Source organism: Aethalodelphis obliquidens, unplaced genomic scaffold, assembly GCF_003676395.1.
Source record: "Aethalodelphis obliquidens isolate GAN/ISIS:26980383/991018 unplaced genomic scaffold, ASM367639v1 scaffold61, whole genome shotgun sequence".
In the NCBI taxonomy this organism is placed as follows: Eukaryota; Metazoa; Chordata; class Mammalia; order Artiodactyla; family Delphinidae; genus Aethalodelphis; species Aethalodelphis obliquidens.
The window spans coordinates 2,844,196-2,895,674 of NW_020838005.1; the positions used below are offsets into that span (position 1 = coordinate 2,844,196).

Below are 51,479 nucleotides of genomic sequence, written 5' to 3' on the forward strand. Positions count from 1 at the left end.
CTTTCTTTCTTTCTTTCTTTCTTTCTTTCTTTCTTTCTTTCTTTCTTTCTTTCTTTCTTTCTTTCTCTCTCTCTCTCTCTCTCTCTCTCTCTCTCTCTCTCTCTCTCTCTTTCTCTCTTTCATTTTTGGCTGCATTGGGTCTTCGTTGCTGCATGCGGGCTTTCTCTAGTTGCGGCAAGCCGGGGCTACTATTGGTTGCGGTGTGCGGGCTCTAGGCATGCAGGCTCAGTAGTTGTGGCTCACGGGTTCTAGAGCACAGGCTCCGTAGTTGTGGCTCGCAGGCTCTAGAGCGCAGGCTCAGTAGTTGTGTCACACAGGCTTAGTTGCTCCATGGCATGTGGGATCTTCCCGGACCAGGGCTCGAACCCATGTCCCCTGCATTGACAGGAGGATTCTTAACCACTGCGCGACTAGGGAAGCCCATGCCCTTTTAAATTCTTGATCAGCAGCAACAAATGGGCATTCAAGACCCACTCAACCAGGTTACTATGCTTTTCTAATGTGATTTTGATACTCCTCACCACAAAGACTACATCTTCTCCACATCTCCCTTCACCCTCAGCTAATAACTGTCTTAGTCAATTTGGACTGCTACAACGAAAATACCATAGACTGGGTGGCTTAAAGAGCAAATACCTATTTCTCACAGTTCTGAAGGCTGAGAAGTCCACGATCAAGGTGTTGGCAGATTCCATGTCTGGTGAGGACCCTCTTCCTGGTTTGTAGGTGGCTGGCTTCTGGCTGTGTCCTAGCACAGAGGAAAGAAAGAGGAAGCAAGCTCTGTGCTGTCCCATCTTATAAGGGCACTAATCCTATCATGAGGGCTCTATCCTCATGACTTAATCACCTTCTCAAAGCCCCATTCCCTAATACCATCACACTGGGACTTAAACTTCAACCTATGAATTTGGAGGGGACACAAACATTCAGTAAATAGCACTAACCTTGCCTTACTCCTAAGTTATAACATAGAATTCACCAGACAAAACTTACCTCACTTTCCCACTGCTAAATCCCCAGACCTACCTGCCACTGCATCCACTTCTTTTCACTTTTCTTGCAAATAAGAGTCCCTTGTCCTAGAACCCAATTCCTCCAGGTAAGTCTATTCCATCTCCTCTACCCACTGGACTCCAGACCATTGTTTATCATCTCTTTCCTTAATCTTCAATCTCTTCTCTTGACTTAATTATTCCTGTGAAGATCCTAGGATGCACTAGTAACTGCTATGCTTCGTTTTTTTAACTTTTTATTTTGAAAATAATGTGTGTGAGTGAACATGTATGCGTGTGTGTGTATGGAGGGAGAAACAGAGGAGTAGAGAGAGAGAGAAAGCACGTGTGCAAAATGTTAAAAGTTGTTACATCTGTCGAGCAAAATGATCAAGTCATTTATAGGGGAGAGAAATCAGGCTGGTCTCAGAGTTCTCCACAGCAATATTCAGTGCCAGAAGATTGTGGTACAATACTTAAAGATCTCCAAGGGAAAAAAAGTGTTACCCAAATATTTTATATCCAGCCAAATTATCTTTCAAATATAAAGATTACAGATAGTCTTGAACATGAAAGAATTCAGGGAATATCCATTATATGAACCTTTCCTTGAGGAAACTACCAGAGGATGAATGTCAGGCACCCAAGAGATAACTGGGAAAATTATGAAAAAAATAAATTGGCAGCAAGCTTTGAATACATCTACTGTAGACTAAAACTAATTCTACACGTTAGAGTGATTTAAAAGGATGTGGCAGTTATGTGTCCTGACAATATATAAATAAAGTAATTAACAACTACTGGGAAAGGAAGAGAGAAAGTAGAATATGAGAGGTAGAATATGTTTATTGATTGCTACATCTGTAATAACTGGAAGACAAAAAACATTCCTCCAAGCTGACAAACCAAGTAATAACTTAAGCATTTTTAAGATTTTTTTTTTAAATTTTGAATCCAGGTAAAGCGTATATTGGAGTTCTGTGCCATTCTTACAACTTTTCTCAAAGTCTGAGATTATTTCAAATGCCGCTTCCTCAGAGAGGGCTTCCAAACTACCAAATCTCGTGTAGTTACCTAATATTAATTTCTCTCCTAGTAACCTGTCCTTTATAGAATTTACTATATCTTGGAATTCTATATGTACAACAGCCATCTCAGCTGTGTTTAATCCATGACTCAGACATGATTAAATGTTTCTGAAGACTGATGGGAGTGGACCCAGGGCCAGGGCTAAGATGAGACAAGCGAGACACTCTCCTTGGGCACAGAATTTACAGGGGCACCAAAACCTCAGAAATCAAGATAAATAATGTTTTCATATCATATATTAAAAAGACAAAAAACATTGCAAAAAAAGTGATGAACAAAAATCACAGTTTTTTTTTTCCGCTGCACCACAAGGCATGTGGGATCTTAGTTCCCCCACCAGGGATCGAGCCTGTGCCCCCTGCAGTGGAAGCGTGGCGTCTTAACCACTGGACTGCCAGGGAGGTCCCACAATTTTAAATAAAGATCCAAACCTTTACTTTCATGACACTGCCTCACTCAACTTACCCTAATCCTGATGTTTCCAATAAAACTTTATTTATAAAACCAGGCAGCTGACTTATGGGCCATAATTTGCCGTTATTTTTTTTTTAATATGAATCTCAATTTCTGAAGATTTTTATGACTCCTTAAAATTTGCCTCACCCTGGTCCCGGCCCTGGGGGCACCCGTCTACCTCTATCGTGAAGGTCTGCTAGGGAGCCTCCAGGATATGAGTGAGGGTGCACATTTGTTTGCAGATAATGAGCTAGCCTTGGAGAGGAGGCTCAGTTCTGAGCTCAGCAGAGAGTCTGTCACTCAGATTGTTGCTTCACCTGGTTGATTGCACCCCTCCTTTGTGGTTCCTCAGCACCGAGGTACAATTTGCAAGCTGCATATGCATGCATGTATTACATTTCAGTGAAACTGTTTATAGGCTGTGCACTCCTTGAAGGCCAGACTGCCTCTTGATCCTTAAGTCTAGTGCCTGAGGTATTGTCGATGCCTGGGGTGCCTGGGGATTCAGAACCTCACATTTTTATCCATGTGATAGGTGGTCAACCAGTGGACTGAATGGTCTCAGTTCCACTGACTACCCCTCAGTCTGCAGAGCTGTTTGGTGGTTGTTCTGGTTTGGAAGGGGGTAAGAGGAGATGAAATGAATGAATCTGCAAAGCATTCAAAGGCCCTTCTGGAGCACTGCAGCAAGCAAATGGATTCAGACCCCAATTCTTTTCTTTTCTAATTTATTATTTATTTATTTATTTATTTATCTATCATTTTGGCTGCGCCGGGTCTTAGTTGCGGCACTTGGGATCTTTAGTTGCAGCATGCAGGCTTCTTAGTTGTGGCGCACAGGCTTCTTAGTTGCAGCATGCATGCGGGATCTAGTTCCCCAACCAGGGATCAAACCCAGGACCCCTGCATGGGGAGCGCAGAGTCTTACCCACTGGACCACCAGGGAAGTCCCCCAATTCTTTTTGAAGTTCAGCATTATTTTTTGTTTATAAATTTATTTATTTATTTATTTTTGGCTGCATTGAGTCTTCGTTGCTGCACATGAGCTTTCTCTAGTTGCGGCGAGTGGGGGCTACTCTTTGTTGTGGTGCGCGGGCTTCTCATTGCGCTGGCTTCTCTTGTTGTGGGGCATGGGCTCTAGGCATGCGGGCTTCAGTAGTTGTGGCTCGCAGGCTCTAGAGCGCAGGCTCAGTAGTTGTGGCACACGGGCTTAGTTGCCCCACGGCATGTGGGATCTTCCCAGACCAGGGCTCGAACCCGTGCCCCCTGCATTGGCAGGCGGATTCTTAACCACTGCGCCACCAGGGAAGTCCTGAAGTTCAACATTATTAGAAACTCTCTGATGAAGTGGATGCTGGCAGGAAAATCCCCAGAGGTACACTGCCATAGGGAGAAGAATCTCAGCTAGTGGACTGGACCTATGTTCCTGGGGAGAGCTGGTCCCTAGAAGGGTGGCGATGCTCTGAAATGCTTCCAGAACCAACCTGCTTGGCATCAGGGTTATGCCTGACCATGTAAGTGTGAGTTAAAAGAGTGTTAAACTTAGAGTCCAAAGTTGAAGCACCACTACCACTCATGAGGGGGTCTCAACAAGCAATACGTCATCAACATAATGGGCAAGCATCCAGAGTTGTGAATGGGACCAGTTTTTAGAGCAATAGCGAGAATGTGGAAGAAGCAACATCAGCTGTACGCTGATTCAACTACTGTTCTCTGCCTGGCAGAACAAGGACTAGCCTAGCATTTGGGGCTGAATGGGTGTCTGAGGCTCTTAGACAAATCAGAGATGCCTCAAAAGGGAGAAGCTGTATTTCCTGCTAAGTTGGGCATGTGCAATCTTGAATGATTAATCAGAAAAATAGAAAAGATGTGATCACATTTGCACACCCAAGTTGCTGACCCAGGTCTTGATAGCTTTAGTAGATATTCCATGGAAGTTTGACGAATGAATGCATGTTGTAGTCTCTTCTGCCCCATTGTCTGTGTCCACCTTTTACCCCAGAGGATACCAGTTATTCGAGGAGAAGGGGCTGGGTAATGAGGAGGAAGGAGAAGTTCTCTTGGAACCATGATGACTCAATCCACCAGCTACTAACATCCATTTGATGAAAAAATTTCCTCTTTTTCAGTAGGGCCTATGTATTTACATACCATATTTCCTCAAATCAGCAAATATTTATTGTGAACTTATGCAAAGTGCACCTTTGCTCCAAAAAAATTTGCCTATTAAAGAGTTTGGAATTCATTCTCAGTCAAGCTTATTACTATGCAGGATGAATCATAGATCTGCATCTCTCTGTGGTATCAAGTAAAGAGGTTACAGTAGAATACAACCCACACATTTAAATATCCAGATTTTCTTCTCTGTTTAGACACACAAAGGTTCTTTCACACCAATAATATTCCTGGGACCAAAAAGATGTAAGGATCTAAGAGGGGTAGATCCAGGTTTTATGGAGTCTCAAGCTTATACAATTTAGGGGATTCAGAACCTCACATTTTAGTACATGTGATAGAGAAAAACTATAGAAATAACATTAGATATGAAAATAAATATTTAATCCAAATAAGAAAATAAATCACAACAAATAGCAGTTTTTTAAAGCTGATACACCTAGGAAAGTGAACCAAAAAATCCAGAAAAGGTAATACAATAGTTTTATCAATTTGCTGCCTACTAGTCCTCTATAATACATTTTTCCTACATTTTTTACTGCATTATCTTTGATCACATCTTTACCTGACAATGATTTTGTAATATAATTTACAGAGAAAATAGAAAGATAAATTCCTCTTTTTTCTTAGCATGGTTCTTTGAATGTTTTTATTATTGATAATTCTAATTTCTAGAGCTGTTATTAAATTTTAAAAGTCCTTTATGAAAAAAATAAAAAATAAATAAAATAAAAGTCCTTTATGAAATTTATTTCATATAAGCAATAGAATTTGGAATAATTTTCCAGACTTAAATTTGACTCTGCCCTTCAAGGCTTGTTTCTCCTCCACCCTCCTCATGCTTTGGGCCTGGGTGTGGTGGGACACACTTATATCATAAGTCATGATAGTGACTTTCATAGACATGAAAGTGGTTGTGAGCCAGAGAAATATATCCCACTCAACCCAGATTTAATTCCATTAAATCTGAAAATCAATTTCCCTTTAACTGGATCCCAAAAATGCCCATGGCCATTCCAACATCACCAACGTGAGGGGACATTGACAGAGGGCAAGACCAAAGGAATGGACAGCAGTCCTAATCAACTGTGGTGAAGATGTCTCAATTTTGAAAATTTTACAAAAGCAGACGACCGCATGAATGCATTGGGAGGGCGCACCACCCTGTCTTGGAAGGGAGCAGTGCGAGTAAGAGGCCCTGAAGCTTAAGCTCCTTTAGTTTGACTGTCAATCCTCCTCTGTGGTTCTGTACCATCAGCCCCTACTCTATCCCCAGGTCTAGGTGCTCTTTTGAGTTTTCATGACCTTAGAGACTGTTTAGCTGCCAAGTGGACCCATAGTCAATTTCCCCACCAACCTCATCTTTCCTACGTCCCTGGTGCAGTTTCTGCAAAGCTCTTGCTTTATCTCTGCTGTCTGCCTTACTCTTTTTCTTTTTTTAAATTAATTAATTAATTTATTTTTTGGCTGCTTTGCGTATTCGTTGCTGTGTGTGGGCTTTCTCTAGTTGTGGCAAGCAGGGGCTGCTCTTCATTGCAGTGCTCAGGGCTTCTTATTGCAGTGGCTTCTCTTGTTGCGGAGCACAGGCTCTAGGCGTGTGGGCTTCAGTGGTTGTGGCATGCAGGCTCAGTAGTTGTGGCTCAAAGGCTCTAGAGTGCAGGTTCAGTAGTTGTGGCTCAAAGGCTTAGTCACTCCGAGGCATGTGGGATCTTCCTGGACCAAGGATGGAACCCGTGTCCCGTACATTGACAGGTGGATTCTTAGCCACTGCACCACCAGGGAAGTCCCATCTGCCTTACTCTTGACAGTTCTATCTTCCCTGTTCTCACCATTAACCCTAGCATGGGGGTAGATCCACCTTCTTACAAAAAGGTCTGTCTGTCCAGGATGATCACAGCCCAACCGCTGGACTCTGAAGACCAGTGCCCCACCCCCACTCTCCCCTCAGGTGTACTTAACGTGCTGGATTATGACCCAGTTGCCTCCTCTTAGAAAAGCTTTGAACTATTGTTTATAGACCCATTATCTCAAAGGTTGCCTAATCACAACATTCAACATGTTAATTAATGACACTCAACTCATATCTTCTCAAATTTTCTGCAATACATAAACTATTGACCATCCCTTCTTAAAACTCTTCTTTTGGTTTCCATACTGCCTGCATCCTCTCCTACCTCCCCATTTCCTTTCCCTGATAATTCCTTAAATGTAGGCCTTCTTGGTCCTCGTCTTCCAAACAACCTCCCTTAGCTGTAACCACAACTCCTAAATCTACATTTGTGGCTCGGATATTTCTCTCCATCTCCTGACTGTATTTTCCAGCTGGTTTATAGGCATCTCACATGTCTATAAATGTCTATAATGTCTCACCTGGTTTCGAAGTCCACATACCAAAGCTGATCTTCACCCATCAAATGCTCTTCCTTGTGTGTGGCCCCCTGTTTCCCTAAGGGCCTAACCACTCATCCTGGTCTAGACAGCTCTAATTTTCTCCCTCCATCCTTTAGCAAATCGGTTAGATCCAATCACGTCAAGTCCAACTCCACAACACCTCTCAAACCTGTCCCTGCCCATCCAGTTTCCAAGGCCATCACCTCAGTCCAGGCCATCAGTTCCTTGCATGCAGACTTTCACAGTGGTCCCCTAATTGATTTCCTTTCCTCCCAGGGCTCCTCAGTCTAATTTTTCCTGCATACTGTTGATGTTCATTATTCTACAATATAGATTAGTTCATGTCATTTTTCTGTGCAAAAAACCTTCTATACTTAACAAAGAAAGTTACTTAAAATCTCTATAATATGCCCCAACTTAACCTCCCTGCATTATGTCCCACGTAAACCCCCATGCACGTCAAGATCCAGCCACCTGGGCTTCCCTGGTAGCGCAGTGGTTAAGAATCCGCCTGCCAACGCAGGGGACACGGGTTGGAGCCCTGGTCCAGGAAGATCCCACGTGTCGTGGAACAGCTAAGCCCATGTGCCACAACTACTGAGCCTGCGCTCTAGAACCCGGGAGCCACAACTACTGAAGCCTGTGCACCTAGAGCCCGTGCTCCACAACAAGAGAAGCCACCGCAACGAGAAGCCCGTGCACTGCAACAAAGAGTAGACCCTGCTCACCGCAACTAGAGAAAGCCCGCGCACAGCAGTGAAGAACCCAACACAGCCAAAAATAAAAATAAATAAAATTTAAAAAGATCCAGCCACCTAACCACACTGGCTCTCCCCATGCCTTGCCCACCCTGTCCCATCAGCTCCAGGCTCCCCCTCTCCTCCCGAACTACCTTTTCATCCTTCAAACCAGCCAATCTTCTTTTTTTCCTTCCAGTTTTACTGAGATATAATCGACACGTAGCACTGTGTAAGTTTAAAGAGTACGGCATAATGATTTGACTTACATACATCATGAAATGATGACCGCAATAAGATTAATGAACATCTATCAACTCATACAGACATAAAAGAAAAGAAAAAATATATTTTTCTGTTGTGATGAGAACTCTGAGGGTCTACTCTCTTAACAACTTTTGTATGTAACACAGAGCAGTGTTAATTATATTCATCATGTTGTACGTTACATCCCTAGTACTTCTTCATCTTATAACTGGAAGTTTGCAACTTTTGACCACCTTTTTCCAATTACCCCTCCCTCTATTCGCCTCAAACCAACCAATCTTCTTAACTCCAGAAATCCTCCTCTCAAGGCTACAACACTTGTCTGGAATAATGTGAATTTGGGTGACTGTCCTATGCATCATGTACATTTAGATGCAGACCTCTCTTCCCCATGAAGCAGTGAGTTTTCCAAGACCAAGTCGTGGGTCCTCCTGCTACTTGTTTTTCTCCATCCCTGGCACTGTGCCTCTGCTCAGTAATCTCATGGTCATTGTGGAGGCTGTGGTTTAGAATCCCTGGGGACAGTGTGACCCACTGTGCCGTAGACAAACTGCTCAGGAGCAAGGGCCCTGAGTTTGCCATCAAAGAGACTCACATTCAGAACCAAACTACACCATTCTTTAATGGTACGACTTGGGGCAAATTCCTTAACGTTTTTTTTTTTTTTTTTCCTTCGGTACGCGGGCCTCTCACTGCTGCGGCCTCTCCCGTTGCGGAGCACAGGCTCCGGACGCGCAGGCTCATGGGCCCAGCCACTCCGCGGCATGCGGGATCCTCCCGGACCGGGGCACGAACCCATGTCCCCTGCATCGGCAGGCAGACTCCCAACCACTGCGCCGCCAGGGAAGCCCCCATTAACGTACTTCTGACCTCAGTTTCCTTATCAGCAAAATCGGAATAATCGTAACTTTGCAAAGCTTAAATGACATGACAGGCACAGGAGTGTTTGGACCTGGAAGCTTCTCAAATATTGATTGGACTTCATCATGCTGTCACTGCCAGGCCCACCTCGACTTTTGTGTTTTCAGCTTTTTAACCTGGGAAACGTATCACAGTCCAAAAAACTACTCTGGAATGAAAAAACACTTCAAAAATCTTAAAAAATCACAGTGAGGGATTGAAACTAGTAGCTAACACAGTAAGGTAATAATAAGTATTACAAAACCCTTATTATAGTGCTTGCCACGTTGCACTGTAACAATTTATTGTCTGTCTCTCCCATGAGGTTCTCAAGGGAAAGGACTGTGACCTTTTGTCCCTAGCACCCAGCACAGTGCTTGGCATGGAGAAAGCTTTCAGTATATGTTTACTGTCTATCTGAAGAACAATTTCACAATCTTTTACAAATTAAATTACACATATCTTTGATCTGAATATTTCACTTCTAGGAATTTGTCTTACAAATAGGCTTGCACAAGTACAAACAAAGAAGTCCAAGAGAATGTGGTCTGTGGTATTGTTCATAGTAGCAAACCAAAAAAACAAACAAAAGATACCTCAAACATCCAAAATTAGAGGTCCAGTTAAATAAATAAATACATGCACACCAAGGAGCACTATGTAACATTAAAAACTGTGAAGTAGACCTCTAGGTACTGGTGTGAAAAGGTGTCTAATATACATTGTTAAATGAAAACAGCGATATACACATACACATATACATACACACGTAGGCCTGTATATGCAAGAACTACTTCTTGAAGGATATACAGGAAACTGTTTATAGTGGTAACCTCTGCAGAGTGAGACCAAAGAATCAGGAGAAAGAGGAAGAATTTCCATGCTCACCGTTTACCCTCCAATACAATTTCAACTTTTACCATGAGCAGGAACTAAGTTTAGATTTTTTTTTTTTGGGGCCACACCGCACAGCTTGAGAGATCTTGGTTCCTGACCAGGGATTGAACCCGGGCCCCAGCAGTGAAAACGCTGAGTCCTAACCATTGGACTCTCAGGAAATTCCCGAAATTTTAAAAGAATAAAGTAAACAAATAAATATTTGTTGAATGATTCTGTGAGGTTGTCTGAGTAAAATCTGTCTGATTATTAATTTCCATCAGCCGGATAAAGAAAGTGATACGTGGAAGCTCCTTTCTTTTCCCTTGATGTGAGTTCAAAGACCATGGGAACAATTTCTGGAACATTCAGCTGCACAGCAGGCATCTCCAGTGGTTTATCAATGTCACTAAGAGCTCCAGATGCATTTATAATCCCACCCGTAAGAGTCAGTTGTGGCTTGTTCTCCATGATCAATTACCAGCCCCATCTTCCACCCTGTTAGCAAGAAAGCACATCCTCCCCAGGACAAAAGGGAAAATGGAGAAAAGGAGCTTTGCTGATTGTCTCTGCAGACTTCTTGCTCTTTCCCTGGAAGCCATGTGGCTGCCTTAACAGTTGTCTCAAAGCTGGCACTGCCTAAAGGAGAGGGATCTATAGCAGCAAGTGGTGGTGATTAATTTTAAGCTGTCATGGAAAATGTTTTTGCACTTCAATGTCAGAGAACTGTATTATTATTATAGGTCTGGTGCTCCCTTGCCAAGGTGGCGTGTTTGCTCTCAGGCTACAAAATGAACACAGAAAGCTTTCTGGTTGGCTCCCAGGAGCATCTTTTGGAGAAAGGACAAATGGGAATCTGCCAAGCCAGCCAGGTCTCCCCGAGCCCTCCCCCACCTGCCTGCCTCCCTGCCCCAGCTGGAGCAGCCCTAGCTGCTCCCCTCTGCCCTTACGGTTGTCCACAAGGGTCTCAGTTTGTCCTCTTGGGCCATTAGGAAATCCCAAATAGTGGTAGACATCCCAGATAAGAAAAGGATACAGGAGGTCAAGATTCACTCTAAAGAAACGAAGGTGCTGACAGTGTAGAAGCAGGTTGAGGAGAGCATCGGGGCCAAAATCAACCAGTACACAAACATCTAAAGGTCCCCCGCACCTGGGTCTGAATCAGAGACAAAAACTGTTTTTCGGGACTTCCTTGGTGGCGCAGGGGTTAAGAATCTGCCTGCCAATTCAGGGCACATGGGTTCTATCCCTGGTCCGGGAAGATCCCACATGCCACAGAGCAACTAAGCCCGGTGCGCCACAACTACTGAGCCTGCGCTCTAGAGCCCACGAGCCACAACCACTGAGCATGCGACCTAGAGCCCTCGAGCCACAACTACTGAGTCCATGCACCGCAACTACTGAAGCCCGCACACCTAGAGCCCGTGCTCTGCAACAAGAGAAGCCACGGCAACGAAAAGCCCGTGCACCGCGACAAAGAGTAGCCCCCGCTCGCTACAACTAGAGAAAGCCCGCGCGCAACAAAGACCCAACGCAGCTAGAAATTAATTAATTAATTTAAAAAAAAAACCTGTTTCTCTCCCTTACCTACCTCCATGCCCACTATCACTCCTCACTCCCCAAATGCCCAGGGGAAGGGCGGGGGGAGAAGGGGGGTGCAAAAACTGACTAGCTTTTGCATTTCAATAAAATATATATTTCTTGCATAATCTGCCAGCAAATTAGATCAAAGAGCTGTCAGCTTATAAAATCATGCCATGTATGAAGGGAACAAACTTAAAATATACTCTGTTTAAAATAACAGTCACCAAGAGGCAAGATTGATTTTGGTAGCTAGAACAGATCTAGGAACTAGAAGAGAGTACAAAAGACAGAGACTCAGAACATTTCCTTTACAGCACTGTATCAAACACCTTTTTCAACACTTAAGAAAATCATAGTAATAATAGTAAACTTCTATTTATTGAGATCTTACCCTGTGCCAAGCCAGACACTTTACAAAGTTTTTATTTATAATCCTACTGCATGGGAAATATAGTTATTCTCATTTTTCAGACGAGAAATCTGAGAATCAGGGAACTTGCTAAGAATACACTACAAGGAAGCAGTGAGGACCACCCGGTTCCCCAGACCGGACTACTTCCTGGGATGTTCTACCAAGAGAGATACACGTCATTGCTAAACAGCCTACATTCTAAGCGAGTCTTGGATTCAAATGTTTCTTTTAATTGCACATTTATTCAAGGCATGGCAGAACCTAATTTGAGCTTTAAAAAAATATGGTCCTCTACTGTATAGCACAGGGAACTCTGTTCAATATTATGTAACAACCTAATGGGAAAAGAATTTGAAAAAGAATAGATACATGTATAAGTATAACTGGATCACTTTGCTGTACACCTGAAACTAACACAACATTGTTAATCAACTATACTCCAATATAAAATAAAAAGTTTAAAAAAATAAAAATAAATTAAAAAAAAAAATGTTCCTTGAAGCTATTCGAATACTGGCTACAATAAACCAACAGGAGAAGCTGAACTTGTGCCCTGAGTCAAAAGCATTGCTATGTTTCATGTTAGGGTTTGATGGAAAGGGACTGAGAGCCAACCTTGCATATAATACCTGCTACAGTATCCATAGCTCTTTTCTTGTCCAGGGGCTTAAGCTCCCTCATAAGGTGGTAAGAGAATAAGAAGATGCTTTGTGCACCACCTCTGGACTAGCTCTCTCCTCTGGGCTCCAGATCATAACCAGTGCCATTTGGATGCCCCAACTCATCGTGTCCAGAACTGAACTCATCACTTCCCCCCAAACTACCTCCTGGTTTCCTATCTGCATGAATAGCCTTTCCAGCCTCCCAAGGGCCCGAGGCAGTAACTGGGGTGAGATCCCTAACTTCCCATCCCCCACTTCTGACACTCCCCAAGTCATGTCAGTTTTGTTCCTTAAAGTCTCAGACCTGTCCATTCCATTCTGTCTACCCTATGTCTCTCCCACTACTGCAACCACCCACTAACCAGACTCACACTTTTCACCTTGCCCTGTCCTAACCATCCACTGCATCTATTCAGAGCAAAAGTTCTAGAGTAAATCTACGGAGTTCCCTGGCGGTCCAGTGGTTAGGACTCAGTGCTTTCACTGCCGGGGCCCGGGTTCCACCCCTGATCAGGGACCTAAGATCCTCAAAGCTGCACGGTGTGCCCCCCCCCAAAAAAGTAAATCTAATCGTGACATTTTTCTTCTTAAAACCAAATGACCTCCCTATTGCCCCTCTCCCAGATATTTTTTAACAGCTTCATTGAGATATAATTCCCATATCATACCCATGTAAAGCACACAGTTCCATGGTTGTACTACACTAGCAGAGTTGTACAACCACCACCAGGATTCACTTTAGAACATTTTCATCACGCAAAAAGGACCTCCATACCCATTAGCGGTCAGTTCCCATTTTTCCTCAACCCCTGGCAATTAATAATCCACTTTCTGCCTCATTGAATTTGTCTCTTATTCTGACATTTTACATAAATGAAATCATACAAGATGTGGTCTTTTATGACTGCCTTCTTTCACTTATCATAATGTTTTCAAGGTTCATCCATGTTGTAGCAGGTATCAGAACTTCTTTCCTCTTTTACGGCTGAATAATATTCCATCCTATGGATAGACCACGTTTTGTTTACCTGTTCATCAGCTGATAGGCATTTGGGTAGTTTCACTTTGGGCTATTATGAATAATGCTGCTATGAACATTCACATGCAGGTCTTTGTATGGCTGTATGCTTTTGTTTCTCTTGGCTAGACATGAGTGGAACTGCTGGGTCATATGGTAAGTTTATGTTTAACTTCTTAAGAAACTGCCAAGCCGTTTCCCTGTTTTCTAAAGTAGCTGCACCACCCCCAGATACTGTAAAGCCAAGTTGTTTAACGCGGTTTATAAAGCCCTTCCTAACCTGGCTGCAGCCTACCTTTTCGCCTTCACCTCCATTGACACCCCAACTCAAACTGTGTACTGTATACAGTTCAAACTGTATGCTCGACTTAGCCGTCCCTAAAAAATATATATCCTCTCTCTCCTTTGGGCTTCTGTAAACACTTTCCCATGCTTGGACTACTACTCTCCAGGCCAATGCGCACTGGTCCTCGGGCCTCAGTTTCTGTGACCCTTCCTTCTAGGACCCCCAACAAGACTATTGTCGCTTCCTTGTGTGTGTGACTTGAATTGACTGCTCTGGCAACACTTGTCACACTGCGTTATCGTTGCCTTTGCCATGAGCATTGCCACTGCTGGTCTCGATCCTTTGTTTTTTTAGATTCCATATATATGTGTTAGCATATGGTATTTGTTTTTCTCTTTCTGATTTACTTCACTCTGTATGACAGACTCTAGGTCCATCCACCTCACTACAAATAACTCAATTTCATTTCTTTTTATGGCTGAGTAATATTCCATTGTATATATGTGCCACATCTTAAAAATATGGAATGCTTCACGAATTTGCATGTCATCTTTCTACAGGGGCCATGCTAATCTTCTCTGTGTCGTTCCAATTTTAGTATATGTACTGCTGAAGCGAGCACGCGATCCTCTTTTTTGGTTTTCTGTTTTTCTGGCCACGTGACATGTGGGATCTTGGTTGCCCCACAAGGGATCGAGCCGGTGCCCCCTGCAGTGGCAGCACCGAATCCTAATCATGGGACCGTCAGGGAAGTCCCCCTGGTCTAGATCATTTACTAACCAGTAAGCTCACTGAGGGTAAGGATTACACCTTTCTTCCCCAGCCTGGAATTGGTGTCTTGGAGGTCAATAAATGTTTGATAAACGTATAAAGTTCCTGGTCATCACTCTTCTTCCCTGGGAGATTAAAGCTGTGGTGCCAGGATCCAGAGCTCCCTCCTCCCAAAGGAAATCATTCGCAAACCATCTTGTAAATGCACAGTCTGATTTTCAAAATAAAACATTTGTAGTTCCTTCCTAATTCTGTTTTGCTCAGGCTAATAATAAAATGAGTTGGCATTTCTTGGGTATATATCAACTGACAGTAGAGGGAGCCCAGCCAAGAATGTGTTAAGTGACGGGTAGGCGTCTGTATGCGATTAAAAATAGACCATGTGTAATAATGAAGAACTGAAAATTACTCAAATGACCAACGATTAGGAAATAGTTAAATAAATTCCGAGATTAGATAGACAGATAGATAATTAAATGAATAATACTGATATTAAAATTGTAAATAGGGAAAGGTCTGTTCGAAACAATCCTAAAAATAAAACCAGAACCCCAGCTAGAATGAACACATTGATTACCACTATGCAGTACTGTGTATGTGCACTGACAAGAAATGTCACGTCATAGAACCAAGTGAATAGTGGGTGTTTTGTAATGAAACTTAGAATTTTGTTTTTTCGATGTTTTTTAGCTTTTGCTGCAAAAATCTAGAATAAATAATTGTGATGTATTGTATCCTAAGTGTGTATCATAAATTGAAACCATTGAGCTTCTCTAAGGTACCTAAGGCACGGTTTATAATTTGTTGGAGATATATGATGCATTGCATCCCCTAAGTAAAAAATATATGTGTGCGTATGTATGTACGTGTATATACACATACCTATATGTGGTTTTCATATGCTCTCAGAGAAGGTAAAATGTTTTCACTTTATCATTGCCCCTAGCCTCCGTACTTCTGGGAGTCAGATAAACAAGCACTACGGTATTATCTCCTCTTTATCAGGTTAACATTAAACACAATATGAAACTGAGATTTATGAGGCCATTTGCTCAAAGTGACAAGCTAGGGCTTCCCTGGTGGCGCAGTGGTTGAGAGTCCGCCTGCTGATGCAGGGGACGCGGGTTCGTGCCCCGGTCCGCGAAGATCCCACATGCCGCGGAGCGGCTGGGCCCGTGAGCCATAGCCGCTGAGCCTGCGCGTCCGGAGCCTGTGCTCCGCAACGGGAGAGGCCGCAGCAGTGAGAGGCCTGCGTACCGCAAAAAAAAAAAAAAAAAAAGTGACAAGCTAGCAAGGATCAGAACCAAGACCAGAACCCAGGTGTCTTGGCACAAACACAAATTCTCAACTCTGCACAAAAACGTGAGGCAGGATGACCGGGATAAGAGCAGCACGGGCTCTCTTCACTTACTCAAGATCTTCAGTGTTCTTCCCTGAAGGACCTTGCACAGCATCCTACACAAGGAGATGCTCAGATAGCATTTGTTCAAGGGATTGATGCATCAGTGGATCCATCAATGGGCAGGAATTTAACAGGCGGACACTGATCGATGAGCAAAAATTCTTCGGTACCCTTGGTGGTATCAGTCTTCACCAGCCCTTCACTACTATTTAATATTTTTCCTCTACAAATATTCTATCCATTCATTTATTCGTTCAGCAATTGATTATTAGGCAACTACTATATGTAGGAAACTGTGTCACTAGCTTACAGAATTATAACAATAAGGTATTAGTCTTACCTTCAATATACTTATCATCTACTAAGAGAATGAGATTTGCATTTTAAAAATCACTATAATTCTTGGCAGAATATGAGATGAAGGGAGGATAGACAGTGTTCAGAGAGTCCAGAGGAGAGAGAAAAGGTATTTAGCTGAAAGAGTAAAGGCAAGCTTCACGGAAATGTGGCATTTTGGCAGGGCCTTGAGTGACAGGAACAATTTCACAAGAAGAGATGGGGGAGGACATTTCAGGAGAAGCAAAACACTTTTAAAAAGGCACGAGGTGAAAATTTTCACAAAGGTGAGGATCTAAGAAACACTCAGTTTCCTTAGAGAAACACATTTTGGCTAAAACATGTTCCTTTTTGTTCCCACAGTCGCTTTTTCCAGTCTCTTTGCCTAAAGGGAGCTGGAGGGTGCTTTAGCCAAAAATCTCATCTGACTTGGGCAGGTGCTAGAACTCGGGACCCAGTTCTGTAGAAATGTACTGTGAGGGCTGGTTTGTGAATGTCCTCTCTTTTACGAACAAGGTAGAAGGTATTATTAGCCCTGTTTTAGAGCGAGTGTGAAACAAAGGTGCAGAGAGACTGGGAACTTTCTCAAGGTCACAGGATGAGTCAGCTGGAAAGAAACCCTAGAACAAGGGCTGCCCCCCTCCAAAGGAGCCCGCAGAGGCACGTCTGTGCCAGGGGACAACGTGTTCCCACCCAGAACCCCCGGCATCTTCAGTGCCTTTTCCTAGGAGTTCAGCACACACAGCAGACATGATTTCGTTCTCTCAGCACCCACTGAAGTCGGGTGAAGGGATCTTTACGTTCTTTTCTCAAGTAGACAAACTAAAAGTCCCCAGGGTATCCTAAGCAGTTCATCTGCGAGCAAGTAATATGTCAAAGTCACATTGATGATTGACTCAAGAGCTGTGCGCTTTTTGACTCTTGTCTTGGGACCAAAGGCCAGCTAGAGAGGTGGTGGTTTGAAGGTTGAAATGTGGCATTTTAAGACCTGAGTTCTGATCCCAGCTCTGTGCCTCACCTGCTGTTTGATTCTGGGCAATCACTCAACCCCACTGAACCTCAGTTTCCTCATCCATAAAATGGAAACAACATATCTTTGCAGGGGCTTCCCTGGCGGTCCAAAAAAAAAAAAAAAAATCCACCTACCAATGCAGGGGACACGGGTTCGAGCCCTGGTACGGGAGGATCCCACATGCCGTGGAGCAACTAAGCCTGTGCGCCACAACTACTGAGCCCGCATGCCACAACTACTGAAGCCCGTGCCCCTAGAGCCCGTGCTTGGCAACAAGAGAAGCCACCGCAATGAGAAGCCCGCGCACCGCAATGAAGAGTAACCCCTGTTCACCACAACTAGAGAAAGCCTGTGTGCAGCAACGAAGACCCAATGCAGTCAAAAATAAATAAATAAATTTATTTAAAAAAATAATAATATATATATATCTTTGTATCTGTTCTCAGCATGTATTTTTTTCTTTCATCTGATGGGGTTTGCATTCTAATGCCTCCACATGTATTTTTAAATGCTAAGAAAAACAGCTGAGAGAAAACCCACAAATCCATTAAAAACGGTTACTTTGCAGGGAGGAGAATGGAACTGATCAGCTTCTATTTGTAGCCAATGTACTTCTATTTCACTTGGAATTGCTTGAAATGACCCAGGCAAACAAATAAAGGATAAAAATAACAGCAACCTTATAAATTACTGTTTAAAAATTACCTAGCACAGTGATTGCCAAAGACCTCCTTCTCCACAAAAGTTAGTTTTACATTTAAAAATTAATCATTACGTCATGTGGCAAAAAGGAGGCGGAATCAAGGAACAAGAAGAGAATAACAGAAAGCTTCTAATAAGAGCTAAATTCCTTGGAAGACAATGAATGGAGAAGAAAGAGCACAGGCCCTGGCTTTGAAAAAGAGACCCGGTTTTGAATCCAATCACGGCCACACACGCATTCTGAGCCGTGGGAGAAGTCCCAGCCTCTCTGGGCCTCAGTTTTCTTATCTGTAAATGGAAATAAAAATTCTCAGCTCATAGATTTACGGTGAGGATTCCATGAGACAAATACGTGAGGTGCTTTAGAAGGCACTGAAAGTTACATGTAGTGCGGGCCACAGAAATGAAAACACTGTACACACCCACAAACCTCCTGTTTTACCTGCTTCCGACAGGCGGAGTGTTCCTGTGGGTTATTATAGGACCGTATCATGAGGGAACGTCTAAACTGTTTAAGCCGCAAATTATCCTTTTAAAAATGGTTTGTGCTGTATCCTTAAAAGTTGCTATAAGGGTAAAGATTGAATGTTCCCATCATAACAGCAACAGAATGGCAATCGTGTGAGGTAAAGGATGTGTGAACTAGCCTGACTGCGGTAACCATTTCGCAATATATATGTGTATCAATATATGTGTGTATTATACACCTTAAACTTACGCAATAGTATGTGTCAATTATATCTCAATAAAGCTGGGGAAAAAAGTTTTAACAGAACTGAATTAAAGCCAAGAAAGCACCTTGAAAACCAGCCAAAGTGGTTTCCATCTTTCTGATATAGATGGGCTTTTCAAGACCACATACTTGGCGGTCAAATGCTGACCTCGGGGATCCCCTGGTGCTTCCTGGACATACTGTGTTTAAACTCCTGCAGCCTTTGGTAGCAGATGTGTTTAAAGAGCCATAAACTCAGCAACGATAGACAGAAACATACTTGCTTTCCTCCGGGCTTCTGGCTCGGAGTCAAATAATTTTTCCTGTGTAGGAATCTGACCTTCGTGCTCTGTTCTGTGTATCTGAGGGCTGTTTCTAGAGGAGACTCAAAATCGGGATGATTTTTTGTTCCCTTCGAATCAAAGCAGTTGGCTTTCTGTTTCTTCGCCTGTGAAATGAAGCAGCCTCCTTGTCACAATGGCATAAAATCGTGGCTTGTTGTGAGAGGTCAATGAGACACTCTACATGACAGTGCTTTGTAAACTGGAAACAGTAAACCATTCAGAAGAAAACACGAGACAAGCTGAGGTCCCAAACACTACAAGCGCGGGATCAATTTTCTGGTCGAAGGAGAGACTTAATGAAAACTTTCCTAAAACTCCAAGGAAAAGAAGTACTTTTGCTTTTGAACTTTATGAATTTGTTTTGCCCCAAATCTCCCACTCCTTTTGTCCTTAATCTCAATTTTTGGCTTTCAATTTTGGTTCAGTGCTTCTGCCTGTGTTTCTGTGGTTTAATCATCTCTCCCACCTTCCTCTTCTTCTCTTTACTACCATGGGCATTTCCAGGCAGCACATGAGGTGGGAGAGCTGAATTTCTCAGAGAAAGCAGTGGTTGGTCCATCCAGCTCTCTTGTTAATTGCATCTCTGAATGATGCCACAAAGGACAACAACAATTTCCTAAGAACTCTTGTCTTCTCTGCTTCTTCTTCTTCTTTTTTTTAATATTTATTTACTTACTTATTTGTTCACGCCGGGTCTTGGTTGCGGTGAGCGGGCTCCTTATTTGTGGCATGCGAACTCTTAGTTGAGGCATGACTGTGGGATCTAGTTCCCTGACCAGGGATTGAACCCGGGCCGCCTGCATTGGGAGCGCGGAGTCTTATCCACTGTGGCACCAGGGAAGCGCCTTGTCTTCTCTTCTTTATTGAGTGCTTCCGTGTGCCAGACATTGTGCCCAGTGCTTTAACCTCACCCGTCTCCCTTACAATCCTCACAACAGTCCACTAGAGAAGACTTTACTTATTTCACAGATAAGGAAAGTAAGGGTCTAAGTAAGAAATTACGTGACTTGTTCAAAGTCACACAACTAATGAATGACAGAGGTGGGATTCAACTTCAGCTACATCTGACATCAAAGCCTTTCACCACTGGACCACACCGCCTCCTAGCCTGCTAAAACTTTTGTAGGACCTGGAGCAAATCCGACCCCACCACTGCCCACCCTACCTCCCACAGTCAGCAGGACTGGCGTCCATCAAGCCTGGGACATCCACGTCTCTCTCTCAAAAACCCTGGCTGACTCTTGCCTGCCCTTCAAGACTTACAGGAGATGCCTGTGCTGAGACAACCTCGCCAGCATCCATCCCCAGGATGATTTCGAGACCCCCCTCTAGGTTCCCATAGCCCTAACACTATGAATTTTTTTCTTTCTTTCTTTCTGGTCCCACTGCAGGGCACGTAGGACCTTAGTTCTCCGACCAGGGATGGAATCCATGCTCCCTGTGGTGTAAGTGTGGAGTCCTAACCTCTGGACCGCCAGGGAAGTCCCAGTGAATTTTTATATTTCAATTGTGGGTTTATTTGTGCTTCGCCCTCACAACTTGACCAGCAACCAAAGGGCAGTGTCTGAAACTTTTTGTGCTTAACCAGTGCTTAACCAGAGCCTGGCACTGGAATGTAGTTGGCCCTCTGTACTTGTCTGTTGAATGAATAAATGGATTAATATATAATGACATGAACAGCAACAAAAGCTACAACAAAGAACAAGCCAAAGCTGCTCCTTACTTCTTGTACCCTCATCCATATCGATGCGACCAACCAAGCAGCATGAAATCAATTCAACAGAGATTTACTGAGCCGTAGGGCGGTGTAGCTGAGTGCTGGCACTGTGCATCAGAATATCTTAGAAGCGAGGACGCTGGGCACAGATTTCTTGTCTGTAAAAGAAGTATAATAATCATACTTTTATCACCAGATTGCCACGGGGCCAAATCGCAGAATGGATACAAAAGCACTTTGGAAACTGAGGCGTGATATGCAAATGTGGGTGGTCGTCATTTAATTGTTATTATTATGTACGAAGCACTGTGTCAGGTCCCGAAGGAGGACTTACAGAAGAGGAAACTACTGCCCACAGGACACCCACACATAATGAAGCACTCAAGGGACTGTGAAACTAGGCAGAAAATAATGAAAGAAGTTCAAAGACTTCGAGGGGCTCAAAGGAGGGAGAAATCAGGGGTCAGGGGTCAGGGGTTCAGATGGGCCATCATCTAAGGCTGTGGGATCTAAGGGAGGCTTAATGACAAGGTCCCCACTCTCAAGCCATTTATGGTCATACGCATTGTCTGGTGGGACTGAAATGCGTGGTGTTTGAACACAGACAGCTTTTCCAGTGTGTGGTCAGTGGAGGACATCAGAGACCTGGATCTTGCAGAGCAGGTGGGATTCAAGTTAGACGAGAGATGGGTAATGAGTTCCGTACAGGGAGGAGGTTGGAAACAAAGCAGGACTGAGCTTGGAGGGTTTAGGAGAGCAGAGGAGAGACCTCTGTGCTCCATCGCGTCCTCATTCCCTGACCCCGGGCACAGCATCAAAGTCGTCTGAAGCGCCGCACTGGGTTAGATCAGTAGTCCATTCAGCACTCTATATTTGGACTGTAGCTCGGGGGGATATTTTGGGAGAGCCTCTGGTTGTCCTATTTGGGTAATCACTAATCTTTAGTGATTAGGAAGATAAATTATATGATAACCCATTATGGAATAATCATTCATGAATTTTTATTCACCCTGTCTGCATCTATAGGCAAAAATCCCTCCAGAAAGACCATCTCAAAGGAATGTTCTATAATATAAAGCTGTTTCCACAGGCTCTCAGATGGCTGATAGAAAAAAAAAAAAATTTTTTTTTTTTTTATATAAGATGCAACCCTAAAAAAAAAATCCCCAAAACTTTAGAGACAGAAAGCAGATAAGTGGTTGCCTAGAGCTGCAGGTGGGAATGGGGAGTGTCTGCAAATTGGCACAAGGCGACCTTTTGGAGGATGGAAGTGCTTGAAATTTACATTACAATTTGTGGATTTCATGATATATATATATATTACGTCTCATAAAATTTTTTTAAAACCTATATAAATGCTTCCTCCAGTCATTCCCATAAAATATTATTCCTTATAAAGGAAGATATGGCAAGGACAAACATGAGAATAGGAGGAAACTTAAAATTGTGTCACAAGAAAAGCATTTCAAGGACCTGGGATGTTCAGCCTGGGAAGGTGAGGGTAAAAGAGAAAATCTAGGGGCACCTGGTGGTACGTGAGAGAGAATGAGAGGTGCTTCCTAGAATCCCAAGGAGACTGAACCAGCTAAAACGGATGAAGGTTGCAGCTTGCTCTGAGAAGTAGGGAGCCACCCAACACTGGAAGGATTCAAGCCTAGGCCGAATGCCCTGTTGTTGGATGTTGCAGGTTTTTAAACAACGGATGAGGTCATGGAGTATCAGGGCTTTAAGGCCCTTTCTCACCCTCAGAGTCTCTGATTCTATAAACTGGATGAAATGTGGGGTTTCCCCATTCATTAGGAGAACAGAATGAACATACCAGGCTTTTGCTCCTTCCCTTCCCAAAGAGCCTGACTACAAAATTGTGCAAAAAGATCCAGTAACTAAACCGGGGATCTAGACATCGGCAGCTAATATTACCTTCCTCTCCCGCAGTTTTTTATTTCTTTACAGTACCTAGAGATTGAGGGTCAGTTCTGTTGTATCTTTGGGTCTTAAACCCAGAAGCTTCAATGTTCCCCACAGCAAACCACCTGTTCCAGGCAAACCCACCAACACACAGCCCCCCAAACACTTTCACATGTTCCATTCTGCATCTTTCTTCAGATCATCCCCCCTGCATACAAGCCCTCCTCTGATCCCCACACTTGCCTAAGTCCTAAGCTGCCCACAAGGCCTGGGTCCGGTTGCTTCCTGCCCCTGCCCCACAGGTGAGATGGTCTTGGAGGTATGTCCTGGGAGGGCCTCACTGCCAGCCGTCCACCAGCAAAGGCCGAAGCTGGTTATGGGAGGCTGAGGCTACAAGAGGCCTGGGATAAACTCGGAAGTGGAGACCAGAAATCCAAAATAGGTCAAAGCCAAGGGGATGATGTCTTTGGCACAGGATTAGGGGATCCAAACAGAACACTGATTCCGTTTTTTTATTTCCTTTCCAAGTTTTAATTTATATATACTTTATATGTAATATTAAGAAGTCAATCTTGAAACGGAATAAATTATATTATCACCATTTAAATAGTTTACTTACATAATTGTCATTTTTATTTAAGTTCTAAGGGGAATTCTGCTTTCACTCTTAATGAAAATGATGCCCTTGGGACTTCCCTGGCGGTCCAGTGGTTAAGACTGCATGCTTCCACTGCAGGGGGCACGGGTTCAGTCCTTGGTCGGGGAACTAAGATCCCACATACCGTGTGGTGGCAGGGCTAAAAAAAACAAAACAACAAAATTAACTAATTAATAAAATAAAATGATGCCCTTGTTGAAAATGTAACGGTCACTGAAATGTCATTTCGTGATTTTAGGCAAACCAGAGAGGGGTATCTCAGTCCAAGGATTTTAGAAACTGACTTACTGAGCATTTTCCAAAATGTATTCTCTTGGCCTTCGAGGGTTTCTATGTTCAAACTTAACAAGAAAAATTGAAAATGAAGAACCTATTTGCTGGAGGTTTTCAAAATTAGAAAATATTATAAAAATTCAGTTTATATTTTTCATAATCATTAATCTATGGTCTATATAAAATTTTTATCTTCTTATCTTAAGATACCACTAAATAAAGGCATACCAGGCACAAAACCCACATGCAGTAAATATATAATAAGTGAAGTAAATTGATAAATGCCATTAGTTACACCATTCCTACCCAAACCACCATTGCTTCCCAGCCTTTGGTGACACAGTTGTATAGCTTGTCAGATTCAAGTTCATTACATCCCTCGAAGAAATAAATGTGTCTTTTGGAGTAGAAGACTGCATCAATTTTAGGTTCAATTCCTGGAAATTTCTCAGTCATCAATATGGGATAAACAAGATCCATAATTACCTTCTCTCATTTCTCCTCCAACATCGTTTATCCACAAAGAGGCTGGTCTTGTAGATGAGTGGATTAAAACCAGCAACTTCAATCTTGTCACAGAGTCAGGGAAACCCAGATAATGTGTACTCTTGGTATAGCTGGGTTGTGGTTTTTAAATCACTGCTTAACCAGTACTTGCAATCTTTAAAAAGAACAACTTGACTCCTGGTTCCAATTTCATATGTGGCTTAACAGCTCAGGAAGCTTCCACCAAAAGAACTCATCTTTAAAGAAAAAACTTTGTCTTCCAATTGTAATGATAGTATCAACAGTCACATTGGAGCCACAGGTGGCTGGTTCCATGGTCTAAGGCTGTGACACTGCCTTTATGAGTCCTCATTGAGAGACCAAATGTCACAAATGACCTCAGCAGAGAGGCAAAGTCTGTTGAGGTCAACATAATGTAGAGGAGGAACATGGTAGCCTTTGGATGTTTGGAATGGCCAAACTCATGACCAGCAACAAGAAACAAATTTATGCTTTTGGTGTGTTTAAATCCAGATTTCAGCCCTATCAAAGTGCAAGCCTCCCCCAATACCAGCTCCAGGCCCATAAGCACAGGTGATGTTTCCATCTCTGCCATCAGAAGAATTAGAGTCTCTATGAGCTCCTTGTGGGAAATATATGATAATATCAGCCTCTTCAGGGTTCTTCTGTTTGAATTGCAGGGGGTCACATCACTCCGTACTTGAGAAGCCTGGGGATGGCATAGTCAACATCCTTCCACACCATGGAGGGTAATTCTTGATTCCGTAGGTGGCATTATGTTTTGTCCATACTGGTTTCCCCATCATTGTGCCAAACTGGTGAACACTGGGCCTCCCACACCTTGGTGTGGACCTCATTGTCAGAGGAGAGGCATCCAACTGCCGGGTCACATTAGGCCCCAAGAAGAAATGCCACATTTTCTGGATTTTGCCCACCACGAAGTTGCTAATGATTCTCATTTGAGCATGGGAGTTGTTTCCACCAGGAGACCATAAAAGGTGCCCAGGTACCTTTGTGCAAACAGCACATCATTTTCTTCTAGACTTGTACTATTAGACAGAGGAACAACTCCAGAAGCAGCAGCTTGAAGAACGAGAATTAAGAGGAGAAACTTCATTCCAAACTTCTCTTGAACAGTTTAACCCGATGAACTTTGTTCCGTTTTAGACTTCAGCTGGCTTTTGTTCCTGCCTTATACATATGCAGGTATTTCCACCCCCAGCATTCCTGAATGTCTCTGACACCAGATCTCAGCGAGCACTCCCTCCTCTAAATTCCTTATTATCTGTACCTCCTATTTAATGATACCTTATATTATTACTCAACTTTTTATAAAAATGGTCTGATTTACCAACTGTATTGTCAGACCCTTGAGGGAACACAAGCCAACCTGAGTGTCCAGATTTATTATTATTGTTGTTGTTGTTTATTTGTTATTTTTTTCCTTTTATAGGCTGACATCTCCCTTCCACCCCTCACTCTCTCCTTTGACCCTGAATCTTCAACTTTAGACCAAAAGTTTTCACAGGTGCACTCAGATGAAAATGAGGTGAGGAACAGAGAGCTACTGGGTTTTTTTTTTTTGGTTTTTTTTTGCAGTACACGGGCCTCGCACTGTTGTGACCTCTCCCGTTGCGGAGCACAGGCTCCGGACTCGCAGGCTCAGCGGCCATGGCTCACGGGCCCAGCCGCTCCATGGCATGTGGGATCTTCCCGGACTGGGGCACGAACCCGCGTCCCCTGCATCAGCAGGCAGACCCCCAACCACTGCGCCACCAGAGAAGCCCAGAGAGCTACTGTTTTACCAGAAGGAAGGAAGCCCCAGAACTCAGGATCTGTGTCCACAAGTATGGCATCACAAGTATCACAGATCAAACCTAAGTCTAAAACTAGGACTCTATTTACAAAAGCATATTTAGAACTTCTAGACTTTTCTGAGCTTTTTGTTGTTAAAGCAAAGAAATGCTATGATGAGGTGTCCAGCCTACGTGTAAAAGGTTCCTTCAGAGTAAAAAGACTTAATTGAAAACATCTTACTGGAAGTAATTCCACACTCTGAGTAGTATAGCTGTTATTGGTCTTACCCGTTAAATGGGCAGCAGCCAAACTTTTCTCCTGCCCCTTTTATTAATAGGAGGACCACAGACCTGTTTAGAAACAGCCCCAGTACAAGTGGAGGTGACTAGGACCACCACCTAACACACACCGCCTGCCATGAAGTCCTAGAGAGGAGATTGCTTTATCTTTTATTCCAATTATTTGCTCTTGCTTTGGGCATAGAATTGTGTTTAAAAGCTTTGGGCTTTTTCCGGTTAGTGGCCTGAGGTGACCTCTAAAAATGGTTCACTATTCACTTGACCCAGAAAATCCCACAAAATCATACAAGTATCTGAAGGATGTCACTTTAAAGAAGCCGTGTGTGCCATTCCGTTGCTACAATGGTGGAGTTGGCAGGTGTGCCCAGGCCAAACAGTGGGGCTGGACGCAGGGTCGGTGGCCCAAAAAGAGTGCTGAATTTTTACTGCACATGCTCAAAAATGCAGAGAGTAATGCTGAACTTAAGGGCTTAGATGTAGATTCTCTGGTCATTGAGCACATCCAGGTGAACAAAGCCCCCAAGATGTGGCACAGGACTTATAGAGCTCATGGTCGGATCAACTGATACATGAGCTCTCCGTGCCACATTGAGAAGATCCTTACTGAAAAAGAACAGATTGTTCCTAAACCAGAAGAGGAGGTTGCCCAGAAGAAAAAGATATCCCAGAAGAAATTGAACAAACAAAAACTTATGGCCCGGGAATAAATGCTGCAAAAAATAAATGCAAATAAAAGTAAAAAAAAAAAGCTTATTGAGCTTGGGCTTCCCTGGTGGCGCAGTGGTTAACAATCCGCCTGCCAATGCAGGGGACACGGGTTCGAGCCCTGGTCCGGGAAGATCCCACGTGCCGCGGAGCAACTAAGCCCGTGCGCCACAACTACTGAGCCCGTGTGCCACAACTACTGAGCCCACGTAAGCCTAGAAGCCGTGCTGCAACAAGAGAAGCCCGCGCACCGCAAGGAAGAGTAGCCCCTGCTCGCCGCAACTAGAGAAAACCCGTGCACAGCAACGAAGACCCAACGCAGCCAAAAATAAACAAATTAAATAAATAAATAAATAAAAAAGATTATTGGGCTCAAACTCCCAATGAATTCTGGGATTCTCGTTTACATCTGGCCTCTGTCTGACCACTCCCAGTGTTGGCAGATGACTACCGGGTGAGGCCCTTCTGTCCAGTAATGCACAGCAAGGGTGGTCAGGAAACATCCCAAGGGCGAGATGAATCTTCCCAATATTTGTCTGATATTTCTGTCCCCCACACCAGTCTGCTTTCTTCATTGAGTGTAATGTCTTGAACTGCCAAGGCAGGTCCAGCTCTACAAGGCACAGGAGCCATGTGTGTGTTATATGACTGGGTAACAAAACCCAGCAGAGACAGTGTTGGAATTTACGCTGTAGCGTATCCTCTTTTTATTTCCTTCTTCCATTATTTCAGATAAGTTAAACTTACAGAGTTATACAATTGGTAAACTTACAAGGGACTTCCATCTACATCATGAATTCTCAACACGGGCCAAAAAATCTTACTCATTTTATATGTAAAGCACAAATGTACATACAGTTCATAAACAGATATACAGTATATCTGGTGGTATGAAAAGCTTATGGGAAAGGGCAGTTAGCAAAAATATATCTTTAAAAGGGTTCCTTAGGGGTGAGATAGTGAAAGAAACATTGAGAGACGCTGACAGACCAGTGTTTTCAGATCAAGTAAATCGGAATCAAGGCACGGGATCCAAGCAACACTATTTTTTTTTTTCTTTTCGCCACACTGCGTGGCTTGTGGGATCTTACTTCCCCAACCAGGGATTGAACCTGGGCCTCCAGCAGTGAAAGTGCCAAGTACTAACCACTGGACCGCCAGAGAATCCCCAACACTATTTTTTTAACTATTTTAAAAATTTTAATGAATGAATGAATGAATGAATTTATTGAAATATAGTTGATTTACAATGTTGTGTTAGTTTCAGGTATACAGCAAGTTGATTTAGTTATACATATACATATCTATTCTTTTCCAGATTTTTTCCCTTATAGGTTATTACAAAATATTGAATGTAGTTCCCTGTGCCATCCAGTAGAACCTCGTTGGCTATCTGTTTTATATATAGTAGTGTGTATATGTTAATCCCAAACTCCTAATTTATCCCTCCCTCCTAAACTATTTTTCTAATGCGGTAGAAAAATCCACAGCCGGGATTGCGAACCACTGACCCAGATCAACCCCCTCTTATTCCCTGGGGCAACTGAGAACCAAAAAAGAGAAATAACCAAACCAGACAGCCGTAAGTCCCTCTTGACAGCTATGCCAACGTTGTTTTCAACATGCTATGGTGTCTTTTTCAACTTTGATTCTACAGTTTGATTATGCTTTATTACATAATAGCCTGTTGACAGTTTGGTCCATGTTTTACAACAAACTTTATCCTGGCAGTCTGAGTAGTGATTTATGGTTTTTTGTAAAAATTGAAAATATACTCCATGCATATGGTTTCGAAAAATTGAAATACAAAACGTACCTTATGAAAACTGAGTGTCTCTCTCTCAACCCCTACTTCAGTCTCCCAGTCACCGACCCCCTTCCCCAGATGCACGCTCTGTGCCATGTCTCTTGAGTGTCTGTCCGACAGATTTCTGTGCCTCCTTCTATCCCCTTTAAGTAATGCAAGCGCTTGATAATTATACAGGAAAAAATAACGCTCAAATCAGAGCGCCCAAGCGTCTTTACTTCTAGCTCCATTGTATCTTTCTCAGCGTTTGGTAATGACAAGTACACATTCCTCTCCAGGAGTGAAAATAACATCATTTTGAACAGCGCTATGATTATACTTTCATTTTATACCGAATCTGCCTACACCAGAAATGTCCCAGCTATAAAATAGGACCACAACAGGCTGTCTCATGGTCCTGCTATAAGGCAGCAGTCGTGGTAAGTTACCCAGCATTTCACAGAACAATCGACGTATCAAGAGAAAACAAACAAAAAACTTTGCTTATCACAGATTTTCTTTCCTTTCTTTTCTTTTTTGATTTTTGTTCTAAAAGCAAATTGCTTTAAGCACAGACTAATCAAGTCCTGTATAATAAATGTATACAGTAAACTGTAAAGGGCATGGTGGGCTTTCAAATGCATACAAGCACATAGTATCCTTGCTGGATAATTTAGATTGTTTGCCTATCGATTCCTCACTTTCATAAGGAGATTTATTTTTTTTTAATAGAACATCTTTGTGGTTTCCTTACCAGGACATTCCTGTTATCCCAAAAGTGACCCGAGGCAGCGACAGGAAATCATCTATAGACTCTTATTCTAGGCTGATGACTAATCTCCAAAATCCTGCTTCTTTTCTCCACCCAGCCTCCAACTCTGAAGTGTTACCCTAAGGAGAAAAGCCATTTTATTTCTCCGGGAAGATAAATTTTAAAAAACTGTTCTCTTGAAATGTATCCCTACCCAGAACATGCTGACATAGAAGTGATAACAGTTAAATTTAGATAGCTCTTTCTCAAATCAAAGAATACTCAAGTTGAGAGGAAAAACAGAGCTCATGCTAGCCCGTTATTTCATTTTACAGAGAAGGTAGTTGAAGATGAAGGAGGTTAGCTGGTTTGTCCAAGGTTATGTGGGAAAACTCACTTCTTTTTCTTAGTAAATAGTTACTAGGTGCCTACCATGTGTCCAGCATGGCCCAAGCTCTGGGGCACAGCAACCGGTGGGTTCCATCAGGGGCATGTGAATGGCAGTGCCAAGGCTAGAGTTCAGGTTCTGTCCTCCTCCCCCCTCCATCACAGTCCCCTTGTGGGGGCCCTCTGGCCTGGCCTCCTCAGAGGATCAGCATTCAGAGTGATCAACATAAGACAATTTCCAGGAAGATGGAGCTCATTTTTCTCAGTCCCTTCTGGCAGGAATCGAAGGACATTTGGGAGGAAGCCAGGGACATGAATGTGTCCTTGTTTGTGGTGATAATGCCGTGTCCCAGAGGCCATAGGACACAGGCCTTGGGTGATTTTAGAGAGAACCCTCCCATGGTCACGCACGCCCTTTGTGAATCAAGATGGGGGCAGGGCTAGAAGTGGCTATGTTGCCCACGGAACACACACTAAGCTGACCTACTCAGGGATTACAACCAAGACGCTGTCTCCCCTAGAACAGCACTGGAGATAATTCAGTCACAAACAGAACAGCCCTGCAATCTGACTTTCAACCAACGACTCACTTGTTTCTGAAATGTCTATTTATTTTAGCTTCATGACTTAACAGGAATAGTGTGAGGTAAGATGACATGAATCACTTAGAGCCTTACAGATGGTGAAGTACCAGCCTTGACAAGAAAAATAAAACAAATCATACAGACAGGCACAAGGCATGCATGTGAGCGCATGCATACTCACACGTACACGCACATAGGCACACATGCACACAGACGCACACATGCTCAGCTAAAACTCATCCTTACAAAAATAAAATCTGACAAGAGGAAACTTCACGGGACATTGACTCTGGAATACCTCTATGAATGAGTATTCATTTTGTTAAAAACATTTCAAATAAAGGAATAAACCTTAAGGACATTATACTAAGAGAAATAAGCCAGTTACAAAAAGACAACTACTGTATGATTCATGTATATGAAGCAACTAGATTATTCAAATTCATAGAGACAGAAAGTAGAATGGTGGTTGCCAGGGGCTGGGGGGACAGGGAAATGCGGAGCTGTTTGTTTTTTGGGTTTTTAAAATTATTTTGGCTGCGTTGGGTCTTCGTTGCTGCACGCGAGCTTTCTCTAGTTGCGGCGAGCGGGGGCTACTCTTCATTGTGGTGCACTGGCTTCTCATTGCGTTGCAGAGCACGGGCTCTAAGCGTGCGGGGGAACTGTTTTTTGTTTTTTGTTTTTTTTGCGGTACGCGGGCCTCTCACTGCTGTGGCCTCTCCCGTTGCGGAGCACAGGCTCCGGATGCGCAGGCTCAGCGGCCATGGCTCACGGGCCCAGCCGCTCCGCGGCATGTGGGATCCTCCCGGACCGGGGTACGACCGCGTGTCCCCTGCATCGGCAGGCGGACTCTCAACCACTGCGCCACCAGGGAAGCCCGGAACTGTTTTTTTTAATAGGTATAGAGTATCAGTTTTGCAAGGTGAAAAAGTCCTGGGGGTGAATCATACAACAATGTGAATACAGTAAGTCCCCTACATGAAGACCTTCAAGTTGCAAACTTGGGAAGATGCAAATGTGCACTGGTATGTCCAATAACATAAGTTAGTTCACGTGTCTGGTGTACATTGACACGTGCGTGCATCCTCTACAAGTGGTTGTGCTTTTGTGTACTTTACTGTACTGTATAGAGTACAGTAGTATAATAACTTTATTTCAAGCCCAGGATGTCCAGAAGCAAGCGTAAAAGCAGCGGTGGTGTAACTGGTACTACTGTACTTTTCAAGGTCTTGTACTGTAAGATTAAAAATGTTTTCTTTATTTTTTGTGTTGTTTGTTTGTTTGTTTTTGTTTTTGTGTGTGTGGTATGTGGGCCTCTCACCGCTGCGGCCTCTCCCGTTGCGGAGCACAGGCTCTGGACGCGCAGGCCCAGCGACCATGGCCCAGGGACCAGCCACTCCGCGGCACGTGGGATCCTCCCGACCCAGGGCACAAACCCGTGTCCCCTGCATCGGCAGGCGGACCCTCAACCACTGCACCACTAGGGAAGCCCCTGTGTTTGTTTTTTTTATGTATTATTTGTGTGGGAAGTATTATAAACCTATTACAGGACAGTACTATACAGCCAACTGTGTTAATTGGGTACCTAGGCTAACTTTGTTGGACCTATGAACGCATTCTCAGAACAGAACTCGTTCGTATATCAGGGACTTACTTTACACTTAATAATACTGAACTGTACTCAAAAAATGGTTACAGTGGTAATTTTTATGTTATGAGTATTACACCACAATTAAAAAATTTTTTTTCAAATGGAAAAGAAGTAATACTTGCTCTCTATCAAGAGTTTTCTACCAAATATGAGGTACTCTTAACAGGTGTCAGGGAGGTAAGTTAAGTTCTTGAGGGCCTGTGAATTAAATTGACAAAAGCCAGAATTTCAAGAGAAAAGACGATGTTTATTCACATAGGTACTCAGGAGCGCATATAGAAAGTAGCTCAGCTCAATACCTTAAGTTAGGGGTTTATTTAAATAATAGGGAAAAGGGAGGAGGGAGAAAAGGGCTCTTTTGGAAAGAACAAATGGGTTTCTTTAGGAAAAACAAATAAGCTTTTAGGAGAACAAAATGGGAGATAAGATAGTTTGTAATAATGTTTGTTTATGCACATATGAGTGGTCCTCTTCATCTTATCTGGGGGCATGAAACTCCCTCGGAGAAGGAATTTCTGGGAGTTTCATTCTAGGTCTCTTTCCTGGAGAAGAGAGGAATTATGTCAGTCTCACTCCCAGAATTTTCTTTTAGTCGGATAAGGTGATGGGGAAGGGGGAGGTTGGGGAGTGGTCAGACAAAGCCTCTTGCTACATCTGTTGATCCTCCAATGTCTTCAGCTCAAAATAATTTTTATGCCACTGTGGATTACTTCACAGATGTTCTTCCAAATGTTAAAGGCAGTGCTGTTTGTAATAGTTCCCCAAACTTTAATCAATATATATGCCAAATGAACCTCTGCCCTCCTGACAAGAAGTCCCCAATTTTATATTAATTTATACCATATATATGTATATAATATATAAATTTGTCAGAACCTTATCTGTTTGTTAAACTTAGCCCACAAAAAGCTGAAGCTAAAAGCTCGAAAGATCTTTTGAGATCAGTTGTCGTTTGAGAGGAGCAGTGAAGTGAAAAAATTAGGAGCTGTATGTTGGTAGAAAATGTGATTTTGTACCTGAGGGGCACCTGTTGGGTGGCACAGAGGATTTCATTTTTGCTATAGAGTCTAGAGCCCAGAAGAAATGAAGTTATAAGAACCTGCCCTCCTTGAGTGGGTGCTCACTGGTTCTCAGGTCCAGAGCATGTCTGAGGTGATTTTGGATGGGATGTTTATCGATTTCAGGGCATTTTTCAGGTGTTTTTTTTTTTTTTTTTTCGGTACGCGGGCCTCTCACTGTTGTGGCCTCTCCCGTTGCGGAGCACAGGCTCTGGACGCGCAGGCTCAGCGGCCATGGCTCACGGGCCCAGCCACTCCGCGGCATGTGGGATCCTCCCGGACCGGGGCACGAACCCGTGTCCCCTGCATCGGCAGGCGGACTCCCAACCACTGCGCCACCAGGGAAGCCCCTTCAGTATTGTTTTGATTCTTAGAATTCTATGTGCTTCACTACTTTACTGCAAGTATTTGGAATAAGCCTCCTTTTTCTAAGGAGTTCTCCAGGCAGGGTAAGAAATGTTCAAAGCCTTGCCATTCAAAGAGTGGTCCTGGACCAGCATCATGTGGGAGCTGGTTAGAAATGCAGACTCTCAGACCCCTTCCCTGACCTACTGCGTCAGAATCTGCATTGCAACAAGGTATTCCTATGCCCCTGAAAGGCTGGTGAGAAATGTGCAGTTCTGGGTCCCACCTCAATGAATCTCTCCTAAAGTCTGAGACCCCCCTGGCCTAGAAGTTTCAAGTTACTTTAAAAATTTCATGTGAAAATAAATAGGAAATTTCATATCCATGGAATGCCTATTATAACGGTGATTGCTTTCGGAGGAAAGTACTGGGAGAAACTTCCACATTATATCTTTGTTCGGCTTGAATTTTTTTTAGTATGTGCTCAGATTACCTTTACCATGTAAACATGTGTCTTTTCTAACTAATACATTCCTTAGACCACTGTAATTTACCAAGTACTTTCCTATACATGATGTCACAAATACTCTGAATATCCTTACCAAGAAGGCATACATTGAGATATTCCTATATTAGATGAAGATGTTGAACTATAGAAATAAAAGTCATGAAGAAGCACTGAAAATTAGAGCCAAAAGATAGGATCCAAGTGTTTAAAATATTTTTATTATGAAAAATTTCAAACAATACAAAATAAACAGAATATTATAATAGAAGCTCATGTACCCATCACTCCCCACCCCCTACTCCATTAGTATGTACATAATTTTTTAAGGTAAAATGTACATACATTGAAATGCACAAATCTTATCAGGATCCTTTTTTTTCCCCTTAATTCCAGTCTCGTTTGCCAAAAAATCTGGCTCTATTGCCTCCCAGATGTAAATGCTATTGACGGATTTCCTGCTGTTTCCTACACTGTGTTGAATCATCCTTCCCTCGATTTAGGTTCGCTTGGAGAAGAGGAATGCCTTTGTTTTCAGTCGGAAAGCATATGGGGTACCAAGTCTGGCTGCTGCATTGTTACCCATTCACAAATGAAACCCAGGCATGCCTTCTTTTAATTGTCCTGTTGGCCAAGAGTCAAAAGCTTCCCTCCAAAATGGAAGCTCAAAGCCCCTTAGTGATGTTCCGTCCCCAGCCAGCCTTGCACCCCTCCCCTGAGCACTCACCACTCTCAGTGGGCTCTTGGGGCCACCATGAATACATTCAACAACGCTCATTTATTCAGCCCTACTACGTGCCAGGCGCTGCCTATACTGGACCTCATCTCCAAGAGCCCCAAACTTGTAAGACTCCCATTGCCCTTTAACAGCTGGAAAAGAAAATATAAACGTGTCTTCCATCTCGTTGCAGGAGATGAGTCAGCAGAACAGGAAATTCTCCTTGCACAAGCCCTTCTGATCCCGTGGGCTGGGTGTGTGTGGTATCCAGCAAGGGCTGGGAAGGGAACCGGCTTCTCTCCTGGAAGCACTTTGAAAGGTGAACAATGCAAGCTGGCCGGTGAGTTTACATGTGTTGACACACACCTCGCCGATTAGAATGGTCCCAACATGTTTGGGGGAAATCTCAGCGGCTTCCAAATAAGGAACAGGGCAAATAAGGAAGCTGGTTGTTGCCAAAGTCTAGGTGGCTTCAGAATGAAAGGTTGAAGGAGTTACCTCCCGTGAAACTCAAAAGGCACCTGAGTGGCAAGCCCAGCTTTCAGGATGTTTGAGGAGACAGCCATTTAAGGGGTTCAAGGAAGGCTCTCAAATGCCACAAAAGCTCTAGTGGTGCAATCATGCATATGTAGAGAATTACGGAAGGAAGAAGAGCTGTGGGCATTGGAAATGCCCGCCTGTCCAAGCCCCCTCTGGCCTGATCTCTAACAACAGAGCAAAGTCCACCGTGGGGACCCAGGCTGCAGCCTGGGTTCCACTCTTCACCAGCTGTGAGCCTGGGAATAAGTCATTTAATCTCTGCGGGCCCCAGTTTTCTCCTCTGCAGAAAGAAAGTTAAACACGATAAGCTCTTCCATTTCAAAATTACTGGAGCTCCTCTGCAAACGCAAATTGGTTTAGCATTAACCCTACTTTTTCCTTTCCTTTCACTACTTTTCCAATGAGATCACAAGGGAGAAATAGCTGAGTGGAGCTGTTAGCAAAACCAGGACTCTTTAAAATAGCTGTTCTGTGGGAACCAGGCACTGGGTGCCATGTCTCTGTGTGTGTGTGTGTGTGTGTGTACACATTTCTATTGGGTGGGGCTGTGGAGAAGGGGGGATGCATACAGCCAGCTCTAAACGTTTCGGCTTTGCAGAAAAATAAATGCAGCCGAGATTGAGGAGTGAGATTTGCATATGAGGAGGAGGTCGAGGAGGAGTAAATGTGCTGAGATTCCAGCACTGAATTGAAAAAAGGATGAGGACGCAGTTAGAAGGGTAGGCCTCCCAGGAGCGAAGCAGTAAGAATATGCCGGGGCTTTGAAATAGGGTGTAGCCAGAGCCGGTTAAACCCTACTCTTCCACTCGACTGGCCTTCCCCCTCACCCCGCCCGGCCCCATTCTAGATTCTTTCAAGGCTTGGCTCCTTCCCCCTCCTCCCCCACAGAGAAATGATATAGGAGCCAGGAGGAAGTGACACATTTTCCTGCTTGAATGGAGCAGGCCCCTGCAGCAGCCTCTCGGCAATCGTCAGCAGGCTTATCTCACACCGGCCATCGCCGGCGCCTGGTTCCTCAAACAATGCTTTCCTCTGGCTGAACCCTGGGTGATGTCTCCAATGCCTAGGAAAGCTGCATGCTTAGAGGTTCAGGGCACCCCGTGCATGGTTCACGTTCCTTTCCAATGCAACTTCCAAGTCAATAATCCAGCACAGAGGGTTGTGCCTAGGGCTTTGTTAGACCAGTGACGGGAACCTCGGGAAATACAGGACCCTTGGGAGGTGGAATGGGAGAATCCCAAGGCTGGGAGTCCTGGAAAACCTGAATTTGCATGCCAGCTCTCTCGCTTAACAGCTGTGTGACTTTGGGAAAGTTTCTCAGCCTCTCTGAACCTCTGTATCTTCCTCTGTCAGAGGAGGGACGATTGGTAATAATAACTGCCTTGAAGGTTCCAATGAGGCTTTCATAAGGTAGCAAGTGTGATGTGCCCTGGGAGTATAATAGATATATAAATAAGTCCATTCCCCCTCCCTTCCCATCTTGGATTCCCTCCACCTACCAGTCCCACTCACACTATTTGTCTACCCCTCAATGGCACTTTTTATTAGTACCTTACCAGCTTAGCAATTAATTTCATGCGGTTGTATTGTAGTTTAATCATACAGGCTTTAGTGACACCGAAAACTTAAATCAGCATTCCAGTCTTACATCTCATTAGTAGCTCCCAAATGACTGAATGCCATACTAACAGAATAATAAAACTGCATAAAAACAGAGGGTAACGTTAAAAATCATCATGGGGGGCTTCCCTGGTGGCGCAGTGGTTGAGAGTCCGCCTGCCGATGCAGGGGACACGCGTTCATGCCCCGGTCCGGGAAGATCCCACATGCCGAGGAGCGGCTGGGTCCATGAGCCATGGCCGCTGAGCCTGCACGTCCGGAGCCTGTGCTCCGCAACGGGAGAGACCACAACAGTGAAAGGCCCGCGTATCGCAGAAAAAAAAAAAAAATCATCATGGGCATGAATGGCCTCTAGTCCTCCCTGTTTCCACTTGTTTTTGTCCTGCCTCATGTGTATCTCTACTATATAGAATTTATCTTATTGTGTTGTAATGATCTGTTTCCATACTTGTCTCTCACTAGACTAAAAGGTCCTTGAAGGCAGGGACAATGCCTCCTTTATCTTCGTATTTCCAGAACTTAGCTTAAAAAAATACATGATGGGTAGGTGATAATTTAATGAATTACTTTGAACAAACAATTGAACTAGATTTGGTCCTATCCTGTCTGGATGTAGCCTCTGCACATGGAACAGTGCCTGGCACAAAGCAAACACTCCATAGGCACATGCTGAATAACGGCCTGGGACCTTCCTGAGCCCCACATTCGTCATCTGTCTAAGGTTGGTTCATCAGCATCCGTAGACTGAATTGGTGGGTCTCAAATCCTGGCTCTCCAATGGGTCATAGAAGAAATGCGACGGGATTTTAAAAGATAGAGATTCCTAGACTCCATTTCTGAATGATTCAGGAGGTCTCAGCTAGGACCTATAAATCTGTAGTTTAAACATAAAAACAGAAAGAAAAGCTTTCCACGTGATTCTGGTACAGAACGTAGGCCTCACTATACCAGGTATTTCTAACATTTCTCAGGTAGTATGATTTGATATATCATTTTGACTGTTTTCAAAAGACTAGAGATCATCAGAGTGGTTTACCAGGCTGATATAATGTGAATATATAGAACCTGATGTAAACTAGTCGGCCTCAGGCAGACTAGTGATTATGCACCCTTTAAACCAATGTATTTTTTTTATATCATCTATTTAGCGGGGTTAAAGAGGAACTCATTTTTTTAAAAGAAATGATACATAGCGCACACCTCTTTATGTTCAAAATACTAGATTTATGAGATTTTTTTTCCCCGAATTTCTGAACCAGACAGCTCCTTAGAAGGCAGAGAGCACAGTTTCCAATTTAAATAAAAATAAGTTGTTCCAGGTAAACAGCACAGTGTCATCCATTATTCAGACCACTGTCAGCTGGCTGCCTTCAAGGCTGGGGGAGGACCTGAATAACGTTGTACCTGGACCTTACATGCGTGTGCCACAAAATGCTAAAGATACAAGGGGGAAGGGCTTTGTTTTTCTTCCAGGGCACACTCTTCTTTGGTGGTAGCAGGGCTGATTTAAATTTCGCCACTTCGGTGAAATAACTGGGTGCTCTAACTGGGTGGGATCGTTCAACTCTACTCTCATGATGGTTGAATACACCTTTTTTTTTTTTTTGGCCGCACCGTGAGGCATGCAGGATCTTAGTTCCCCGACCAGGGATCAAACCCATGCCCTCAGCAATGGAAGCACAGATTTTTAACCACTGGACCGCCAGGGAAGTCCCCTGAATATACCTTTTAGATTGATGTCCTAGGTAGCCCGCTGGCTGGCGGGTCCATTAGTCCTCATCACATGTGAGACAGGCTCATCATATCACAAAAAGGTCCCTTCTACATCCCCACAAATATTTTTTCTCTCTCTCCCAGGTCAGTATTTTGGACTTCATCCATTATGTAATTGCAGGTGGGGAATGAGGAGTTCAGGGGCAGAGGAAGGAAGCAGGCTTATTTTGAACTGGATCAAATTCCCTCCCACTCAGTAGTCAGGGCATCCTCTCAGAAGCCAAGTAACTGGGGGGAAGAATCCAAGGAGACCTTCTGGAGATTCCGCATCTCTCAGCAGGTGGTCAAGAGAGAGTCAGAAACACGTGCACGTAGAAATGCAAAGCCTGGGGAATTCCCTGGCGGGCCAGTGGTTAGGACTCAGTGCTTTCACTGCTGGGGCTGGGTTTGATTTCTGATGGGGGAACTAAGATCCCACAAGCCACATGGTGCTGCCAAAAAAAAAAAAAAAAAAGCAAAGCCTGTAAGCAGATACATAAACAAACATGGCGGTGACATCCAAGTGGGGATGGGACAACACAGGTACTGTGATCATCTGTTGACTTATACCAGTGTGTTTATAGCTACTCTTCATTTTTCTTTTCCATTTTGATGAAAAATCTTGCAGTTTTTACATTGTCACCGAACAACAAAAAACCTGTGACATTTCATAACACATAAGCTACTCAGTCAACTTTTGACAATTCTATTATGTTTCTGACACTTGGAGAAACACGTTCAACTCCTTTGGGAGGGTGCGGATGTCACATGTCTGCCTTTCCATTTCCCTGTGCTTTGTTTGTGTCACTATGTGACTTCTGGTGGCAAAACAGGCAGACAAGATCAGTAACATGGCTGCACGGTTTCCCCAGGATGTTCTGTTTGGTGTCAGAGGAGAGCAAGTCCTCAGGGATACTGGCCTCCAAGAGGTCATTGGTAAAGCAAGTGCATGCCATTGAGTTGCAGAAGAAGGTTCAGGATTTCCCAGTGAAATTCCGAATTGCAGAGCTTTGGCTGACCAAAAAAAGAATGCGACATGGATGAATATCATAGCATTTTCTATCAACGTTTAGGAGCTAGAGTGACATGATGGAGGTCACGGATAGTTTGCATTTGGCCCCAGAGTCGATTTCTCTAGAAGGACCTGAAGCTCACCCTGAAGGACATCCAAGTTCTTTCTCCTTCCAGGTCCAAAACTGTGAAGCACATCTCCAAGCACAACCTGGAGGCGGTAGCTCCTTGGGTAATCAGGAGGACCTGTATTTAGCGTGGAATCATTTATGGAGCGCCAGCAGATGGTGGTGGTATAAAATCACACGGTGATCATGACTATGCTCTCAGACTTTCTGCAGAGGAATTCAGTCTAGTGACAAAGAAGAGTGGGGATGACTGCCACATCAAACCAAAGCAGCCTGCTTGTCATCTTCAAGGTTTGCAGTAATCGGTCTGCCTTTCTTCAAAGGCATGTCTCTTAGGAGGCACTTAGGAGGAAGGTCATGTTCTCAGCAGCAACTGTAGAGTAGAAATTCTTGGTAAACAAACAGAAAAAGAGTGTATTTCACTGCCTTCAGTTCTCTCAACTATGGTGTTGTCATGCTAGTTGTATTATTGTCACCCTAAATCTCTAGCCTGGTAATAATGGTGATGAGGATAAAGTGAATGACTTGCTTTGCAGTAGTGAAAGCTTTTCAACACATTTGTTAGTAGTCCAATCAGTCATTTCATTTCTGTGACACTTAGTTAAAGGTGGACCCTGGAGTCAGACAGCCTACATTTGAGTCTCAATTCTGCCACTTATTTGCTGAGAGATCTTGTTAAGCTACTTAGACTCTCTGCTTCCATTTTCTTACCTGTAAAAGGAGGATGGTGGTCCTTACCTCCTAGGGCTGTTGTGCAGCACAAATGAGTTAATGTATGTCAAGGGCTTAGATGGGTGTCTGGCACTGCTAGTAAGTGCAAGGTAAATATTTGCTGCTTCTGTTGCCTGTGTTATTCCCTCCTGAAAGCAATTCATTCACTTAGCACCAACAGCAAAACTGGCCATGCTGCTGCGTCACATGACACACCTGTGGGACAGAACAGTGGCATTAACCCCATTTCATCAGAGTAGAGGACCTAATAAAAATACACCACAGGACATTGAATATGGTTCCCTGTGCTCTACATTAGGACGTTTTTGTTTATGCATTCTATATATAATAGTTTGCATCTACCAACCCCAAACTCCCAGTTCATCCCTCTCCCTCCCTACCTCCCTCATTCAATATCCTGTGATAAACCATATGGAAAAGAATATAAAGAAATAATGTCGATATGTGTATAACTGAGTCACTTTGCTGTACAGCAGAAATTAATACAACATTGTAAATTAATACAACATTGTAAATCAACTATACTTCAATAAAATAAAAAAAAATTTTTAAATACATTACTTTATTGTGACACTTTTTTATTTTTTTTTGAGGTACGCGGGCCTCTCACTGTTGTGGCCTCTCCCGTTGCGGAGCACAGGTTCCAGACGCGCAGGCTCAGTGGCCATGGCTCACGGGCCCAGCCGCTCCACGGCATGTGGGATCTTCCTGGACCGGGGCACGAACCCGTGTCCCCTGCATCGGCAGGTGGACTCTCAACCACTGCGCCACCAGGGAAGCCCTGAGTGACACTTTTTTTAACCAGGAGCACTGACTCCCAGGGACAATCCTTAAAGGACCAGTATTCAACCAATATAAGGATATTTGCTATATCCCAAAGTAATCATCTTATATAATCTTTTCTTTCCAATAAATAGTGGTTTTTAATATTTCAGGTCATGGTCTTCTTTAAAAATCTGATGAAAACTATGGGTCTTGTGCTCAGAACAATGCACATTCACATATGCAGAGAATATTTTGCATGCAGTATCATGGGGTTCACTGACCTCAAGTTAGGATTCTCCCATAGACATGGGAGAATTAGATAAAGAAAGCTCTGGAATGGATCTTCTTTCCAAAATTCTTTGAGGCCCGTCCCAATGGTGACTGTTTCAAATGCCGAATTCCAAGGCCACACCTTTATAAGATGAATCTCTGGATCCAATTGTTTCCAGCATAATTTTCAACTTCTCTTCTTGCAATGATTCTCAGTCTTGACTATATGTTAGAATCCCAAGGGGAGTTTTAAAAATCCCAAGGAGTGTCCAAATCCACGCCACAGATCAATTAAATCAGAATTTCTGGAGGGTGGTAGCAAGGCATCAACAGTATTTAAAGTTCCCGGGTGATTTGGATGTTAAACCGTGGTTGAGAAATACTATTCTACTGCCTCCCCATAATTAAGAGCATAATTCAGTTAATCTGGGCATTCCAGCCCCTTACAAACCCCTGTGTCTTCTGTGTCTTCCTGTGTGACTTTGTGTCTTTTCTGTGTGGGGTATAACAACTTCCTCTTTAAGCTAATAATTGCCTTTCACCTCATGATATTTAGTATGTCACTAAGAAATGTATTGTTCAACCACCACTTAAGAAAGACTTCATCTGACTCAGAGCTTATAATGGGGAGAAAAAGAAGCAAAAGAAAACCAAAGCTGCCCTGGATTGTTAAACTCCATCTGATCTCATGAGCATGCTTTACCGAAAGCGCAGAAGACAAAGAGGTGGTGGGGACCAAAAAAAATTTTTTTAAAGCTGATTTTGAAGAGGTAGATTACTCAGTTAAATCTGCGTGAGTGAAGACGTCCAGAGACGAGGCAGAAACATATAAGGAGTGATGTTCCTTTCATCGTAGGAGGTGAAGAGTAAGGTGAAGACTGAGTAGGTGGGGTTGAGTAGGCAAAAAACAAAAGGTTTTTTCCTATAGTCATAAATTTAGAACTCAAAGAGACCACTGAGAGACTCAACTGCCGTTTCTTTCATTTTATAGATGAAAAAGCAATCCAAGTGGGTGATGTCCCTGCCTGAAGTCTCAGCTGTTAGTGGCAGGGTCAGGCACAGGACCCAGGTCTTCTGAATTCAGTGTTTTCTCATCTTCCGTGATGCCAGGCTGACTGGGGCTCCTACGGCTGAGAGAGACCAGGTGAGTAGAGAAAGCTAATGTAACTCATTAATGAGGTGACCATACACCTTATCAGCCAAACCTAGACACTTTGAAAGAAAAAACAGCAACAAAAATAACAACAACAGGCAAATCTGGACTTATTTCCCTCTAAAACCCATTTACCATTATCTGTTATTTAACATTATCTGTCACCCTACTGATAATTCCACCATCAATGATCTTGTGTAGAGAGTGGCTATTAGTAGTTTTTCAATGCCCTTCAACTCATCTGCCAGCTCTTCCCATTGAGAACACCAAATTGTCAATCAAAAGAAAAGCTGGCTGGTTCTAACTCTGGTTACTGCTCTTTTTCCATCTTTCATCTAGATCCTAGCATTCCAGTGGGGTAACACGTGGACTCTTGAGAGAACGGTTTCATGAACACACTTTCAGTGGTAGTAAGGTCTCAGATGTGTGTCCTGTATCTTGTACACCACTTCCTTCCTCATGGGGTTTCCGATTATGAAACTTGCACTCTGTAGGAAGCCTCTCTGGGTTGACTTCTCTCCTTCCCAGAGATGCAGTGTTGCTTCCCAGTTGAGCACACTGGTTCCCTTACCCACCATAGGTTTCCTTTTTGAGAAGACGATGCTTTGATTTCTGCCGTTTTCTTTGCTTGTTAAAAGACAGACCCGGGACTTCCGTGGTGGCACAGTGGTTAAGAATCCGCCTGCCGATGCAGGGAACACGGGTTCGATCCCTGGTCCGGGAAGATCCCACATGCCGCAGAGCAACTAAGCCCGTGCGCCACAACTACTGAGCCTGCATGCCACAACTACTGAAGCCCACGTGCCTAGAGCCCATTCTCTGCAACAAGAGAAGCCACCGCAATGAGAAGCCCGCGCACCGCAACTAGAGAAAGCCCACGTGCAGCAACGAAGACCCAACGCAGCCAAAAATAAATAAATTAAATAAATAAATTCATTAAAAAAAAAAAAGACAGACCCGCCCTCTTTCCAAATTAGGCTCTGTGCGCTTAGGGCTGGATTTTTTTTTCTGAATTTTTGAATTTTATTTTATTTATTTTTTTATACAGCAGGTTCTTATTAGTTACCCATTTAATACATATTAGTGTATATATGTCAACCCCAATCTCCCAGTTCATCCCACCACCACCCTCCTCCCCCACCACCACCAAGGACTGGATTTTAATATCTACCAAATCTTGGTCGGTGATATCAGTGGGACCTCCAGTCAGTTTTCCATAGGTGCAGCTCTTATGAGTTACCCTGTTACACTTTTACGCTTTGGGGACCTTCCAGGAACAGAGCGCCATCTCCTTATCTGAGAGGGATGCTGTTTCCAAATGGGCTCATTATATATCTCTCCTGCACCACCTGGGTGTTTCCCCAAGGGGTCGAATGTAGTTACCAGACTCTGAGATGTTTGGTAAGCCCTTTATGATCTCTCTGCATTGACATGGAGTGAACTCCTAGTATAAAACTCTTGAGATTGCTTTTTGGGTCTCCATTTCTCATCAAGATTGGGACCAGTTGGGAACAGGACTCAGTCAAGGCTACACAATCTCTTTAAAATATTTAGATCTCGGTTATCAATACTTCAACATCCACCCAACTGTTGCTGTCTCATCTTCAGATTTCCTAACATCGCATCTGGTTAATTCAATGATCTTAAATGAGTAGCTTACCAAGCACTGGGGCTCTTCAGTTAGTTTGCTGTTACTGTAGATTTTGCTAAATGGAAATAGCTTAAGCCCATTTATTCTTTTTTTTTTTTAATTTATTTTATTTATTTATTTTTGGCTGCATTGGATCTTCGTTGCTGCCCGTGGGCTTTTCTCTAGTTGCGGTGAGCGGGGGCTGCTCTTCGCTGTGGTGCGCCGCCTTCCCACTGCAGTGGCCTCTCCTGTTGTGGAGCACGGGCCCCAATCGCCCGAGCTTCAGTAGTTGTGGCACATGGGCTCAGCAGTTGTGGCTCGCGGTCTCCAGAGCGCAGGCTCAGCAGTTGTGGCGCACGGGACTAGCCGCTCCGTGGCATGTGGGATCCTCCCAGACCAGGGCTCGAACCTGTGTCCTCTGCGTTGGCAGACAGATTCTTAACCACTGCGCCACCAGGGAAGTCCCAAGCCCATTTATTCTTTAGCTGTGGCACTGTCTTCCAACTTTGTTGGAGCTATTACTACCTTATCATGTTGTCTTGATTTTGATTAGCCTCCCTCTCCCGACACAAAGCAGTATTTCCCCCTAGATGAGTTGCTTGGGGCCATGAAACCTATAGTGATAAAAGAGGCTAAATTGTGGAGGCGGGTACTTGTGTTGGAGGTAAATCTTCATAGGTTGGAAAGGACTCTGGCAGGAGACATAGGTGGGGCACTCGATAGCATCCTCATGTGACCTTCCCAAGAACCATGTATTTTTCCTTCTGCAACATGGTGAGGATTGCGAAATTGCTGTGGTGGAGGAGGTTAGGTTCTGGAGGTGGGTACTTCAAATAGCATTTGCAGAGTGGTACCTCACCTAATTTCCCTTGCTGAAAGCAATTTTGAAGTTCATCTTTTGTCATAGCTTTATTGCCTTCCAAATTAAGAAGTTATTAAATTAACATTTTTATTGCAAAAAGCTACCAACACACCACGTCAGAGAGATTTTTGCAGGTCTATTAAGTGTAAGCTGGATTTGATTCATTAAGCTTTCAATTTTCTCTAAAGCCATCTTCAAGTGTTGGTGGAAGCATTCATAAGCATTTTGGAGGTGAGAGGAGAGTCTGTTCTAAAGATGAGGGGTACACTCATACCAGACTATTATTTTGGAGCTTCATAGGTGAGTTTACATGTTTTCCCCCCCAGGGAATTTTTACTCAGCCAGTTCTAGTTTGATCGTTTTTAAAATGTGTGTGTTTGAGGATGTATCTTCTGTTAAGTGCTCTGGGCCAAAGTACGATACCAAGGAAAACACTAGAGAAACAAGCAGCTGGGTGGGATAACAGAATAAACATTAAATTGAGTGGATTGAGCCAAAAACTGGCTCTCAGCTCCCAGCCTCTCCACTAACCAGCTGGGTGACCTCAAGCAAGCTACCAGCATTTAATAACAAATGCCTTAATCTCTTAGAACCCCGATGTGAACTCATCTATCTTATGAACATCTTTGAGATAATATGCATGACAAAGCAAATATACTATCCAAATGCAGGATATTATTGTTGATTTTGTTGTCATGAATAATAATATGAGATCTGAAACCTGAATTGTGGTAAAAACTGAAAAGAGCAGGGCTTTGGCTCACTCAAAAATGCACAAGGCGAACACAGGAAGACCTGCAAAGGCATCTCTTTCCCTGTACCTTTCGGGGGCTTTCAGCGCTTGAAGCAGACTCAGTGTTGGACCAGTGTTTGAATTCAGGAGTGCTATTGTTAAGGTAGGACATTGGGAAGTACATGTCAATATCAAAGGCTATTTTCTGGATGGTTACCTGACAAACTGTTGCTGAAGGGCCTAGAAGCAACTTGGACTGAACTTGGATATGGTTGAATAGGATCTAGTAATCAATATTAGAGGACCCCCCGGTTCTTGAAGGTATCAGACCCAATAGCTTATCTAAATAGTTAGTGTGAAACTGATGAATAGGAGGTCGATTCATCCTACATCAAAGATCTAGGATTGGGGGTTGAATGTTCCATGACTAAGAATGTGCGTAAGTAAGGAAATGTGTTTAAGTAAGAAATCAGAGAAGTGCTGTTTCATCAGTGTTGTCAATGAGTCCAGTGGAATAATGAAGGACAGTGCCAAATGTCCCACCAGGGGCTTGGAAGAACTATTAGCGCTAAAGAATTTCTTGTGACTTAACTACAGAATGCACTGAGCTAGATATGAGTAGGGAGGGGATAATGGCAAGATACAATAAACCTAGTATAATGGATGTCCAAACTGAGGTTGAAGCACAGAAACAATAACTTAAATAAGTCCTAAAGTACATTATCAAACATTGGAGCAGAGCTGTGGACTGACTTCTGGGGGGAAATTATGGAAGCAGTATTAACTGGCAGTAGGGTTAGAAATGAATAAGTAACAGGTTCTAGCATATCCAAATCGATCTTTACTGCAACTCAAAAGCAACGTTTATTTGTAAGCATTGATTTCTTTTGCTGTTGTTCGGTCAATCTTCATTCGTGACCACACATGTTCCAACATCACTATTTTGCCATCTTAGTAGAAAAAAGGTTCACATCCAATGTACAGGCATGTTTTAGTAAACATCCTAAAATTGAATTTTTTTTCAGCTGCACCAAGTGGCTTGTGGGATCTTAGTTCCCCGACCAGGGATCGAACCTGGGGCCCAGCAGTGAGAGCACAGAGTCCTAACCACTGGACTGCCAGGGAACTCCTTTAAAATTGAAATTTTAAAATAAAATGTTCAGACTTATCATGGAGATGAGGGTCATCATAACTGGAACATGTCAATGGGAGGAAACACTTTAGGGTAAAAATATGCTGATTAGGAAGGAAAGCAGAGTACAGCTGTAGGACAGAGATTTACTTATAGGGGAAAGTCACTGCCCAATGCATAGGCAATGATGTGCTGGTAAATGTTTAACAACTTTTTCCGGCTTTCTGATGTGGGATGGGAGGGGCCCTGATTTCTAGCATTTGCTTATTTCTGAGGTACAAATATTCCCATCATGACCAGTTCCCGCCACACAGTTACAATAGGTGTAAATAACCCCAAGAACCTAGTAAATAGTAAAATGTAGTAAAATAATTAAGAAGTGATGAGATTCGAGTATTTATTACCTTTGTTTATAACATACATGATCTAATTGTATGTTTACATAATTTAATTTCTAATAATGCCTGTTTTTTGACAACCAGCTCACAAAATTCCTAAAAAATTTAACAATCAGCTCTTAAGAGCCAGTACAATCTCGTTCCAGCAACCACAGTCTATGAGTGAAAGAACATTTTTAAAAAAAAAAAAAAAAAAGCATCTTTAGGGAAAGATTAAAAAAAATTTAAAAAATAAAAAGGAAAGAAAAAATAAATGGAATTGCATATTTTCTTTATTTATAAGAAAATATGGAGAAATGTGGGTTTAGATTCTTCTTCATTTAAATTAATACTTCAGGGCTTCCCTGGTGGCGCAGTGGTTGGGAGTCCGCCTGCCGATGCAGGGGACGCGGCTTTGTGCCCCGGTCTGGGAAGATCCCATGTGCCGCGGAGTGGCTGGGCCCGTGAGCCATGGCCGCTGGGCCTGCGTGTCCGGAGCCTGTGCTCCGCAACGGGAGAGGCCACGGCAGTGAGAGGCTCGCGTACCGCAAAATAAATAAAATAAAATAAAATAAATTAATACTTCACTATCGAATGATTATACTCAAATCACGCTGGCTAATGGATCAGTCTCTTGTCCCCTACGTTTGGGGAAGTGCTTCACGTTAGATCTCATCTGCTGCACATTCACAATGTACAGGTGACCCCTGAAAAACACAGGTTTGAACTGCGCAGCTCCACTTATAAGCAGGTTTTTTTCAATAGTAAATACTACAGTACAACACAATCTGTGATTTGTCGAATCTGTGGCTGGGAATCTCGGATTGGAGGAGTTGCAAATGCGGAGGGCCAACTACAAGTTACAAGCAGATTTTCAACTGTTCAGAGAGTGGGTGCCCCTAACCCCAGTGTTGTGCTAGGGTCAACTGTATATTTAAAAAATCACACAGTAAAGAACCCATTTACACCTCGTGTTCCCCAACATTTTTGACCATAGAATCCTTTTTTTTCCCCCCACAGAATACTTAATATCTTGTGGAAAATAGATTGAAGAACACTGCTTTGTGGGTGTGCTGTAAGTAGACTGCCCCTTAAAATTTCCTGTTAATAATTTCCATCAGACACCTTATAGCATGTTGATCAAATGTGTAGATATACTACGTCAGAGATTCTCAAATTTGACTGCACATCAGATTCATCTAGAAGATTGATTTATAAAAACTATGTATATATTTAAGGTGTACAGCATGGCATTTTATACACATAGAGTGAAATGATTACTACAACCAAGCTAATTAAGGTATCCATCTCCTCACAGTTACTGGTATGTGTGTGTGTATGTGTGTGTGTGTGATGACAGCATCTGAAATCTACTGTCTTAGCAAATTTTTTTTTTGACTGCACGATGCAGCATGTGGGATCTTAGTTTCCTGACCAGGAGTTGCACCCCTGCCCTCTGCAGTGGAAGCTCAGAGTCCTAACCACTGGACCTCCAGGGAAACCTCAGCAAATTTTCAGTATATGGTAAATATGGTATTATTAATTATAGTCATCATGCTGTACATTAGATCTCCAGAACTCATTCATCCTACATAACTGCAACGTTGTACCCTTTTGATTAACATCTCCCCATTCCTCCCTCCCTCCCAGCCCCTGGCAACCACCACTCTACTCTCTGCTTCTATGAGTTTGACCCTTCTAGATTTACATAAATGAAATCATGCAGTATTTTCTTTCTGTGTCTTGCTTATTTCACTTAGTTTAATGTTCTCCAGTTTCATCTATATTGCTTCAAATGGCAGGATCTCCCTTTTTAAGGCGGAATAATATCCCTATATATACGTCACATTTTAAAAATTAATTCTTCTGTTGACAGACTCTAAGATTTGTTTCATATCTTGGCTATTGTGAATAATGTTGCAACGAACATGAGAGCACAGATAATTCTTTGAGGTCTTACTTTCATTTCATTTGGATATATACCCAGAAATGGGATTGATGGATCATATGGTTGGAAGCTTCTTAAGGGACATAGTAAATTAAAATCTTTGGAGTTGGAGCCTGAAAGCTGTCTTTATTTTTTATTTATTTATTTATTTTTGGCCACGTGGCTTGTGGGATCTCAGTTCCACAACCAGGGATCAAACCCGGGCCATGGCAGCGAAAGCCCAGAATCCTAACCACTAGGCCACCAGGAAACTCCCTGAAAACTCTCTCTCTCTCTCTTTTTTTTTTTTTTTAAGATTTAAAAAAAAATTTTATTTTATTTTATTTTATTTTTGGCTGCTCTTGGTCTTCATTGCCGTGCGGGCTTTCTCTAGCTGAGGCAAGCGGGGGCTACTCTTCCGTTGCGGTTCGTGGGTGTCTCATCACGGTGGCTTCTCTTGTTGCAGAACATGGGCTCTAGGCACATAGGCTTCAGTAGTTGTGGCTCGCGGGCTCTAGAGCGCAGGCTCAGTAGTTGGGGTGCATGGGCTTAGTTGCTCCGCGGCATGTGGGATCTTCCTCGACCAGGGCTCGAACCCATGTCCCCTGCATTGGCAGGCAGATTCTTAACCACTGCACCACCAGGGAAGCCCAGATTTTTGTTTTTGTTTTTGATGTGGACCATTTTTAGTCTTTATTGAATTTGTTACAATATTGCTTCTGTTTTATGTTTTGGATTTTTGGCCACGAGGCATGTGGAATCTTAGCTCCCCGACCAGGGATCGAACCCTCACCCCCTGCATTGGAAGGGGAAGTCTTAACTACTGGATCACCGGGGAAGTCCCGATAGCTGTTTTTTTTTTTTTTTTGCTGTATGCACGCCTCTCACTGTTGTGGCCTGTCCCGTTGTGGAGCACAGACTCCGGACGCGCAGGCTCAACGGCCATGGCTCACATGGGCCCAGCTGCTCCTTGGCATGTGGGATCTTCCCGGACCGGGGCACGAGCCTGTGTCCCCTGCATCGGCAGGTGGACTCTCAACCACTGCGCCACCAGGGAAGCCCTCGAAAACTCTTTTTAAGAGGCATCCCCCGGGGAATTCCCTAGCGATCCAGTGGTTAGGGCTCAGCACTTCCACTGCCTGGGGCCAGGGTTCAATCCCTGGTTGGGGAACTGAGATCCCACAAGCCATGTGGTGGGGCCAAAAAAGAGAAAAAAAAAAAGAGACACCCCTGTCAGACATATGAGCTAGCACTAATATCTTTGGGTGTGGTAGTCCACTTTTTTCTAATAATTTGTTAATGTGTAATGTATAAATTTTTGAGCATGTAGTATGACTGATAATCATGGAATCAGGGGGCTTCAGATGTAAGAACTTATCAATACCTTAAGATAATATATTTGACATCCTTGTTTAAAAAGCATTTTGCGGGCTTCCCTGGTGGCGCAGTGGTTAAGAATCCGTCTGCCAATGCAGGGGACATGGGTTCGAGCCCTGGTCGGGGATGATCCCACATGACACAGAGCAACTAAGCCCGAGCACCACAACTACTGAAGCAAGTGCTCCACAACTACTGAAGCCCGCGTGCCTAAAGCCCGTGCTCCACAACAAGAGAAGCCACTGCACTGAGAAGCCCGTGCACCGCAATGAAGAGTAACCCCCACTGGCAGCAACTAGAGAAAGCCCACGCACAGCAACGAAGACCTAACGCAGGCAAAAATAAATAAGATGAAATAAATAAATTTAAAATATAATAAAAAAACATTTTGCTACCAAATTTTAAGCTGACAAGTATTTGGAATAATTCTGTAGAAAGAATTATAACTACATGGCTTTTTAGGTTTTCTTACAAATTATTCATAATTTCTATGAACTGATTATCAAGTCATTACCAATAAAATCTCAATTATGAAGGAAACAATTAATAGAGAATAAGATAAAACCTTCTATTTGTTTATCCAAATATTTATCAAGTTCCTACTATGTTCCAGAGATTATGTATCAATCCAAAAAAAGAACCACTGGGAAAAAAGATTAAGGAACTTGTGTATGTGTTAACAGCTATGCAGGGAAAA

At 43.3% G+C, this 51,479-nt stretch overlaps 1 non-coding gene and 1 pseudogene across 1 annotated transcript; one reads left to right on the forward strand and one right to left on the reverse strand.

Annotated features, from left to right (window-relative positions):
• Positions 1-14,360: 14,360 nt before the first annotated feature.
• Positions 14,361-14,467, reverse strand: LOC113610194 (U6 spliceosomal RNA). Its single transcript, XR_003428992.1, has one exon. It is a non-coding gene; the product is annotated as a U6 spliceosomal RNA (small nuclear RNA).
• A 12,058-nt stretch (positions 14,468-26,525) lies between these two features.
• LOC113610131 (60S ribosomal protein L17 pseudogene) lies at positions 26,526-26,990 on the forward strand (annotated as a pseudogene).
• Positions 26,991-51,479: the final 24,489 nt, after the last annotated feature.